Raw genomic sequence first — 69,382 nt, 5'->3', positions numbered from 1 at the left:
TGGTTGAGAGTCTGCCTGCCAATGCAGGGGACACGGGTTCGAGCCCTGGTCCAGGAAGATCCCACATGCCGCGGAGCAACTAGGCCCGTGAGCCACAACTACTGAGCCTGCGCGTCTGGAGCCTGTGCTCCGCAACAAGAGAGGCCGCGATAGTGAGAAGCCCGCGCACCGCGATGAAGAGTGGCCCCCGCTTGCCACAACTAGAGAAAGCCCTCGCACAGAAACGAAGACCCAACACAGCCATAAATAAATAAATAAATAAATAAAAAACAAAAAACATTAATTAAAAAAAAAATAAATGAAAAATAAAGTCTATTTTATCTGATATGAGTATAGCTACTCCAACTTTCTTTCTTTTTTTTTTTATAAATTTATTTTATTTATTTATTTATTTTTGGCTGTGTTGGGTCTTCGTTTCTGTGCGAGGGCTTTCTCTAGTTGCGGCAAGCGGGGGCCACTCTTCATCGCGGTGTGTGGGCCTCTCACTGTCGCGGCCTCTCTTGTTGCAGAGCACAGGCTCCAGACGCGCAGGCTCAGTAGTTGTGGCTCACGGGCCCAGTTGCTCTGCGGCATGTGGAATCTTCCCAGACCAGGGCTCGAACCCATGTCCCCTGCATTGGCAGGCAGATTCTCAACCACTGTGCCACCAGGGAAGCCCCCAGCTTTCTTTTGATTTCCATTTGCATGGAATATCTTTCTCCATCCCCTCACTTTCAGTCTGTATGTGTCCCTAGGTCTGAAGTGGGTCTCTTGTAGACAGCATAAATATGGGTCTTGTTTTTGTATCCATTCAGCGAGCCTGTGTCTTTTGGTTGGAGCATTTAATCCATTCATGTTTAAGGTAATTATCGATATGTATATTCCTATGACCATTTTCTTAATTGTTTGGGGTTTGTTTTTGTAGGTCCTTTTCTTCTCTTGTGTTTCCCACTTAGAGAAGTTCCTTTAGCATTTGTTGTAGAGCTGGTTTGGTGGTGCTGAATTCTCTTAGCTTTTGCTTGTCTGTAACGCTTTTGATTTCTCCATCGAATCTGAATGAGATCCTTGCTGGGTAGAGTAATCTTGGTTGTAGGTTCTTCCTTTTCAGCAGTTTAAGTATATCATGCCACTCCCTTCTGGCTTGTAGAGTTTCTGCTGAGAAATCAGCTGTTAACCTTATGGGCGTTCCCTTGTAATTTATTGTTTTTCCCTTGCTGCTTTCAATAATTTTTCTTTGTCTTTAATCTTTGCCAATTTGATTACTATGTGTCTCAGTGTGTTTCTCCTTGGGTTTATCCTATATGGGACTCGCTGCACTTCCTGGACTTGGGTGGCTATTTCCTTTCCCATGTTAGGGAAGTTTTCGACTATAATCTCTTCAAATATTTTCTCTAGTCCTCTCTCTCTCTTCTCCTTCTGGGACCCCTATAATGCAAATGTTGTTGTGTTTAATGTCCCAGAGGTCTCTTAGGCTGTCTTCATTTCTTTTCATTCTTTTTTCTTTATTCTGTTCCTCAGCAGTGAATTCCACCATTCTGTCTTCCAGGTCACTTGTCCGTTCTTCTGCCTCAGTTATTCTGCTATTGATTCCTTCTAGTGTAGTTTTCATTTCAGTTATTGTATTGTTCATCTCTGTTTGTTCTTTAATTCTTCTAGGTCTTTGTTAAACATTTCTTGTGTCTTCTCAATCTTTGCCTCCATTCTTATTCCGAGGTCCTGGATCATCTTCACTATCATTATTCTGAATTCTTTTTCTAGAAGGTTGCCTATCTCCACTTCATTTAGTTGTTTTTCTTGGGTTTTATCTTGTTCCTTCATCTGGTACATAGCCTTTTCATCTTGTCTATCTTTCTGTGAATGTGGTTTTTGTTCCACAGACTGCAGGATTGTAGTTCTTCTTGCTTCTGCTGTCTGCCCTCTGGTGGATGAGGCTATCTAAGAGGCTTGTGCAAGTTTCCTGATGGGAGTGACTGGTGGTGGGTAGAGCTGACTGTTGCTCTGGTGGGCAGAGCTCAGTAAAACTTTAATCCGCTTGACTGCTGATGGGTGGGGCTGGGTTCCCTCCCTGTTGATTGTTTGGTCTGAGGCAACCCAACACTGGAGCCTACCTGGACTCTTTGGTGGGGCTAATGACAGACTCTGGGAGGGCTCACGCCAAGGAGTACTTCCCAGAACTTCTGCTGCCAGTGTCCTTGTCCCCACGGTGAGCAACAGCCACCCCCCACCTCTGCAGGAGGCCCTCCAACACTAGCAGGTAGGTCTGGTTCAGTCTCCCCTGGGGTCACTGCTCCTTCCCCTGGGTCCCGATGCACACACTACTTTGTGTGTGCCCTCCAAGAGTGGAGTCTCTGTTTCCCCCAGTCCTTTCAAAGTCCTGTAATCAAATCCCACTAACCTTCAAAGTCTGATTCTCTAGGAATTCCTCCTCCTGTTGCCGGACCCCCAGGTTGGGAAGCCTGACGTGGGGCTCAGTACGTTCACCCCAGTGGGAGGACTTCTGTGGTATCAGTGTTCTCCAGTCTGTGAGTCACCCACCCAGCAGTTATGGGATTTGATTTCACTGTGATTGTGCCCCTCCTACCATCTCATTGTGGCTTCTCCTTTGTCTTTGGATGTGGGGGTATCTTTTTTGGTGAGTTCCAGTGTCTTCCTGTCGATGATTGTCCAGCAGCTAGTTGTGATTCTGGTGTTCTCACAAGAGGGAGTGACAGCACGTCCTTCTACTCCGCCGTCTTGGTTCAGGGCCAGGGAAATGGAGAAACCAGTTCTTCTCCCTGCTTTCCAGCCATTTTCACTCACTGCATGTGTAGAAAATGAAATTGTTTTCAGCACCCTGGGGTTAATGGGTGAGGATGCTTGCTACTGAAGACCAGTGGCCCAGGGGTTCTGGCTGCCTCAGGCTCGACTTGGCCATGGGTGAGAGCTAAGGAGATCAGGATCTCAGCAGTCCATAAGCCCTTGTGGCTGACTGCTGGGGAAACTCAATGTGAGGAAACTTTTAAGGAAAGAAAATGCAAATGAGATAAGAGCTTTGGTTGAACTTTTTAGGAATAATTATGTTTTAGGAATGCCCAACTAAAAATAATCTCTCCAGGGACTTCCCTGGTGGTCCAGTGGTTAAGACTCCACACTTCCACCGCAGTGGTCACAGGCTCGATCCCTAGTCTGGGAACTAAGATCCCACGTGCCGCGTGGGGTTGCAGCCAAAAAAAAAAAAACCTCTCCAAATATTCGACAACATGAAAATTTAGAGTTGTGCTAAATTAAGTTAAATGATGGAAGTTTATTGAATAACTAGGTCATTTCCAAATAAAATAAGATACTGAAACATTAATTACTGAACATTGGTTTCCTTTTACAGAGAAACAAAAGGTTTAGAACTATTAATAAATGTTTGGTGGGCTTCCCTGGTGGCCCAGTGATTAAGAATCTGCCTGCCAATGAAGGGGATATGGGTTCGAGCCCTGGTCCGGGAAGATCCCACATGCCGTAGAGCAACTAAGCCTGTGTGCCACAACTACTGAGCACGCGCGCCTAGAGCCCACGCTCCGCAACAAGAGAAGCCACCGCAATGAGAAGCCCGTGCATTGCAATGAAGAGTAGCCCCCACTCGTCGCAACTAGAAAAAGCCCATGCACAGCAACAAAGACCCAACGCAGCCAAAAATAAATAAATAAATTTATTTTTAAAAAAACTCTCAGCAAACTAGGAATAGAGAGGAACTTTCTCAACTTGATAAAGACGATCTACAAAAAACCTACAGCTAACATCATACCTAGTGGTGAGAAACTCGAAGATTTCCTGCTAAGATCAGAAATGAGGCAAGGATGTCCCCTCTCACTGCTGTTTTTCAACATCATACTGAAAACCTAGCTAATATGATAAGACAAGAAAAGGAAATAAAAATATACAGATTGAGAAGGAAGAAATAAAACTTTCTGTGATCAAACAATTTTTTGTTTTTTTAGAACAATAAACACCTTTATTACATGAGCTAAGATAGGAGGGAAGAGGATTTATTTGCCTTTCTGGGCCTTGATTTTCCTCAGATAGAACTCCAGCTCCTTTCCCTCTAGCACATAACCATCTGGTCTGCCACACTGGCCTGGTCTTGAAGCAATGCATGCAAGAAACTTGCCCTGCTGGAACTGCTCCTCTAGAAGACTGCTGATTTTGGCATTCTTTTTCCTTTCATCATATTTCTTCTGAATTTTTATTCTGATCATTTTTTGTTTATAATCTAGTCCTCCTCAGGAGTCAGCCTGGCCCCCTTCTTGCGGCCCAGGGGCAGTGTATAGTGAGACTCGTACCACTGTTGGTACATGTGCTGTCAATGAGCACAATGCAGTTCTTCACCAGGGTCTTAGTATGGACCAGTTCGTTGTTGGATGCATCATAGACAACATCAGTGATCCTTGTCTTGCGTGCACAACACTCTGAGCCCCAGGAGAAGCTCCCCACGTCCAGCCTCAGGGCCCAGTACTTCTTGTCGCCTCCTCACACCCAGACTGTGTGTATGCGGCGGGGGCCACTCTTGGTGTTGGCAGCGGGGTACCCCAGCTCATACTTCCACTTCTGTGGTAGGGCTTTCTCTTGCCCCCAGTCTTGCAGCCCTTGTGCCAGTTGTCCTGAGAAATGCCTCCGTGTGGAAGTGGGGTCAGGAGCCTGACCCAGGGAGCCTGGGGCCAGCCCACCAGCCCAGCACCCCACCTCATGCTCAGCTCTCCAAGGTTGGCTACCCATGATCAAACAAACTTTGATCATCTATGTAGAAAATCTGAAAGAATCAACATTAAAAAAAAAAAAAAAACCTCCTGGAACTAATAAGTGATCCTGGTTGCAGGATACAAGGTTGCAGGATACAAGATGGATATTCGAAAGTCAATTGTTTTCTTACAATGAAAAAGTGGAATTTGAAATTAAAAATACAGTATCATTGTGGAATCTAAAATATGGCACAAATGAACTTATCTATGAAACAGAAACAGATTCACAGACATAGAGAACACACTTGTGGCTGCCAAGGGGGGAGGGGTGTGGGGGAGGGATGGAGTGGGAGTTCCGGGTTAGCAGCTGCAAACTAGTATTTATAGAATGGATAAACAACAAAGTCTTACTTTATAGCACAGGGCACTATATTCAACATCCTGTGATAAACCATAATGAAAAAGAATATAAAAAAGAATGTATGTATATGTATAACTGAATCACTTTGCCATACAGCAGAAATTAACACAACATTGTAAATCAACTATAGTTCAATAAAAAGAAAAGAAAAAATCTAGTATCATTTACATTAGCACCCCCAAAAATGAAATAGGTATGAATCTAACAAAATATGTACGAGACTTATATGAGAAAAATCTACAAAACTCTGATGAAAGAAATCAAAGAAGAACTAAATAAATGGAAAGATACTCCATATTCATGGATAGGAAGATACAATACTGTAACAATGTCAGTTCTTCCAAACTTGATTGTGATTCAACACAATCCCAATAAAAATCCCAACAAATTAATTTATGGACTTTAATAAACTGATTCTAAAGTTTCTATGGAAGGGTAAAAGACCCTGCTTGCACCTTGATTTGTCTGCTGAAAATGTGAACTAGTAAAAATGAAGTAACTGGGAAAAAAATAGCCAACACAATATTGAAGGAAGAGAACAACTACCCAACTTCAAGATTTACTATAAAGCTACAGTCATCAAGACAGTGTGGTATTGGTGGAAGAATAGACAAATAGAGTAACAGAACAGAGTAGAAAGCCCAGAAATAGACCCACATAAATGTAGTCAACTGATCTTTGACAAAGGAGTAAAGACAATACAATGGAGAAAAGAGAGTCTTTTCAACAAATGGTGCTGGAACAGCTGGACATCACAAGCAAAATAAATGAATCTAGGGACTTCCTTCGTGGCGCAGTGGTTAAGAATCCACCTGCCAATGCAGGGGACACAGGTTCAATCCCTGGTCCAGGAAGATCCCACATGCTGCGGAGCAACTAAGCCCGTGCGCCACAACTACTGAGTCTGTGCTCTAGAGCCCGCGAGCCACAACTACTGAGCCCACGCACCACAACAACTGAAGCCCACGCACCTAGAGCCCATGCTCCACAACAAGAGAAGCCACCACAATGAGAAGCCCGCGCACTGCAACGAAGAGTAGCCCCCGCTCGCTGCAACTAGAGAAAGCCTGCACACAGCAACGAAGACCCAACGCAGCCAAAAATAAAATTAAATTTAAAAAAAATATTTAAAAAAATGAATCTAGACACAGACTTTACACCCTCCACAAAAATTTACTCAAAATGGATCGCAGACCTAAATGTAAAACAACAAAGCTATAAAACTCCTAGAGGATAACACAGGAGACAAACTAGATGACCTTGGATATGGCAATGACTTATAAGAGACAACACTAAAGTTATGATCCATGAAATAAATAATGGATAATAATTTCATTTTAATTAATATTAAAAACCTCTGCTCTGCAAAAGACACTGTCAGAATGGGAAGACAGGCCACAGACAGGGAGAGAATATTTGCAAAAGACATATTGATAAAGGATTGTTATCCAAAATATACAAAGAATTCTTAAAAGTCAACAATAGAAAACTAACAACAATCCAACTTAAAAATGGGCCAAAGACCTGAATAGACAATTTGCCAAAGAAGATATACAGATGGTAAACATGCATATGAAAAGATGTTCCACATCATGTCATAGGGAAATGCAAATTAAAGCAACAATGAGATACCACTACACACCTATTAGATTGGTCAAAATCCAGAACACTGACAACACCAAATGCTGGTGAGGATGTAGAGCAACAGGAGTTCTCATTCATTGGTGGTGAAAATGCAAAATGATGCAGTCACTTTGGAAGACTGGCAGCTTCTTACAAAACTAAACATACTCTTAGCATATAATTCAGCTATATTTAGTATTTAGTATTTAGTATTTACACAAATGAGTTGAAAACTTATGTCCACACGAAAACATGCACATGAATGTTTATAGCAGACTTATTCATAATTACCAAAACTTGGAAGCAATCAAGATGTCCTTCAGTAGGTGAATGAATAAAAAAAACTGTGGTATATCCAAACTATGGAATATTATTCAGCACTAAAAAAAAAGAACTATCAAGCCGTGAAAAGACATGGAGGATCCTTAAAAGTATATTACTAAGAGACTTCCCTGGTGGTCCAATGGGTAAGACTCTGCGCTCCCAAAGCAGAGGGCCTGGGTTCGATCCCTGGTTGGGGAACTAGATCCCACATGCATGCCGCAACGAAGATCCCGCATGCCGCAACTAAGACCCAGAGCAACCAAAATAAATAAATAATTTTTTTTTTCTAAAAGTATATTACTAAGTGAAAGAAGCCAATCTTAAAAGGCTGCATACTGTATTATTCTGTAGGGGAGGAAAACTTTTCCTTTCTTCCCTTCTAGGTTTCGTGGCTGGTTTAATTATTAGACATAAGACAGATTAACAGGAGAAAAATTTAATTTGTACATATGAGTGCTTGAAGAAATGTGAGACTCAAAGAAGTGACCAAAGCAGGCTGCTTCTTAACCTTTTAGACAAAGAAACAATTACTTGTGAAGATTTGACAAAACAAGGGGGTTTGGACTTGGGGTAGCAAATTAATGAAAAGTAACAAAATTTGTTTATAGAGCCTTCTCAGCCTTGAATTCCCTATCTCTGACAATAAGGATGATTTCTTGGGGTGGCCTATTCTGCTCTCCAATTCCAACTATATGACATTCTAAAAAAGGCAAAACTATGGAAACAGTAAAAAGATTAGTGGTTACAGGGGTTAGGAGGGGAGGGTAGGAGGGATGAATAGGCTGAGCATAGAGGATATTCAGGGCAGTGAAATTATTCTGTATGATAATATAATGATGGATACATGTCATTCTACATTTATCAAAACCCATACAATGTACAACACCAAGAATGAACACTAATGAAACTATGGACTTTGGGTGATAATGATGTAAGATTCATCGATTGTCACAAATGTACCACTTTGGTGCAGAATGTTGAAAGTGGATGAGGCTGTCCTGTGTGGGGACAGAGGGTTTACAGGAACTCGGTGCATTTTCTGCTCGATTTTGGTGTGAACCTAAAACTCCTCTAGAAAATAAAGCCTGTTTAAAAGGAAAAAAACCCACAATGAGATATCATCTCACACCCTTTGGAATGGCTACTATCAAAACAAAACAAAACAGAAAACAAGTGTTGACAAGGATGTGGAGAAATTAGAACTCTTGTGCATTGTTGGTGGGAAAGTAAAACAGCACAACACTATGGAAAATGGTATGGCAGTTCCTCAAAAACTAAAAATAGAATTACCATATTGATTTGGCAATCCTACTGCTGTATATCAAAAATAATTGAAAGCAGAATCTCAAAGAGATATTTGCATACCCATGTTCAAAATAGCAGCATTATTCACTATAGCCAAGGGGTGGAAGAAACCCAAGTGTTCATTGAATGGATGGATAAATAAAATACGATGTATACATACCATGGAATATTATTCAGCCTTAAAAAAGGAAGGAAATCATATCACATGCTACAACATGGGTGAAGCTTAAAGGCATTGTGCTAAGTGAAATAAGCCAGTCACAAAAAGACAAATACTGTGTGATGCCTCTCACTTGTGTGAGATATCTAGAGTAGTCAAATTCATAGGCACAGAAAGTAGAATGGTAGTTGCCAGGGGCTGGGGGGGAGGAGAAAATGGGGAGTTATTGTTTAATGGTATAGTGCTTCAGTTTTGCAAGATGAAAAATTCTAGAGATCAGTTGCACAACAATGTGAATATACTGTACTTCACACTACTAAACAGTACACTTAAAAATCATCAAGAGGGACTTCCCTGGTGGTCCAGTGGTAAAGAATCTGCCTTACAATGCAGGGGACGTAGCTTCGATCCCTGGTCAGGGAACTAAGATCCCACATGCCGCTGGGCAGCTAAGCCCGCGTGCCACGACTACTGAGCTTGCGCGCCTCAACTAGAAAGCCTGCGGGCCGCAAACCACAGAGCCCACACGCCCTGGAGGCTGCGTGCCACAGCTAGGGAAGAGAAAACCCACACGCCACAACTAAAGAGAAGCCCGCGCACCAAAACGAAGTGCCCATGTGTCGCAACTAAGTCCTGATGCGGCCAAAAATAATAAATTAAATAAATAAATAAATCTTAAAAAAAAAAAATCATTAAGATGGGGAATTCCCTGGCAGTCCCATGGTTAGGACTCCACACTTTCACTGCCGAGGGCATGGGTTCAATTCCTGGTGGGGGAACTAAGATCCCACAGCTGCACGGCATGGCCAAAAAAAATAAAAAATAAAAAAATATGATACATTAAGATGGTAAATTTTATGTTTTTTTTACCATGACTAAAAACTAAATAAAGTAAAATTTTAATAACGTAAATTAAAGAAGCTAATTATTTTTTAGTGGATCAAAGACCTAAATATAAGAGCTAAAACCATAAAACTCTTAGAACAAAACATTGGGGAAAAGCTTCACAACTTTGGATTTGGCAATGATTTCTTGGATGTGACACCAAAAGCCCAGTCAGCTAAGGAAAAACTATATAAATAGAACTACTTGAAAATTTAAAAATTTTTTTCATCAATAGACAAAATCAACAGAGTAAAGAGGCAAATCATGGAATGGGAGAAAATATTTTAAAATTATATATATCTGATAATGGATTAACATCCAGAATATATAAGGAACTCCTACAAATCAATGACAAAAAAACAAACAACCTGATTTTTAAATAGACAAAGAACTTGAATATACATTTCTCCAAAGAAGATATACAAATGGCCAATAAGCAGAGAAATTGGAACTATTGTGCTCTGCTGGTGGGAATGTATGCAACTGCTGTGGAAAATGGTATGGCAGTTCTTCAAAAAATTAAATGTAGAATTACCGTTATGACCCAACAATTCTACTTCTGGGTATATACACAAAAGAAATGAAAGCAGGGACTTGAGCAGATATTTGTACACCAATGTTCATAGCAGCATTACTCACAATAGCCAAAAGGTGTAAAAAACCCAAATGTCCATCAGGTTTGAATGAATATGCAAACTGTAGCATATACATACAATGGAATATTATTCAGCCTCAAAAACAAGAAAATTCTGACATTCACTGCAACATGGATGAACCTTGAGGACATTATGCTCAGTGAAATAAGCCAGACACAAAAGGACAAATATTGTATAATTCCACTTACATGAGGTACCTAGAATAGCCAAATTCATAGATACAGAAGGTAGGACAATGATTCCCAGGGGCTGGGGGAAGGGGAGAATGATGAGTTAGTGTTTAATGGGTACAGAGTTTCAGTTTGGGATGAAGAAAAGTTCTGGAGATGGATGGTGGAGACGATTGCATAAGAATGTGAATGTACTTAGTACCACAAAACTGTACACTTAAAAATGGTTACAGTGGTAAAATTTTATGTTATCTATATTTTACCACAATAAAAAAAGACATCCAACATTATAATTTCATTTAGTGAAATAAAACTATATACATATCTTTCATTTTAAACAGGTTATGGAAACAGTGGTAACTTACCTAACTCATAAAATGAATCAGGAAATTTAGAAAGTTTAAATCATGAGAAATTTAACCCTGGTCATGTACAAACCAGAATATTGTGTTTACATTATTTTTATATGGTAAACTACTTTTCCAAGACTCTCAATCATGCCCAAAGCTCTTTTATCTTGGAATTAAAGCTTCTTCTTATCTTTTAACAAAGGCTACTATGCACATAGACTTTCGAGTGTCTACACACATAAAAAACACAGTTGAATAACTTTGTTTTAGACAACTTTTACTATTTATTTGGACTAGATAGTTCTAGAGTGTGCACATAACAACCGAATGTCTTGTTTTGTTTTGTATTTTGTTTTAATGGTATTCTTTAAGTTTACTGAGAGAATAAGAGAGAGGAACAGAAAAAGTGAGAAGCAGCTGGCTTTAGACCAATCTGAAATTGTTATTTTAAAAGACTACTTATGTTTCCTCTGCAAGGGAAGGGAAGAACTTTAGAAACAGAAAAACAGAAGAAACCACATTACAGCTGGTTTAGAGAGTAACTTGGGCCTTTGACAAATTTCTCAAGTCTTACAATTAGAAAGCCCACATTTACTAATCCCTGAGGTATGGAAATGGAGGCATGGAGTTCATCCTACATTAAATAACATGATCTCTCTTTTCAACAAACAAGACAATCTCTTCATGAGAGTTTGTTTTTTGCTCGAAGGTGTCTCTTAAATGAACAATCTTTTCAATGTCAAAAGCCCCCCAAAGTGGCCACTGCAATTCCAAATTGTCACTGGTGAAATTGTAGCAGTCAGAAAGCTAAGTACAAGTTGGTGGTGGTGTGGTGAGAAAGCATGCAGCAGGTTAAGTGTTTGACCAGGAAGAAGCCCTTTTTTAAAAGAGCCCATGGAACCGAATGGTCCATAAGGATGGTTCATGTGTAACTTTATTTCTCTGAAGCTTGGCCAAAGGCCAATCAACCAGCACCCATCAGAGCCAGATACAACCTCTTAACTCTAGGCAAACTAAGCTAAACAAAATAGTTCTCAGGGATACAAGGACAAGATCAAGGAAGAAATCTTTACAAGGTTTTGAAATGATGACCCAAGACAAAGAATGCCCAACTAGAGAATGAACTTATCAGGGTTATGCCCATCTCTCCCATAGAATTTTCATTCTCAAGAAGTAGCAAATGCTGGAGAGGATGTGGAGAAAAGGAAACCCTTGTGCATTGTTGGTGGGAATGTAAGTTGGTGCACCCACTACAGAAAACATCATGGAGGTTCCTCAGAAAATTAAAAATAGAACTACCATATGATCCAGCAATCCCACTTCTAGGTGTTCATCCGAAGCAAACAAGATCACTATCTTAAAAAGATATCTGCACCCCCATGTTTATTGCAGCATTATTTACAGTAAATCCAGGACATGGTAACAAACTATGTGTCCCATCAACAGATGAATGGATAAAGAAAATGTGATATACACACACACCTTATAATTTCTGGAATGCCATTTTGGAATGGGAAATTAATAAAACCCTGGGTTACAACATTATAATACTTACTAGAAAAGTCACTCTAAGGTGGCAGGGGGCCCAAGGGGACAAAACTGGAGTCAGAGTGCCCTGTGATGGAGCTAATATTGGCCAATGAGCAGTGATGATCTCATTGTTATGATGCCCTCATAGTTATTATCATGATAAATCATTATATTAGCTGAATTCTGACAGCGTGGGCTCCATTAGATATCAGAGTGATCTGAGATGCTCTGGCCTTTAACCGTCTCTTGGCCAGGGCCTTGTTTGGGAGCTCTTGTTTATGAACACCCTACTGTATGTGCCAGGCACTGTGCTGAAAGGTGGCAGAATATGCCATCCCAAATATGCCACTTTGGCATAAGAATTATTGAGCTAAAGGCTCTTGAAGAAATAGCAGGTACGTGAAGGGTACTCTGACCTCCACTTTTCTTCCTGAAAACAGGAGACAAAATTTGTGAAAGATGCTCTCTCTGTACCAGGAGGAAAGATTCTTATCACCAGAGATGGGAAGTCGAGACCAAGAGAAATCTGCACAAACAGACCTTATTAAAATAACTCACCTTTAGTCTCCCCATTTTTTCTTTTTTGGCTGTGCCACATGGCATGCAGGATCTTAGTTTCCCAACCAGGGATCAAACCCTTGCCCCCTGCAGTGGAAGTGTGGAGTCTTAACCACTGGACCACCAGGGAAGTCCCTCCCCATGTATTTTAGTTACTTTTCCACAATTGTCTCTCTTTGTCCAGCCTACTATATAAACACTTAGGCCTGGCCACTTCTCTGGATCTTTGTTTTTCCTGTGGGGACTCCCAGGTAAAGATCTATATGCTTTTCTTCTATTAATCTGTCCTAGGTCAATTTAATTCTTGGAACCAGCCAGAGATTCTAAGAGGACAGAGGTAAAGTTTTGCCTCCCTACTGTGCCAAGGTCTCCATTTATGTCTCACAGTCCCATGAGATACTGCTTTCATCCCCATTCTCTAGATGGTGAGACTGAGACCAAAAGCAATCGAGGACATTCCTAAGGTCACATAGCCAGTAAGTGGTAGAGCTTAGATGGACACCTGAGTCTATCTGAATCCCCAGCTTTTCTACCACAATGTACGGAGGAATGAGTCACAGATGGCTTCCAAGAAGAAGAGACACTGGCCTGGCCCGGCCCTTGAATAATCAGAACAAGTTTATCAAACCCTGTAGGGGTAAGGGAGAGAATGCAGTGTTGAGCACATCAAGATTGTATGATAGGGTTGAAACCCAGGGTTCAAGGGAGAGAGTGGTGGGGAACGAGGCTGCTGCACGCAAAGGCCAGCTCTTAAAGGGCCCTAAGTACCAGGCCTTAACCTGGAACTTATCCTGTGGGGGGGGACTCCTGGTTGTCCTAAATGGGGGGTGACATGGTCAGACTTGGTGTTTGAAGACTATCTGGGGACAGCATGGAGGCTAGATTGGGACAGCAGTTCTCAACATCAGTGCGCACCAGAATCATTCTGGGCTCCCTGTAAAAAACACCCGGAACCACACTCAAAAGTCTGATTCAGGGACTTCCCTCGTGGCACAGTGGTTGAGAATCTGCCTGCCAATGCAGGGGACACGGGTTCAATCCCTGCTCCGGGAAGATGCCACATGCCGTGGAGCAACTAAGCCCGTGCACCACAACTACTGAGCCTGTGCTCTAGAGCCCGCGAGCCACAACTACTGAGCCCGCGTGACACAACTACTGAAGCCCACCCGCCTAGAGCCCGTGCTCTGCAACAAGAGAAGCCACCGCAATGAGAAGCCGGCGCACCACAAGGAAGAGTAGCCCCCGCTCGCTGCAACTAGAGAAAGCCTGTGCGCAGCAATGAAGATCCAACACAGCCAAAAATAAATAAATTAAATTAATTTTTTTAAAAAATCTGATTCAGCAGGGCTGGAGAGGGGCCCAGGATCTGCATTTTAACAAGTTTTCCGAGGGATTCTGATGCAGGTGGTCACATGAAGAAACACTAGTAATCCAGAGGGAGAAAAGCAAGGAAACTAAGAACAAGGTTGTTGCCAGAGACAAATGATAAGTCCTTGAACCTCAACTGTGGCAAGGAAAATGGAAACAGCCTAACTACTATGGCAGGAGAGTGTCTTTATAATGTTACCACTTTTTTTCCCCTAGTAATTCACTCCGACCCCGTTTCAAATAGCTAGTCCATTCTGTGCTCATTGCTCCTCAGGGGTGGAATGTGACAGGGCAGAAAATAAAATAAGAGTCTTTTCGGTGTGATACATTGGACTTGTTTCAAATAACACAGGAGCTGGGGTGGGGGGGAGAAGGTAAAATTTATAGATAAATCAAGATTGGCCATGAGTTGATTATTGTGGAAGCTGGGTGATGACTGCAAGGGGACTCATTATAGAATTCTGTCTACATTTGTCTATTTTTTAAATTTTTATTTTAAAAAGATTTTTTTTAAGTATTTCTGGATTTGGTTTCAACAAGGACTCAGGGCAAAGGAGAGAAGTGTCAGCCACAGCTGAAAAGGTTTTTTTTTTAATTAATTAATTTATATTTGACTGCATTGGGTCTTCGTTTCTGTGCGCAGGCTTTTCTCTAGTTGCGGTGAGCGGGAGATACTCCTTGTTGTGGTGCGTGGGCTTCTCATGGCGGTGGCTTCTCTTGTTACGGAGCATGGGCTCTAGGCACACGGGCTTCTGTAGTTGTGGCACACGGGCTCAGTAGTTGTGGCTCGCGGGCTCTAGAGTGCAGGCTCAGTATTTGTGGCTCGCGGGCTTAGTTGCTCTGCAGCATGTGGAATCTTCCTGGACCAGGGATCAAACCTGTGTCCCCTGCATTGGCAGGCGGATTCTTAACCACTGCACCACCAGGGAAGTCCCTGAAAAGTTTTAAGAAACTTCAAGAGAAAGAGGAGAGGAGAGGAGAGGAGAGGAAGAATTGGTCCAGGGTGAAGAGTTTCCACTGACAGGAAACTTCTGCTTCTGGGAGAGAGAACTCATCTGATTAGTGTACTTGGGAAGAACATGGTACATGCTCTGCTCAGCTCTGCCCTTCTTCCTCTTAGGATCTGCCACATCCACCACCCCTCCAGGGGCTCTGGAAGGGAGGTCCACTCATTCTAGCACTGCCATAACTGGGGGCTGGGGGTTCAGTTGCCCACATTGAGCAAATGCTCTTCCCTGGTCTTTGTCAGTAATAAGGTAATATTCAGCCTCCACCTGCCTCTCCTTTGTTTCATTTTCCAGTATGTAGAGAACTCTAGTCAAGAAGACAGTGCCATTGGGACTTCCCTGGTGGTGCAGTGGTTAAGACTCCACACTCCCAATGCAGAGGGCCCAGGTTCGATCCCTGGTCAGGGGACTAGATCCCACATGTATGCCACAACTAAGGAGCCTGCCTGCTGCAATTAAGGAGCCTGCAAGCCTCAACTAAGGAGCCAGTAGCTGCAACTAAGGAGCCCGCCTGCCACAACTAAGAGCGGGTGCAACAAAATAAATAAATAAATAAATATTAAAAAAAAAGAAGACAGTGCTATCTACTGGGGCTTCCTCCAGATACCCCAAAAGGAGGACTTCAGTGGTCTGGAGAAATGGAAGTGTTACTGAGTCCAAGCTCACTCTGCTCGCCGCACGACAGACGACAGGCCAATAAATCGGGAGACAAGGTGTTGAGGCAAGGAGTACGACTTTATTCGGAAAGCCGGCAGACTGAGAAGATGGCCAACTAAATTCTCCAAAAAACTATCTTATCGGGGTTTGGATGCCTGTTTCTTTTACAGAACGGGGCAGGGGTGCGGGGGGTGGGGCGGGGGGAGGAGATGAGGAAGTAAAGTAAAAAGGCCATACGTTTTGTAAATATCCCCTGGAATGGCCAGCCTCGGGGAGGGGATGTGTTAATTTCTTCTTACTTGCAGCCATCCACAGGTGGACAGGGTGAGGATGCTTCCCTGAACAAAGGCACTTTAGTTTAACATTCAGGCAGAGGGGCAGGGTTCCCCGAGGCATTATTAGGCCATTATGTATAGACAGTATCCTTTTAGTGAACAAAAGCAGCGGAAAGCAAAGGTTAATGTAAAAGAAACAGATCCAACATGTAGTCAGATTTGGCTCTCCCCTGTCACAGAAGTAAAGAAGAGGAGGATGGAGGGAAGCGATGAGAGCACAGAGAGAGGCCGGAGGAAGGAGCAAAGAATCCAAAACAGAGGGGAAGGCTGCCCTGGGAAACAGCAAAACCGGGCATGAAGATGGCTCTGGGGCACATATAGGCAAAAAGAACCTTAGGTAACCTCACCAAGATTCTCACGAGGCAGGAAGAGAGCTGGGGTCTCTAGTAGACATGTGAGTGAGAACAGCCAGTTCTCAGCAGCAGCCACTGGGGACAAATGACATCTCCATGAACGCCTGTGTGGATGGATGACCTTGAGAACTAGATACACCTGTACACACACACACTCACTCTCACTCTCTCTCTCTCTCTCACATACACATACACACTCACTCACAGCTGAGTACTAGATAAGACTCCAGGGCCTTAAACACAACCCCAGGGAAAGGGTAAAACCCTCAATTAGCTGTGTGAGGCCTATGGTGCCCAACCTCACCCGTGCAGATGGGACACTATGCTGATCTGGTAATCTGGTTTGCATCACCCTTATAGTTTCCCCTTCCCTCCTCACCACTCAAGCAGTTAGTTCTGTAACTGTTGCCTTGCAGTAGGAGTAAAGTAGATCACAGAGTGGAAGGTAGGAGAACTTGCAAACTATCCTGGATGCTGTGTTTCAAAAGCCCAAGCTCTTACAGACTTGACAGTCGAGGCCAGTGGCCTTCAAACTTTTGCTTCATGCCCCCGAAAAAACAGTTTTAAAAACTACACACTCTCTCATTCAGGACCAGCTACATAAACTGGAGTGCCTGGTACAAAATGAGAATGTGAGCCCGTTGCTCAAACATTATTAAGAATTTCAAAGGACTTCCCTGGCGGTCCAGTGGTTAAGGCTCCGTGCTTCCACTGCAGGGGGCGCAGGGTCGATCCTCCATGCTGCACAGCACGGCCAAAAAAAAAAAAAAGAGAGAGAGAGAGAATTTCAAGAAGGTGATGGCAGAAAGTTAAGCCAAGCTCAGAGCCCTTCCGAATAAGGGACCCTGAGTGGGTGTGCAGGTTGTACATCCATGAAGCTGGGCTTGCTCTCACACATTTTAAGGCTAGCATGTTAAAAAAATATATAAATGTAAGCAGTTGCAAAAGATGTGATTTTAGTACCTTGCATACATGCTTTAAAAATATTTTCTTACAGTTCTCAGAGCAGCATAATAAGTTAATTAAATGTATGAGAAAGGTCTGTCATGACTATTCATCAATATTGAATGGATAAACAAACTGTGGTACTTCCATACAATGGAATACCACTCGGTATTAAGGAGGAATGAGCTATGGATACACACTACAAAATGGATAAATTGCAAAATAATTATGCTGAGGGAAAGAAGTCAGGCAAAACAGAGCGCATACTGTATGAAAATGTAGAACATTCATAGAGACAGAAAGCAGATCAGTGGTTGCCTGGGGAGAGGGGAAGGAGTGGGAAGGAAAGATTACAGTCAGGTGGAGCCATGTGGCTGAAATCTCCCCAACAGAACGTGAGTGAAAGTGATGTATAGTCATTACTAGGTATTGCTCATAAAAACAGCCCAGGCAACCCTCGCTCTATCTTCTTTACCATCCTCTCATTGAATGGAGAGAACCTGGATGAGGGCGGAGCCACAAGACAGAGAGGGAGTGGACCCCTGAATGACTGCATGAAGCAAAGTCCCCTTCATCCAGCATTGATTTGTGACATGATCAAGAACTAAACTATTATGGTATTAACCCCCTGACATGTTGGGGTCAGTTGTTACAGCAGTTAGTCAACCCTGACTAATACAGAGTCCAATGTAATCTCCCTGCCACGAGATAGCTGGCTGGTTCCCTCAAAGTAAGGCTCCACCTGGGGGCTCAGGCTGGTTCCCTGAGGCTTGCAAATTGGGTTCAGCACAAAGAGTAGGCCAGCTGTGGGAGGGAGCAGTCCGTAATACTGGGCCAGTTTTCTCATAAACCCATAGAACAAGTCCTAAGATGGCTAGGCAAGGAGACTGCCTGATAGCCACAGAAGGAGCCAAACTGCCCACCAGGCTCTTAAGAAGTTCTTCTGTAGTGAGACCCTTTGGTGAATGTTCATCTGGTACACTAATAACCCTATGCTCTGAAGCCATTCTGGGCAGTCTATCCACATTTATCTTCCTCAAAACTTCTTGTCACTAAGCCTTCAGTCTGGTTCCTTCCAAGTCCCTGACCAACAGACTAAACCATTATCCAACGGCTAGGAATCAGTGCATCTTTACTTTGGGGCCTTTGGGCACACTTCCCTTTTCCAGGTCCCTCAGGCCTTCTCGGAGGAAGACTGGAAGACCCCAACAATCCATTTCCGGCCGGAGCCAACATAATGTGCAAAGCCGTTTATAAACAGGGCTTTAGATTATTCTTACTTAGTCAACCCATCACAAACAACTCTCCAGGAGACCATGAACATCAGTAGAAGGAGAGGAATGTAAACAACTTGCTCAGGCAACCTACTTGTGCCTTTAGGGCCTGCTGGACCCAGGCCATATATGTCGCTTCTTCTTCATGATGGAGTACTGCTAGCCACCCCTAATTCTATGACTAGGTAGATCAGATAACATGGTAGCTCAGGTCACGTGGTCACCTGCTATGCCATGGTCAGGCATCCAATTTCCACACACCCCGGAAGCAAGCCAGGAGATGTTTCTCAGAAGGAAAACAACTGTTGAACGAGGTCATAACTTTGCTCCAAAAGCCAATGCCTGAATATAAGGGCCAAAGGCAGAACTACCTACTTTGCAGCCTGATCCAGTAAGAAAACCTTCTCTTCTTGTATGGTCCCCCTTAAAGTTGATAGCTTTCAAGTGACCCAGTAATAGGTAAAAATAATATACCTAAATATGGTATATTTTATACCCAAGTAAAGAAGCCCACCAAGTACAGTACTGCTTTCTTAGTGGTCAGGAGTGTGATGTTCAGCAGCTTGTCCTTTATTTGGTGCAGAATATCAAAACACACCCCAGAACTCTAGATAGTTCACTGAGTAGATAGGCCCCTATATATTCGTGGGATTTATTATCTGCCCTCTGGCACACACATCATGCTTACCAAATCATCTAGGGTATCTGCTACTTCCTGTTCTCAAGGTCCTTCAGGATATTGTCATCAGCATCACAGTAGATTAGCCTGATATCCACTGAAATGGTGATTTGGTCAAAAATTCCTGTAAACTGAGTGTGTCCAGAGAGTGACATACCCCTGAAGCAAGACAGTAAAGGTCTACTGCTGCCCCTGCCAGAGGAACACAAACTTTTCCTGAGGTTTGGTATAGAATAAATAGCATTGACTAGGGTCTTCCCTGGTGGTCCAGTGGTTAAGACTCCGTGCTCCCAATGCAGGGTGCCCAGGTTCAATCCCTGGTCAGGGAACTAGATCCCACATGCTGCAACAAAGATCCCACATGTAGCAACGAAGATCCCACGTGCCGCAGCTAAGACCTGGCACAGCCATATAAACAAGTAAATATCTTTTTTAAAAAAGCATTGATCAGACCTATAATTGTGGGCCAACAATTGCACTGGTCTCCTCCAAGAATGACCACTCTGAAAAAGTCCCTCAGTTGGGTTCCCTACCAGAATGAGTTTATCATAATGCTCGGTCATGATTTAAGACCATCTATCTTCTCTGGCTTTGTGTTTTGTTTTTTTTTACTATTGCTTTTATAAATTTATTTATTTTATTTATTTATTTTTGGCTGCATTGGGTCTTCGTTGCAGCACGCGGGCTTTCTCTAGTTGCGGCGAGCGGGGGCTACTCTTTGTTGTGGTGCACAGGCTTCTCATTGAAGTGTCTTCTCTTGTTGCGGAGCACGGGCTCTAGGCGCAAGGGCTTCAGTAGTTGTAGCACGCGGGCACAGTAGTTGTGGCTTGTGGGCTCTAGAGCACAGGCTCAGTAGTTGTGGTGCATGGGCTTAGTTGCTCCACAGCATGTGGGATCTTCCCGGACCAGGGCTCGAACCCGTGTCCCCTGCATTGGCAGGCGGATTCTTAACCACTGTGCCACCGGGGAAGCCATATCTTCTCTGTTGATGTATGAATGGATAAAGAAAATGTGATATGGATAGATAGATAGATAGATCTTCTCTGTTGATGTATAAATGGATAAAGAAAATGTGATATAGATGGATAGATATCTGTATATATGTATATGTATATAAAGGAATATATAAATATCTACAATATATATAGGAATATATATGAGGAATATACAAAAAGTATATATATATAAAATATAAATATAAAGGAATATTATTCAGCCTTAAAAAAGAAGGAAATCTTGCCATTTGCAACAACACGGATGAAACTAGAGGACATTTTAAGTGAAACAAGCCAGTCGCAAAAAGATAAATATCGCATGATCTCACTTATATGTGGAATATTAAAAAAAAAAAAAAAAGGTAAACTCATAATAACAGAGAGTAGAATAGTGGCTACCAGAGGCTGGGGTGTAGGGAAAAGGGGAAGGTTTTTTTTAAGTAGAATGGTGGTTGCAAAGGGCTGAAGGGACAGGAGAATGGGGAGTTATTATTTAATGAGTACAGAGTTTCAGTTTTACAAGAAGAAAAGTGTGCTGGAGATAGACGGTGGTGATGGTTGCACAACAATATGAATGTACTTAATACCAATGAACTGTACACTTAGAAATGGTTAAGACAGTAAGTTTTATGTTACACAAATTTTACCACAATGAAAATAAATGAATGGGAAAAAATACCATCTATCCTCTGTTCTGGCCAAACTGAAGAGGTAATGTTGATATAGTGGGAATCACCCTGAATCTTTCAAATCTTTGATGGTGGCGCTAATCCCTGTAATGAGATGAAGTATTATTTTTTCATTTGGCAGTTAGGGAGAGCTCCAGGGCCTTCCATTTAGCCCTTCCTCTCAAAATAGTCCTTGCTCCCTTGGGTTGGGCCAATGTCAGAAATCTGCCCTTGTTGATGGATCAACAGCAACTCTACATATAACCACCATATGGTTTCAGGACACCACTGGCCCTGGCATGAGACAAGTTGCACTCAAAACTATTTTAAAAAATTTGTACTATACGCATGTCATATATTCAAAAAAGAAAGGGAGGGAAAATATCCCAATTTTAACAATTAAATACATAATCATTACATTTTTTTAATGTTCCTTTGCGTACCACTCAAAATCCTCTCGCGCACATACCACTTTTTTGGAAACACTGACCTAGTACATGCCCCAGTCATCTCATCTTTATCACACTTGTAATTGTGTATTTAAGTGTCCACTCTCCCCAACAGACTGAGAAGGTGTGTCTCGCTGTCCCAAGCACCAAACGCTGGACTCCCCGTGGACCATACACTGAAAATACGATTCTAGACAATCCCTTTGTCCCTTTCAGCTCAGGCTGTCCACGAGCCCATGAGTTCTGGCTGGCTGATGTTGAGCAACCATTTCGCCTTTTGCAGCCTCGGTTTTCTCCGCTGCAAAATGGGAACTACTGTACCTGCCACTCAGTGTAGGTCCGAGGACTCAGGTCATGGCTGTGAAAGTAGCGTAGCACTATAGAAATTACAAATTCACTCATCCATTTAACAGTTATTAAGCGCCCAGGGCCGTGCAGCACGATTACTACAGCGCACACCCTCCCCTCGCGCAGGTCTCATCCCTTGGATCCTGGGATGGGGAGGGCGTTTCCTCACCAGGTTCACTCTTCCGCGGAACTCCGGGTGGTGACCTTACTCAAAATGGCGCAGGCAGCCTCGGGGGCTAGTGCGGCGGCGCGGACTCCGCGTGCCCTCTGACCTGCTGGCAGCGGCGGAGGGGGAGTCGGGCGCCGCCATATTGGCTGTTGTCCTGCAAGGGGAGCGGCGGCGGCGGCGGCGGCGGAGGCGGAGGCAGAGGCGGAGGCGGTGGCGCGAGTGAAGCGAGGGAGCGGCGCGAGCAGCAGCATGACTCGGAGGCGGAGCAGGCCGAGTGGTGGCGCGGGCCGGCGCGAGCGGGCGCGGGCCGCGGGGCCGCAGAAGCCCCAGGCGCCGGAGCCCCCGCCGCCGCCGAGCCTGGAAGCAGGAGCGGGTGCAGGGCCCCCGGAGGCGCCGGCGGAGCCCTACCGCGACGGCCCCAGGGAGGAGGACGACCCCAATCTGGCTCCCGGTCCCCAGGTAGGAGCGAGCGAGGCGAGTCTGGCTGCTCGGGCTCTTTCACCTCCCCGGAGCGGGGCCGGGACGGGTTTGGGGATGGACCGTCCTCCCCCGGCTGGGGCCAGAGCCTTACCCCCTGGGCCAGGGCTGAGGCTTTCTCCCCCAAGGCGGGAGTGGAGTCTGGATCCTTTGGTCCAAAGCCGAGGCACGGCACGTCCTGTTCTCCTGAGACCAGGCTTCCTGCCCTCTCCGGCCGCCTCCGGGAAACGTTCTGGTCGCCCACCCACACTGGGACCGCGCACCAATCTTGAGGCCACAGCTTAGCTCTGTGCCCTTTACCTCCCCTGGGCCCACCTGCTTCCCCACCCACCCACAGGCCACCTCGGGGCGCTGGGGCCTGGAAGGCTGCAGCCTCTTCCCTCTGCCCCCGGGAGCGGCTCCACCCCTTCCCCTCGCTGCCCCCTCAGCAGCTGTGCCCCCAGCATATGTCTCCCGGGGCCTCCCTCCTCTCCTTGCCCAGCAGAGCAGTTGCAGCAGACAGTCAGGCTGCCCAGAAGACTATTTGGTGGGGCTCCTGCACCGAGGTGGAAACCCAGCAAAACCTGCTCTTTCTCCCCTGTATACCCCCGACCTACAAGGCGGCCCACCCAGACCCTCAGATCCCTGGGTTTGGCGAATCCTGCTGAGAGTGAGCAGTAGGAGGACTCTCCAAAGCTTCCAGTTTGCCACCTGGGAGAAGGTCACTTTGATTTGAGCAAAGGAGATAATAGGAGGTACCCTGCCGGTGTTCACTGCGAAGCTGGGGTGGCATGAGCCACAGTTGCTCTGGGAGGGTTATGGCATCTGGGGCTGGGTGGCTCGCCCTAAGCTTGCTCTGACAAAAGAGTTTTGAGTTGGTTTTTTGGATGAGCCTGCCAAGGAAGGCAGGCTCCTGCAGGAGTCTTGGAGGGTCGGATGCAGCGCCGGATGAGGATGAGGCGTGGCAGAAGATGCGTTTGGCTCTGCAGACACTGCATCGGGCAGCAGGGGACTCTGGGAGGCTGGTGCAGCCAGAAGGCATGGCTCTTGACAGCTTTCTAGTAGAATCTCTGGAATTGTGCATGTGAGTGGGGATGCTGTTTGGGGTACCATTCCCAGAAAGCCTTCCCTGACCTCCCCAGTTGCGTGAGGTGCCCCCTATGTCCCACAGCCCCGTGTGCTCCCTTCCGGTAGCACTCCCCATTCTACAATGAGATAGTGGTAGCACTCCCCATTCTACAATGAGATAGTCTGTTGATGTGTCTGTGCCCCGCCCCCCCTCCCTGAACTTTGAACTCCCCTGGGGCACAGATCATGCCATCTATCCCTGATCCTCCACACCTAGCCCTGGGCCTTGCTGACACAGAGTAGGAATAATTAGGTGAATGAGAGAGAATGAATCCGTTGAGAACGTGTACTTATTGTAACCCAGTTTTGATACTGGTCTCCTTTTTGTGTCTCAGATTACAATCAGATTTTTAATTAATGAAGATGTCACCACTTATTGAGTGTCAGAAGCCCCACCTTCATCCCCACCCCTACCCTGGGCTGAGACTGGTTCCAAAGGATTTGACTCCTCAGGTTGGACCCCACCCTTGCCTGGTCTGAGGTCCCACCCTGAAGCTGCTTTCCCCTCTAGCCTTCTCTTTCCCTTCTCTGGGCCCCCTGGGAGTGCTGTTCTCCAGAAGGGGATAGTGGGGGAGGAGAGAGCCAGGGAGTTGTCTTCTCTCTTTCCCATTCAGGGTCTCCTGCCACTTAACCAGCCTATAGTATTCATGGCCAGAAAGTTTGGTTGATGGCTTAACCATTTAGTTTTTATATAGGACACAACTTTAACATGTAGGTTCCTACCTACTCCACTGCTTGACCTGCCAATTCATTCATTTATTCATGCTAGGCACTTTACATACCTTCCCACTACCCCTGTGTTCTCCTCAGCATTTAGCACAAAGTGATGAGTTAGCTATTGGTGTAATTATTGGTCTGCTTTTGCTGTGTAAACTCTGAGAGTGCAGGAACCAAGTCAGTCACCATTGTACCCCTATGCCTGGCGGTTAACAAATTTTAATGAATGAACTGAAGGATATAAATACTATTAACCCCATTTTTCAGATGAAGAAACAGAAACTCAGAGAAGCTAAACATTTGCCCAAATAACTCCTACTATAGGTGCCCCCACTACCACCAAAAACAGGACACTCTGTGTACTGTGGGGTATTTAACAGGGCATTTTTTTACTCTAGCCACAATAGGTGAAACAAACTGACAAACTCTCCTCTGATTGTGCCCCATTTTTGTTGGGGAAGGGGGTTCTGGGTGCCAGAAGCAGGCCTTTGTGCCTTGGTGAAAAGCACCTGCTGAAAGAATTGGGATCAGTCATTGCTCTACCCACAGGCATACCTTTGGTGAGGATCTCTGGCTCCCACCACCACTTAGAACCCTATCTTAAAAACTTAGAGTGGGTAAGTAAGGTGAAATTCAGTGTCATATGCCAAACCGAAGCCAAAGATGGCAAATGAGATCACTTTCAGTCCACATACAGGTTTAAATGCCTCAAGTCACATGTAGTTTTGTTTCTGTTTTTGTTTTGATTTGAGCCAGTATTTTTAAAAATCAAAGGTTTCCCGCAAAACTGGATTTGTGCCATCTCTTAAAACAAAATCTGGTGCTCCTGGGCCCACATTTCCAGGAGGCAGTAATCTGCAGTCTCTGAGAAGTGTCTGCCCTCTTTATCATATGAAGGACACCTGATCTGTGCCAGGCCTTGGGCCAGCTGGAAATGCAGAAGTGAATCAGCCGTGGTCCCTCCTCACAAGGGGCTCATTTGGTCTAGAGAACAAGTATATAGTAGTTTGTGGTGAGGCTAGAAGATCATTACTTCCTCTGAGTTAAGGCTCATAGGCCACTCTGGTTGCATCCAGTTTCCTTTGCTCATTTTCATAACCTGTACACATTTAAATGCAGGACTTTGAGCTTAATTGGAATCCCAAAAGTCCTTACTTCTAATTGATTAGACCACTAAACTACATTGATACATTCACTAAAAACCCAAATCCTCATTTATTTCACAAGAAGACTAAAACAGTTACAGCCTTCTTAGCAAAGAAAAAAAAACAAACCCAACTTACAAAGCAGTTGGAGGAGGCAGTGAGACGTAGTATTTAATGTTACAGACTTGGGGTGAGCTTCCTGCTCAGTCTCCTAGCTTTGTTGCTGTGGGCATGTTTCTTCCCTTCTTTAAGCCTCTTCCACAGCTTCACCAGAGAATGTGGAGCAACCCACATAGCACCTAGTGCTCCTCACGCCAGAGCTAGAATTGGATGTGGCGTGTGGCAGGGAGCCATTTGGCCATCCAAAGCCTGAGTGTTCTCACCTGCCAGCTCTGCTGGCTGTCTCTAGTTCTCTTGGACCACTCAGCTTGTAGTCCAGGTGCACACTCAGTAAACCCCCGGGAGACTTGCTAGACTGTAAACTGGCATTTACTTGGTGGGGGTTGAGCTCATCCTGCCCTTCCCATTTCTCATCTCTACAGCATCACCTGGGACTTTGCCCAGCCTAGTTTAAAGGAACTGTAGAGACCTGGCTCCCCCACTGCTCAGAGTTAAACCTGCTCCCTCATGGGACTGGAGCAGATGATCAGCCAGTATCTTTATTAAAATCATCTCATTATGTTTAATCCACTCAGCAAGTATTAACGACCTCTGTGCCAAGGCCTTTATTTGGGGCACACAGATGAATGAGATAATCCCTATACCCTGAGACTTCCCCCTTAAAATCACTGCCCACCCAGCCATTTTCATTGCAGTTAGGAAGAAATGGTACTGAGGAGAGATCCTTGTCACCTCTGGTTCTTTGTAAGCCAGTAGAGATTCACTATGTAGAAATGCCAAAAGTCTTTTTAAGATGAAGACTTACCTACTAAGATTTTAAAATTTTAAGTTTCCGGACTTCCCTGGTGGTCCAGTGGTTAAGATTCGAGCTTCCAATGCAGGGGGCATGGGTTCATTCCTGGTCAGGGAACTAAGATCCCACATACCATGTGGTACAGCGCAAAAAAAAAAAAAAAAAAAGTAATTAAAATTTTAAATTTCCTTAAAATGTCCCAGAGCTATAAGCTAAATAAATGATATCAGATGTACTATTAAGATCCTAACACCTTTACTTACTAAACCTAGAATTTTTGAGAGCATGGGCTATGTTTTAATTTATTTTTGGTGTATTTATTACGCATGGTCCTATGTGTTTAATGAATGGCTGTTAAACTAAAGTATAATAAAAGAGATGTTAGGTTTCTAGCACTTTGTTCTTATCTGCCCGCACTGCTAGGCCAGGCTGGCAGTCACTCATTCATTCAGGCACATTGCACACACACCATGCCCAGCCTTCCTCTCACCTGACCTGGCGTTCATTTATTCTACCAACACTAATGGACACCTGATCTGTGCCAGGCCCTGGGCTAGCTGGGAATGCAGAAGTGAATCAGACATGGTCCCTGCCCACAGGGGCTCATGGTCTAAAGAACATGCATATAATAATTGCAGTTAGGCTAGAAGAGCATCACTTCCTCTGAGTTGAGTCAAATCCTAGATCCTAGTACACGCCTTTAGAAGTATTTCAGCCTTTTGGTTTTTTTTTTATGTGTAAAATGACAGTGATGCTGGGCTCACACTAGGGTTCAGCAAGTACTGCATGTCAAGCACTGAGCACAAGTGGTAGCTGTGATTATTATAGATGCTTTGTTCTGAGGATGCACAGACGTGATAGCCTAGACAAAGCTTCTCAGAGCTGAGGCTTCAAGGTCAAGTAGAAGGTCCTCCAGAGAAGGTGAGAGAAAGTGTCTAACCAAAGCAAACAGCATAGACAAAGACCCAGAGGCCAGAACTGCCCAGGTCATGGAGAGTGGTGAGAGGTCTGGCTGGAGAGTTTAGCAGGTTCTTGAAAACCAAGAGGTTTGGGCTTTATCCTGTAGGCAATGAGGAATCAATGAAAGGTTTTAAGTAGGAAAGTGTGATGTGCTTCATTAAATTCTCTCTGATAGCATGGAAGTAATTCTCAGTGGGAGAAGCAGCTGTGATTGCTTGATTCTACCTCTCCCTCACCCCAGCCTAACTAATAATCAGATCCTTTGTGCTTTGCTGGACCCTATCCCAGACCTAGAGTCTTTAGGTCTGGAGCCCAGGATCTATTGTTATTAAACTGCCCCAGGTGATTCTGATGTGTGGCTGGGTCTGGGAATTGCTGAACTGAGGGTGCCATGGGGATCTTTGCGGAGGCCTAGGCTATTCTTTAAAGAATGGGGCTTCCTGGGGGAGGAGAGAGCTTTTCCATAAGCAGGAGAAGAAACAGCCTTAGTTTTTTAAAAAACAAACTTTTCCCAGTTCTCCAGTTGTTGCCCATATTCTCCAACTGCTAATCTTTCTTCGTGTATTGAAACACATGCTGCCACCTCTACTAAATGATTGGGATGCAGTGATTCATGAGACACAGGCCCTGCCCTTGAAAAGCTGTCTTCTGTGGAGAAGACAGATTTTAATAATCAGGATACACGTGATAAGCTCTCTACAAGAGACATGTAAAAAAATGTTAGGGCATCCCAGAGCAAAGCACAGTTTATTTTGCCTGTGGACTTAGGAGAATGTAACACCCAAATTGAGCCTAAAAAGGAAGAGGCAGAGGGAACAGTATGAGTGAAGATGTGAGTGCTTATGTATTGGAGAAAGGGAATGGATATTGTGGAAAGGAGTGGTTAATGGTTCTTCGTGGCAGAATATGCAGAGCAGAGAAGGACTGAGGAGAGGCATGCTTGTGTCCCGGGAAAGGCCCAGTGTTTGCACCCTTCAGTTCTGTGCCCATGTTCCCACCCTCATCCTTCAGACTCTAGGTGGATGAACATGGTGCAGTCCTATAGGCCACCTGTCCTTTATTTCCTACCCAAGGCTCTTAGCTATCCAGATCCCTTTGTGGTTTCCCCCTCCATTCTGAAGTGAATAGATATAGGGAAACTAAGGCAGAAAGAAGGGCCCGGAAATATTGAAGGTTCTTATTAGGAAGTTGCAGCAAGAGAATGTGGGCTGAGGGGTGGGGGGGCGGGGGTCAAAGAGACCTTGAAGGTCACCTGTCTAGTCTTCTGTCCTGTGCTTCAAGTAATAACTTTGGATTGGGCAAGTCTCACTTAGTAAGTTTCCCTGTCATTTCTTCCAGGACAGAAGAGGAAAGAAACTAACGGGTATTGAGCACCTACTGTGTGCCAGGCCCAGGCCAGGTACTTTATATAATTTATTTCCTTCTGTCCTCACAACTCTGTGAAGTATGGTTTTATTCTCATTTCATAAATGAGGAAATTGAGGCTCAAAGAAATTCAGTAATAATCCAAGATCATACTGAAAATGGCAGAACTGGGATTTGAACTCACAACAGTCTGTCTCCAAAGTTCATACTCTTCCACCCATGAGAACTCTGTGTTGCCATTACAGAGTAGTCGGTAATAAGGTTTGCCCAAGGTTCCAGGTAAATAAGAAGCAGCTTAGGCCTTCCTGTTGCTGATTGCACCCAGGAGGCAGGTTTGACAGATGAACTAGCCTTGGTGGGTAGAGGGCCCCTGGGGTCAGAAAGACTCACTGCCCTATCCTTGACTCAGCTTGTACAACTGAAGAGAGTTCTCCACAAAGTGGCTTTATGTTGTGAAACTACTGTCTTACCTCCTGGAAGGACCTGAGCCAACAGCCTGAGTGGGAGTTTGGGTGAAAGCTCCAGGGCACTGAGGTTGTATCAGCTCCCTAAGAATTAACTACACCTCTGATGGCCAGCAGTAGAATGGTCTGAGATTCTTAGCACTGATGCCCTCCCATTAGTGGCCTGGAGTGACGCAGCCATGCCTTTTCAACATGGTATGTCGGGAAAGGGGCTGTTTGGCTGTGTTTTAGTTTCTATCCTTTGTGTAGAGCAGCTGAGACATGAGCCAGATGGGCTTTAAGGATTCGTTCATTTATTCAATGAATACCTACTATGTGCCGGGCCCAAGCCAAGCCTAGTTCCTGGACACACTTAAATGGCCGCAGTCTACTCCCTGCCCCCAAAGAGCTCCCATTCTACCAGGATTTGGAGTAAGCAAAGGATATGTCTATGGCACAATGTGATAGGTGCTATACTGAAATAATTCTACTCAGCCTGGTCCAGCAAAAGCTTCAGCGACCTTTGACCAAGATTTTAGGGGATAAGTAGGAATTTCGTGAGGAGTAAAGCTGAGGTGCTGGGGTTTGAAGGGGCAAGGTGTATCTGAGGAACAGTATGAGTAGAACCTATGGCTCTCAGGTGTTAAGCGTGGAAATGGAGTATGGAGAGGTCAGCTGGGGCCGAGTTATAAATGCCAGGGGCCAAAGGGTGCCATGGTAGCGAGCTCCACCAGAAAGGAGCCTAGAGATCAAAGAGAGACCAAGGTAGGAAAGAGGAGGTAAAGGAAAGAGATCCTCAAACTGGATAGGTATGTGAGAAGGCACATAATAAGCTTATATTAAGTAGAGAAGCCCAGTGTCCTAATCAGTTTTTAATTTATGTATTATTTTGTTTATTAATTATAATTGTATGTTATTTTAATATGCGTTCCTGCCTGATTCTCCAAAATGAATATGAGGCATCCTGGGAGTTTGGGAGCATTGACAACCCCGTGCATGAACCTGCCTGGTTTACGCATGTGTTCTTAAGGCAGGAACTCTATGGTTCCCAGCACCTAGCACAATGGTTGGCACCAGGTAGGGGCCCTGAGAATGTTTGTTGAATGAGGGAGTGAATGGGTGAATGGAAGAGTGAGTGGTAATGACTGAGCTGATAAGTTTTTCTAGGCTGGGGATTAATCATTTTCTCTGCTTTTGGAAGGGAATTTTAACTGTTGTCCTCTGCCTGCCTCAGTGACAAGGAGGCTTTTGGAGTTGGGTGACTTGAGAGTAGAGTGCTCTACTGGGCCACTTCAGAATAGAATTTGGAAACTGTTGCAGGGCTGCTGGTTAGATACAGCATGTGTCTTGGGGGAATCCTCTCAAACATACACAAACTCTTGGGAGTAAAAAGAATCCATGAAAGGAATGAGAGCAGGTTTGGTTCTGGAAATTAGATCCAGCTTCAAGAGCAGTCCTTGACAGCCATCTGGCCTAGTGACACATAATTCCCAAGTTGTGGCCAGAAAGTCTGAAGTGCAAAATTTACTCATGCCCCCAAAAAGCTATCCAGATATGCCATGAACTGCTATATGGTTGTTAATAATCACTATTGCTTATAGTGCACCCACTGGGTGACAGGCACTGTTAGATGCTTTACATCAGCAGTTCTCAAAGTGTTTGGTCTTGGGACCCTTTTACATTCCTAAAAAACTTTGAGGACCCGAAAGAGCTTTTGTTGGTTAAACTATTGATATTTACCAAATTAAGTATTAAAGCTGAGAAAGTTCAAAAATATTTAGTTACTAATTCATTGCAGAATAACAATATTAAACCTATCACATTAACATAAATAACTTTAAATTAAAAATAACAATTTTCCAAAAAAATTAGTGAGAAAAATGGTCTTGTTTTCACTTTTGCAAATTTATGTCTGCCTTAATAGAAAGAAGTTAGATTCTCATATATGCTTCTGTATTCAATCTGTTGCAATACATTATTTTGATTGAAGTATGTTTTAAAAAAAATCCAACCTGACACAGATACGTAGTTGGAAAGAGAAAAGTATTTTGATAGCCTTTCCAGATGATTGTTTGTATTCTTCTTTGCAATGTGGAATCTGAGACCATAGCAGTAAAGTCTTTATACTCATTTACATTAAAATCTGTTGGTTCACCTAACACTTTGAGCGGACTTTACACCAGTGCATGATTCTGTAACATTATGCTTTGATCATTTGGAAAGTAGGTTCACTGAGTTATGTATATCTTCCAAATGTTTTCCTGTTTCATTTTATAATATCGGAAGATAACATTTGTTAATATCACCATCAATTTCATCATAAAGTCTTTAAGTATTGGGAAGCTGTCAAGCTCATTGTTGTAGATACAACTTTTCCAAAATTCTAATTTTCTCCTAAAGCTTGAATTTTATCATTGACCATAAATACAGAGTTGTTTTCCTTGAAGTGACAGTCTCGTTTTGGTCATTTTTTGAGAAAATGTCTGCCAATAACCCAAGTTTGAATAACCGTAGTTTGTCAGTCAGTCATTCTTTGAAGTAAAAATGGTGTTCCATGAAAAAATTGGCTTCCCCTTTCTTTGATTTTATCTCTTTTTTCACAGGAAAAACTAGAATGTCTTAGCATAATGCTTCTCAGACAAAGACAGAAAAGTCTTGGGCCTGGTCAGGTGAGGGAGCAGGTACTGGTTTTAATGGCTGCACATGCCAGCCTCCTGGGCTGGGAGTGGCCACAGTCTAGGGTTCCCCTGGCTCATTGACTGCTCTGGGGATGTGCGTGCTACAACACCGATCCCCTGTGTGAGTAACCCCACACTGTCCAGAGATTTGGGGTTTGCTCAGAGAATGAAGCAGAATTATCTTGGAGCTTTTTTGAGCAGATCCCAAATCTAGAGAACCACTAGAACCTTTCCTTTCTCTCCTCCATGTTTTACCTAAGGCTAGACCGGAATCTGGAGAGGCTCTGAATTTAAACTGAGGTAAGAAGGAATAAGTAGCTGTTGCCCAGGGTTGCTGGATTTAAGAATCAGTTCCATCAGCCTTTGTGATGAAGAAACATGGTTGGAATTTTCATTCATTCGATAAACATTTATTGATTATGTTATTCATGTGGGAATCCTGTGCCAGGTGCTAAAAAGTACAGCTTGAGAACAGCTAGTTGAAAGCCTGAATTGACTACAGGGGATAAGAAGTCATGATTGCCAGGAATTTGGAAAATGGCAGGAGATTGCAGTCAAAGGGAACTGTGAACCAAGAGCTTTTCTCTGCCAAAGCAAAAATTTGAAAAATCTGGTAGTATTAACTGTATATAATATCTCCAGGGATTGGAATTCCCACAACCCTCTGGCAATTAAAGTAGAGATGAAAATGTCAGAGGGAAAAGTCCCCAGGCTCCACTGGGAGTTTTACCCAGGGGTAGGCACCAAAGATTAGAGTTAAGACAGCTTTGAGGGTGGCCCCCAGAACTACCTGGGCCTAGAAAGAAAGAATCTAGTATACCAAACTCAAGACAGTGGATAAGCTAGTTTCCAGTGTAGACTTATTAAGAACAGACCAGCCAAGGGGCCTAGATAATAGATTGAATACCTCCTGTATGGATCCCTTGAGCTAAGTGCTTTGCATCTCTAATGTCACTTAATCCTCTGGGCAACCTTATGCAATGTAGGTGGTATATCCCTGCTTCAGATTGTACTTAATTAGCTTTCCAGGCCCTGTGTTTCTTCCTTTAACTAGAAAGACAGCCTGCCCTGTAAATTCACTTCCATTGATGGCTATTCTTATTTATCATGTGTACCATTTTGGCTCTAGGGAAAGTCATGTTATTTCCATGAATGTGGAAACTCATTGTAATCCCCAAGGAATGCAATCTTCCACTCTTCCACACTTGAGATTGGAACCATTTGGGTGGAGGTCCAGGGTGGGGAGATGGCCTTTTTCTGTGGGAAACAGTAATTTCAAGCAATGTCTCACCAAACTGCCTGCCAGCTGTATTGCCATGGGGACACTTAACAAATCTGATTTAGCCACTATGTGCCCAGCTGAGCCTGTGCCCTGTGCTGTACTGTGAGGGATCCAGACAAGAATCAGATCTGGTACTTGCCTTCTAAGAGCACATCTAGTAGAAGGGACAGATAAATAAGTTAAGTGGAAGGCACAGATGTTGTAGCAAAGGCACAATGTGCTGTGGGGATATAGGAAGGAGAGGTGAATTATAAGAGGGAATCTCTAGGAAAGCTTGGGTGAGATTGGACCTAAGCTGGGCCTTATTTAAGCCTTGCCCTTCTACTTATTGGTAAATGTGGGGAGGAAGGGGGTTTTAGGCAGAGGATCCCCTTTAGCAAAGGCATGACATAGGAGAGTACAGAAAGTATTTGGGGGACTTAAGGAATGACTTCATGGAGTGAGGACAGATTAAGATGCCTAAAAATCACCTTCAGTTCATTGCATGTGAGAGACTCTTGCATTCTCTTAAAATACAGTGATTGTATATTCTATATTTTCAATCATAATCCTGATTTTAAATACTATTTCCCATTGCCCCCATCATGTTCATAATTAGTGCCATATGTTGAGCAACATATATGCCTGGCACTAGGTGCTTTATCACAATGCTCACAGCCAACTCTGCAAGTCAGGACTTAATCCCATTTTATAGTTGGAGAGACGTAGAATAAGTAGAACTTGCCCAGCATTATACAGCTGGTAAGTGATGGAGGCCCAGGATTAATGCCAAAGCGAGTGTTATTTCTACTACACCCCAGCACCTCCCACAAGTACTCTGGCACTAAGTACAGTCACATTGATTACACATTTAACTTATAAGAATTCTGTTTTCACTTTTAAAAGAAAACAGAAAAAATCACTTATTACACATTGTCATTTACATTATACATTTGAATTCTTGGTTGTACCTACAAAACCATATATACTGTACTTTACAGGCTATATAAAAAATTTCGAGAATAATTTTACTCATACAAGATTTTCATCTTATGTAATAACTATAGAACCTAACACTGAAATGAAATGAAACTCCATTGTAGTAAAATTACACGTCCTGGTGTTTGCCTTAAAAATATGGTCACTTTTCTATTTCTCACAGGGAAAGGGACTTGGGCATTGACTTCACCTCCTCCTTCTGGAGTTACTGTGGCATTTTGTAGCTATGGAAAGTTTCCTGGGTACACATCTCAGAAAGGCTTCCCTTGCCGTAACTTATCTGAACACCATCCTTCTCCATCAGCCTTCCACCCTTTCCATGAGATACTCATCACCAATGGGTTCTAGAAACCTATATTCTTTTGCAGCTGCCATTAAGCAGCTGACTTGCTCACTGAAATGTCCCCTTGGCACAGACTGTTTAGGCAGCATCTCACATGAGTTCCATATGTAAGATTCCTTTCTTTCTCTCTCTGGTATTCTTTTCCAAGGTCCTTGTACTTCCGTAAATGTTTCAGTATGCTCCTGGTACTGCTGTTTGATTCCTTTCTTTTTCTAGAAACCAGGGACCCAGGTCAGTGTAATTGTAACATTACAGATTTAAGGATACCCTGATGCCAACTTATTGTGAGAAGGTGATTTTATTCGAAAAAGATGATGCCATTTATTTTATTAGTAGGATGAAAATGATACCCTTATTAATGCCTTTGCTTAGGCTTCTGCAAATACCTGTTACCTAGTGGTGGGTAAGTTTGGAAGGTATATCAGTTAACTACTGCGTGTAACAAACCACCCCAAAACTTAGTGGCTTAAAACAATACTATTTATTATTTGTCATGAGTCTCTGGGTTGACTGGGTGTTTCTGCTGATCGGGGCCTACTTGGCTGATCTCAGCTGTGCTCACTCGTGTATCTGATCTGCTGGCCAATCAGCTGGGAAGACTCAGTTTTCCCCACATGTCTCTCACATCCCTTCAGCAGCTAGCCTGGTCATGCTTACATGGCATGGCAGGGGTGCGAGAGCGAGCAAGACCAGCCATGCAAGGAGGCAAGTAGAAATGCATACACACTTTTCAAGCTTATGCTGGCAGCATGTTTGCTAACATCCCGTTGGCTGAAGAAAGTGACATGACTGTCAGAGTGAGAAGGGACTATAGTACAAAGCTGCAGGATATAGGAAAGCCATTAATTGGGGTCATTAGACACAATCAGTCTCCCAGTCAGTACCCCTCAATGTGATAGAAAACCTATAGACTTATATTTCTAGGTGAAGTTTGTCCTAGAAGGGAAAAAAAAATCCAAATAATAATTACTGTGTACTGGGACCATGCTATCGGCACGCACAGGGCTAGGCACTTTCCCTATCTAGGCACCAACCCTCACAACAACTCTGCAAGGTAGGTAGGAAATCAGAGCTCAGGAAGTTCAATAACTTGCTCAAGGTCACCCAGCTAATTTGTGGTCAGGGAAGGATTAGAATGCGTGTCAGTCTGACCCCCAAAGCCCAGGGTTTTTTCACCATACCTCACTGCCTCTCAGAAGCACCAGGGTTTGCCTTACCCTCCAACTCAGTTTTCAGCTGAGTTGATACTCTTTGACTGGCTCCTCCAAAATGCTGCTGTGATCCTAATGGAAGTGTGCAGCTCTTCAGGAAACCTACATGTTCCCCCAAACTGCGTTAACAAACATTTTTTCTTTCAGGTGGGGATTGGTCTATAGACTTCACAGACACCCAAGGATTGTGGCGTCTTCCAGACATGCCAGAGAAGGAAGGGCCATCTTCTCATTAACCTTCAAGATTTGGGGACATTGGGGCATTAGGGCATTTGAGCATGAGCTTTGGAGTCACCCTCACTAGGGTTCAAATCCTAGTTCACTCACTAACTCTATAACCTTGGGCAACTTATTTAACTTCTTGAAATCTGTTTCTTCTTTTAAAAAAAAGAGAAGAATGATAATACCTAGCTTGCAGAGCTGTTACAAGGACTAAAATTAGGTAAATAAAGTGCCTAACCCAGTGCCTGGCACGTAATAAGTGACGTCATTAGTATTGTTAATATTATTTCTAAGCAGAGCCCTTCCCCTTCTGGGAAACCCTGTTTCTGTCTGTTGGACAGGTTCCCCCCACCTCCAGCCAGTCTGTGCAGACTTGCTGCCTGCTGTGTCACCGGGAACGCAAAGGCTGGGAAGAAGGCCCTTCCCAAAATGGACTGGTGTTGCAGGGTGAGAAGCTGCCCCCTGACTTCATGCCAAAGCTCGTCAAGAATCTCCTAGGCGAGATGCCTCTATGGGTCTGCCAGAGTTGCCGAAAGAGCATGGAGGAAGATGAAAGGCAGACAGGTCGAGAACATGCAGTGGCGGTAGGTAACCGCTGAGAAGGGGTCCCTGAATGCAGGAGCGCTGCCTGCCCAAAGAAGTCAGGCTGCTGAGCTGTTGCTGCCTTGTCCTCTCAGGTGGCTCTCCTTAGGCAGCACCTACGCCCAGGTGCCAAGAGGCTGCTGGGCTGCATCCACACAGCATTAGCAGCTTGGGTTCACATTTGGGGGAAGAAAAGAGAGGTTTCAGGCAGCCCACCAGCACCTGAGGACAGTTCACAGTGTGAGGGCCGGCTCAGATGTACTGGTAGATTGAGATCCTGACCCTTCCCTGTGACTGTGCTGCCTTCAGCTCTCTGGCAGCTCAAAAGCCAACCAATATGATATGGAGGGCAAAGGTCAGTTTGAGGGTCTGCAATGTGCCTCCATTAGAAGGCTTCCAAGATGCCTAGGAGCTGTCTAAGTGCCATCTCCTGAATCACAGAGGTCGGACTTCTCGTTTCTTATTCCCCCCAGCCCCTCTCTTTTACCCAGAATCAGTTCAGCTTCGGGACTCCTAATTTAAAGACTGTTCCTCTCCTTGCCAGCTCTCAGGACTCCCCAAAGGCCCACAGTTGACAGGCAGTCTCTGCCATTACCAGAATCTCTCTCATCATATCCACATACTTCACTGGGAGCACCACAGCCCCTCTTGGCAAAGGCCTGGCCCGCATTTGCCCTTGCACCTTTAGTTGTGGGAACTGTGCTTTGGCCATGGCATAGGGGCCTGGAGGAGGAGGTGTCCCTGGGGAAACTGAGGCAGCAGAGGGTTAGCTCTGATGTTTCCTCTTTTACCATGAGCCTTTTTCTTCCCCCTTCCCCAGATCTCCTTGTCACACACATCCTGCAAATCGCAGTCTTGTGGGGGTGACTCTCATTCCTCTTCGTCCTCCTCTTCATCGTCCTCATCCTCGTCCTCCTCCTGCCATGGGAACTCAGGGGACTGGGATCCCAGCTCGTTCCTGTCAGCACATAAGCTCTCGGGCCTCTGGAACTCCCCGCACTCCAGTGGGGCCGTGCCAGGCAGCTCGCTCGGGAGTCCTCCTTCCATCCCTGGTGAGTCTCCAAGCTCGGAAGACAGCCAGGCCCCATAAGTGGAGAGAGCTCTGTTTTCCTAACCGCTTTGTTCAAACAAATCAGAAGATTGGTTATTAAAATATTGAGCTGGCAGAAGAGTTCGTTTAGGTTTTTCCATAACATCTTGTGGAAAAACCTAAACAAACTCTTTTGGCCAACCCAATAAGTAAAAGTGGAGCTGTCCTGGTGGAAGCCAAGCAGGGAATCTAGCCCTTGACTGTCTTGGTGGGAATCCTTTCCCCAGGACTGGCTCTGATAGCTGTTCCCATTGGATCCAAGAGGGGACCTGGTAAGCACTGGCTGAACAGAAAGTGAAGTCTGGAAGGGCCTTTAGGGAATTAGGAATCAGATCACCTGACTCCTGCAGCAGCACAGAGGGCCTGGGTGCCTCCTTTTCTCCATCTAGAGGATGGGTGCTTTTATAAAAGCACTGCACTTCCATCCACAAGAGATTGGCAGTGTGAGCTGCCTTGATTATTAGCCAGTTTTGCAGCTGTGTAAGCCTTTTTTAGACCCTGAGATAACGCTTAGTGACCCAAAGAAAAAATCTCGGGTTTTTGATGTACTGTGTAAATATGAATTACTGTCTGCTTCTAAATGGAGGACCTGAATTCTTCAAAGGGGTGCTGCCCCCAGAATTGTGAGTTGAGTAATGCATAATTCCAGTTATTTTGGTGCATAAGCCAGAGAGAGTCATCAAAGCCTTTTCCCACTTGTCCTCTGAAATCTGGGGCCACCCGGGAGTCTGGCATACCCTGGCTGCCTCAGTCCACGTGGCCCAGAGGCAGAGCCTCAACTTGCTGCTCCACTGGCTTCTGTAGATCCTGCCCTGGGCCTGAGGAATGCCTGTTGACAGGCAGGTCCTAAAGAGGCACTGAGACACAGAACATGTATCCCCTGTTTATGCCAGCAGAGGTGTTGTGGCCTTGCATGGGGCTGGCATTCCTGGTGCCTTCTGTCTCAGGCCTGGGCTTCAGCCTGTCCAGCTGCTGCCTGAAGAGAAATCTCTCCAGCCCAAGGTACTGCTGGGCTTTTCCGAAAGCTCACAAGTCCACCATGCTGAAAGGCTGTGCCCAGGCATGTTCCCTCTGGTCGCAGTAAGCAGGATGCTGCAGCAATGAGCCGTTGGGCTTCCTTCCCAAGATCTGGGCTCCCACTGACACCTCTCTCCCCCATCCGCCCACAGGTGAGGTTTTCCCCATCTCGGAGCACCACCGGCACTCAGACCTCACTGCTCCACCTAACAGCCCCACCGGCCACCACCCCCAGCCAGCGCTGCTGATCCCATCTCACCCCGGATCCTTTGGCTCACCACCCCACCCGCACCTGCTGCCCACCACCCCGGCAGCACCTTTCCCTGCCCAGGTTTCAGAATGCCCTATTGCCGTGGCTGCTGCCCCCCACACCCCAGGGCCATGTCAGAGCCCCCACCTTCCCTCCACTAGCATGCCGCTCCTGAAGATGCCTCCACCATTCTCGGGTTGCAGCCACCCCTGTAGTGGGCATTGCAGCGGGCACTGCAGCGGGCCCCTCCTCCCACCACCCAGCTCTCAGCAGCTCACTAGCACTCACAGGTAAGTGAGTGGCGCAAAGAGCAAACTCCCTGACAGCTTGAACTTAAAAGAGTTTTGGGAAACTTTGCAAAGGGTACCTTTGGGATAGAAATTAAAGGGTAGACTGTGTTTATGTTTTTTCCATAGTTTGTTCAATTATAAAAGAAATATGTGTTTATTATTTAAAAACTTGGAAAAATTTAGAAATGTATAAAAATTTAAAATATATAAAAGAAGAAAATAATTCCTGGCAACCTAAACTTTAACACTGCAGTACATTTTCTTCTTGATGTTCTTTTTTTTTTTTTTTTTTTTTTTTAAATATTTATTTATTTATTTATTTGGCTTCGCTGGGTCTTAATTGCAGCATGCGAGATCTTTAGCTGCAGCATGCAGGGTCTTTAGTTGCGGCATGCGAACTCTTAGTTGTGGCATGTGGGATCTAGTTCCCTGACCAGGGATCGAACCCAGGCCCCCTGCGTTGGGAGTGCGGAGTCTTAGCTACTGGACCACTAGGGAAGTCCTGTGATGTTTCTATATATAAATAATATATATAAATAACAAAACGAGGTCCACATTCTATATATTTTTGTGTGGTTATTTTTTAACATTATACCATGATCATTTCCCCAGTTAAAATTCTTCAGAAAACTTTTCAGTGGCCACATAATGTCTTATTGTACAGCTCTAGCATAGTTTATCATTCCCCTATTCCTGGATATTTAGGCATTTCTAGTTTTTAATTGTTATAGACTAGGCTGTAATAAGCATCCTTGCACACAAATCTGTTTGAGTCAGGAGTTCTGTCCTTAAGATAGATTCCTAGAAGTAACTCTAAGTACTGAGAAAGTTTATATTAATATAATGAAAGATACAATTTTTTGGAGAAGATAGATTTATCTTTTTATATTGTAAATCACATGTGTGTGATTTTTGGCCACTCCTGGCGGCATGCGGGATCTTAGTTCCCTGACCAGGGATTGAACCCGTGCCGCCTGTAGTGGAAGCTCCGGGTCTTCAGCACAGGATCTTAAGCGCAGGACTGCCAGGGAAGTCCTCTAAGCACCTTGATAATGATTCCTTCCCCATGGAACCTCCCTCACCTTCTCCCATCTCAGAAGGTAAGAAAGGCGCCAGGGTATGGGGGTTGTCAGTTTTTATAGGGGTGGGTAATTTCATAGGCTAATGAGTGGGAGGAGTGTTCCAGCTCTTTTGGGAAGGGGCGGGGATTTCCAGGAATTGGGCCACAGCCCACTTTTTGATCCTTTTGGTCCATCTTGGAACTGTTATGGTGCCTGTTGGTGTGTCATTTAGCTTGCTGATGTGTTACAGTAAGCATATACAGAGGCTCAAGGTCTAGTGGAAGTTGACTTGTGTGCCATCTTGGACCCATTTGATTCTGATCAGTTTATGTCATGTCCTTGGGCTATGTCATTCTTTCAAAGGCTGCGCCCTGCCCCCTTCCCTCCTGTTTCATTCCCCTGCTCAGAGATTTTACTCCCATATTCTTATGGGAAGCAGAAGGGCGGTGGTCTGTCTTCTGTAACTGCTTCAAGGCTGAGTAGGAGTGTTGACCCACCCCTGCTCCTTGCCCCACCCTTCCTCCTGCCTCCCTTGGCCCTAGCCCTGGGGCACTCCTACTGCTGATAGCCAACCCAGGGCTCTGACTCTTCTGGCTCCAATTCTGGGACCTTGCAGGCCTGTCTCTTCCTTACCCTGGGAAAACAGTCTATATTACAGGATGCTTCCGGAAATCCAGAGGCAGAGCAGTGCAGTGAGAGAGCGTGAGCTGTGTACACAGACTGAGTCCTAGCTGATCCTTGGGCAAAGCAGTGAAGCACTCTGAGCCTTGGCCTCCTCCACTGCAATGTGGGGATGGCAGCACCTATTTTGCAGGATTTGGGGGATTGTTAGAAGTAATATGCTGTATACAGTATCTGGCGCAAGTAGTAGCTCTTAGAGTCTGTGGTCCACAAGGCACATTTGCTTTCTTAACTTCAAGGCCCCATGGCTAAGGCAGCTCTGTCCAGTGATTCAGACTCAATCATAAGGACCTTAGAGGGAATTCCCTGGTGGTCCAGTGGTTAGGACTCGGCACTTCCACTGCCAGGGTCCCAGGTTCAGTCCCTGGTCAGGGAACTAAGATCCCACAAGCTGCGTGGCATGGCCAAAAACAAACAAAATAGGGAAAAAAGGACCTTAGTAAAAGGACATTGACCTCCTTTGGATGTTCCAGGGAGCCATCAGTCCACTAATCTGTTCAGACACGTACTTACTGAGCACCTACTGTGTACAAGGTGGTTATGCTGCACACTGGGACCCAAAAATAGAAGTGGCATAGTCCCTATTCTTGAGGAATACACACTCTGGTCTGAAAGACAGATGGGTAAACAGACCATCGCTATAAAGCGTGATAGTAGGATAGAGGTATACCTGGCGTCCTCAGAGTCCAGGAGGCTCACATGGTAGGCGTGGGCAGGGGAGGCACAGGGAACCTTTCCAGAATAACGCCATTGAGCTGGGCCCTGAGGGACAGTGAGAGTGTTTGCCCTGTTCTTGTGAGGCTCTGATTTAGTCTGACTGCCTTGGCCTTTGTGGGATGAGGCAGATGAAGGTGATGGTGGGGATGCTTCCTGGGCTCCTCGTGGCCTGCTCCTGCCCTGCCCTTCCTCACCTTTGGGCCTGTCTTTCTCCCCCATCAGCAGGGACCCTGGGTGCAAGGGGCACAAGTTTACCCATAGTGGCCTGACCTGCCAGCTGCCCCAGCCCTGCGAGGCAGACGAGGGGCTGGGCGAGGAAGAGGACAGCAGCTCAGAGCGTAGCTCCTGCACCTCATCCTCCACCCACCAGAGAGATGGGAAGTTCTGTGACTGCTGCTACTGTGAGTTCTTCGGCCACAATGCGGTGAGTGAGCCCTGCCCAGGCCAGAGCGGGCTTGTGGCCAGCCAAGGGGAGCCAGAGGAGCACCCTGCTCTCCCCGAGGCCCCCTTGCTCATGGGGCTAATAATTGCGCTTGGACCCTGTGAGTCCTCACACCAGCGTCCACTCGCTTGATCCTCACAGCACATTGGTGAGGTAGAGATTTCTCAACATTTTGCTGCCTTTGCTCTTCTCATGGTTTCTCTTAAGATTCACTTTTTTTCCTTAGGCAAAAAGAAAGGAGGTGGCAGAGGAAAGCTATGATTCTGATGAGTATGTATACGTGTGTAATCACAGAGAAGTGAAGGCTCGTGCATGATGAAGGCAGAGTGGAAGCAAAGGCTCTCAGTCCCCAGTGTGAGAGCCAGCCGAGGGACAGGTAGTGAACACAGGTGGTGCCAGGGAGGAGGCTCAGAGCAGAGTACATGCTGTCTCTGGACAGGGAGAAAGCAGTTCAGAAGTCTCATAAGGTGAAGAGGAAAGGGCTGCTGGCTAAGGGAGAGCAGTTGAGGACAGAAGAAATGAAAGTAATTACATTGCTGGTCACCTTTGAGCTAGCGGTTGTTATCCTCATTTTAGAGATGACAAAATTGAGGCTCACAAAGACTCAGTGAACCTGCCCAAGGTCATACAGCTTCTGAGTGACAAAGCCTGGGCTCAAACCTGCTTTCCTGGCTCCCAAGTCAGTGTGCTCCCAACACTGCTGCGTACCTCTCACTCCCTCCACCCACCACTGCCTTGGCTCCGGGCCTGGCTGAGGGTGAAGCCATTTGGTCTTAGTGGCTGTGGTAGAAAGAACAGTTGTCTCGCTTCTCACCACATGTTTGGTGCCAGCGGGTGGGAGTGCTACGGGCTTCCCAGGCCAGGGTGTAACGTCAGCACCTCCCCCTCCCCCAGCCACCCGCTGCCCCGACGAGTCGGAATTATACCGAGATCCGAGAGAAGCTCCGCTCAAGGCTGACCAGGCGGAAAGAGGAGCTGCCCATGAAGGGGGGCGCCCTGGGCGGGATCCCTGGGGAGCCCGCCGTGGACCACCGAGATGTGGATGAGCTGCTGGAATTCATCAACAGCACGGAGCCCAAAGTCCCCAACAGCGCCAGGGCCGCCAAGCGGGCCCGGCACAAACTGAAAAAGAAGGTGGGTGTGGCGGGAGCCCAGCTCTACCACCTCTTCTCCCCGAGGAATCCCTCGCCCCAACCCCCAGGACTTTTGGGGCATGAATGGTGCTGGCGGCTCTCTGCTCTGGGAAGGTCTGAATAAGTTTGGGAGGCATCAGGGTGAGGGAGCCTGGGGGCCAGTGATTGGAGGAAAAACAAGTCATAGCGTCAGAAGCCGCTTGCTGGATTCCTCAAAGCCCAGGACTTGCCTAAGTCAGGTATTCATTCAGCAAACACTTCTGCAAATACTGGGAGCTAAAATACGATGCAGTTAAGTTCTCACCCTGGAGAAGCTCAGTCCAGTGGAGAGACTGACACAAAACTGGACAAGCACGTTAGTGTGTGACAAGTGCTGGGATGAGGGAAGCCCCCCGTCCTGCCTGGGCATGCTGGAAATGGCTGTACCACGAGGCTGCCTTGGGAGCTGAGTCGTAGGGAGTGAGTACAGATTCATCAGGAGGGCCCTCCTGGCAGCGGGAATAGCACATCCACAGCACCTTTGTGAAGCCAGAGCTCAAACCCAAGAGAGGCAGGAGAGAGAGTGGAGGTGAGGGAAGGGCCTCTTGGGCCCTGCTTAAGGGCTTTGACTTGATCCTACAGCTGCGGGGGGCGGGGGGGTGGTTGCTGGAGGGCTTTAATCACAGAATGCACTTGCCAGATCTGCATCCCAAGATGACTGTGTGGCAGTATGGAAGGTAGCCTGGAGGGGTGATACTCCAGGCTCGAGAACCAAGAACCAGGGGAGAGATGATTGATAGTGGGCCTGGAGCAAGAGAGATGGGTTTTTCAGAGGAGGCAGGTGATCTGATTGCAGGACAAGGAGATGACGGAGTCAGGGATTATCTCCCAGGTGTTTGCTAGGGTGACTGTCAGGGTGGCGTACCTTTAACGAGCAAGGGTGGAATTGGCAGAAGACTGGAAATTCAGTTGGGACACGGTGACTCGGAGATTCTCATGAGACGTCCAAGTGGAGGTGGAGGTGTGGGGCTGGGAGTTGCTGGCATGGGGATGTAATTGAAGCCATGGGAATGACCCAGCCTGAGGGCTGAGTGAGCTCCTCCCAGAAGGCTGAGGATAGAACTGGGGGAGCTATTCCTGGGCAGCCCTGCTGCCAGGCAAGCACCAGAGTTTGATGGCTCATCCCCTGCCACCTCATTACCTCTTGGCCTGCCTGCCCTCAGCTTTGTCTGCACAGTGCCACACTCAGGAGCTCAGCCGAAGAGAATGGGTTTGACAACTAGCTAGCTCCAGGTCCTCGGTGGTCAAACAGCCCTGGTGCTCTGGAAAGCAGCAGTGATTCTCCATCTTTTTCCAAACCAAAGGACAAACCAGGACCCCTTCCCTGCAGCCTGAAGTAGTAAACCAAAGGGTCCCACCACTGCCTTCAGAAAATGGTCAGCATTTTCTGTCTCCTAGCCAGCGTTGCCTAGCCAGAAGTGTGCAGTGGGCAGCAGTGGTCTCTTTGGCCTTTCCTGGCCTCCCAAGGCAGTGGTTCCCAGTTAGGTCCCAGCAAGCACACTTCACATTTCCCAGGCCTGGTGTGCTTTTCATAAATCGCTATGCCTGGATATCCTTTCTCCTTCATGTCTGCCCCCTCCTTTTCCTTCTGAAAACCTCCTCCCAAGCCCAATTCATATGTTTCCTTCTTTGCAGTCTTCCTCAGGTAACATCTTCCGCTGTGCTACGGCCGCACCTCGCACATCTCTCTAGTCTGCCTTTTATCATTCTCTACTCACTCGTTTAGAAACTTCCTGCACAGCTACTGTCTGCCCTACCCAGTCTAGAGGCCAAGATACAACGCAGAAGCGGGTAGTTCTGATGTCCTGTAACTAGCGATCATGGTCATTATCTGTTTATACATCAGCCTCCTCCCCGGTACCCCTCCTCCACCTCCCAAACTTAACTACAGTCCACCAAAAACACAGCTTCCACAAGAACCATCCACCCACTACCCACCTGGGGAGACAGGTAAAGCTGGGTATTTTTCTGCTCCCTCATACGATTTCCGGACCATGACTCTCTCTCTCTCATGTCCTAACCCTTGCTCCTTTGAAACCAACCCCTGGCTGTGTCATCTACAACCTCCCACCACCACTCTTCATCCACTGAAGACTGTCACCTGTCCTTCTCTTACCTTGACCATCATTCATTCACTCTCCTACCAGTCCTTAGTTCCTTGCCCCGTTGCCCTTCCTTTACACCCACTCAGAAAAACCACAGTCCTGGGTTCGACCCAAGCCTGCCTCTCCCCTTCTACACCTTGAGGAAGGCACTGGATCGAATCTATCTGTGGCACCCAGGCCGAGTGGTCTCCCGCGTGCCTGAGCCCCCACTTTGCTGCTCTCTAGTCTTCTGGCTCCTCGTCACTTCCATTCTCCCCAGTCCCTTTGTCAGACCTCCATTCTGCTCCAACTGCCAGGCTCTCCCCACCCCCACCTTATTTTTTGGCAGGATAACCTTACTGTTTCAACAAGGATTAAAAGCCAAGTGGACAGGCACTCTTTCAGTGTCTTACCACCCCACCTGCAGACTTCCTTCTTGTCATGAGGGAAGAGTTAGCCCTTTTCCTACCTAAGGCCTGTGCAGTCCTTCCTGCCTCCTCAGTCTAACACCAGCTTCCTGCTGTGTGGCTCCAGCCTCTCTGGGCTGTTTCCCATCAGCAGTTCACTGTGCCCAGTACTCTCTTTTTTTGAAAGCAGACTGTCCTTTGAGCATACAACCTCACACCACCCCAGTCTCTTTCCTCATCACAGAAAGACGTCATCTGCATTTACTCTGCAATTGTCAGCTCACTGCAAATTGTCTTCCACCTCCACCGCTCCACAGAGCCACCAATGAGTTCTTTGTTGCCATATCATTCTCTCCTGTTCCATCTTCTTTTGCACTAGGCAACATCTCACACTTTGTTTGTTCTCCTTTTCAAACACTGTTTTCTTTGGCTCCTCCAACTTCAGCCAAGTGGGGGTGGGGAAAGGGCAACGGGGAGGCCACATTCTCCACATTTCTCACTTTTTCTCTGCCCTCTGTCCTGTCTCCTTTGTGAGTGCCTCTTCCTCTGCCTGGCCCTCCCCCTTGAGGACAGGTCCCTGGGAAACAGCCATCTAGATAGTGTTGCCTCCCAGGTCATTATGTCCACCTATTTCCTCCCTGTGCTTCATGGTGACATCTACTGCTGCTGGGCACCTCCTCACAGATGTCCCGCAGGTACCCAAACTCAGCATATCCCAAACTGAGCTTGTCATCTTTGTCCAAAGAGCCCGCTCTTCCTTCTCCGTTGTCTGTCTAGTTAACGGCACTACCATCCACCCAGTTGCCTGAACCAGAACCCCAGGTGCCATCCTGGGAGGACTACATCATGGTGATGGAGAGCAGCGGGCCTTGGATTGGACCCCAGTTTGAAACCTGGCTCTGCCATACTTGCTGTATGACCTTGGGCAAATCACTTAACTTCTAAGCCTCAGTTTCTTCCTCCATAAAATGAGAATAACCGTAGAACCTAATTCAAGGCTTTTGCGAGAATAAAATGGAGTGATGCACAGAAAGGTTGGGCAGAGTGAACGCTTGGTCAGTGTAGCTGCTGCAGCAGCAGTAGTGGTTGTCGATGTTGATTTCATGACTCATCTCATTCTCTCTCCCCACCCGTAACCAAAAGTCCTGGCTGTGCTACCTCGCAAGGAGCTCACACCCTATTGCCACTGCTTAAAAAGCCTTCAGTGGCTGAACATTGCCCTTAGGGCCAAATCCAGGCTCAAGCATGTCCTGCAGGGCTCTTGAGGATCCAGCCCCTGCTTAGCTTTCCAGCTTCATCTCTCAGTCTGCCCCTGTGGCCTTCCTGCCCACTCCCCCCCACCAGAAGAAATCTGTGCTCCAGCTGTCCCTCTGAATGTTTGCATTCCCTAAATATTTCGCCTGTTCCCATTTCCCAGCCTTTCTATTTCCTTTTGTCTGGAAAGTGCTTGTCTCACACTTCCCAGGATAATCCTGTTCACCCTTCAGTGCTCAGGAGATACTACCTTCTCTGGCAACCACCTCCTGATGGCCCAGTCTGGGTTCCCAGAGCACTCTGTGCTTTTTTCCCTGTACCTCTTGTCACTGGCACTCAGAATTAAACAGCCTGTTTGCATGTCCGTCTCCCCTGGCAGATTCAAGTCAGTGAGCAGAGACTGTCTCATGCATGGCTGAATTCCCAGTGCCTCACAGAGTCACAAGTCAAAAAATGAATGTCGAAGGATATTGAAAAACACAACTTCTGAAGATCACCCCTGGGTGTGCTTTCCTGACTCTGCCTCTTAATTAGCATGTAATCTTGGGCCAGTTCCTTATTCTTTCCAAAGTCGAGTTTCCTCATCTGTAAATTGAGGATAACGACACAGCAAGGGCAGTTGTGAGGATTAAGTGAGACAACATGGGGAAGTACCAGGCTCATGGTACATAGCAGAAAATGCGTGGATCTGTGCTTTCTCCTTCTCTCACTACCAAATTATACATGATTCCACATCACTCCCTCTACACCAGTAGTTTTCAGTCTTTTGTAGAGAGCAAAACTCTTTTCTGCAATTGAAATCTTCCATGGAACCTCAATTCCTAACAAATAAAAGCAAAGCTGTTCTGGTGCAGAGGAGGAGCAGAGTGAAGGGCCTTCCAGTTCTTTGTCCATCCCCATGGCCTCAGAGCTCTGTAGCATTGAACTCCACGGCACACAGCTGCTCTAGACTGTTTCTCTTCCTCACCTGAGTACCACATTGCCAAGGCAAAGCCTTATTAGTGCCCAGGGAAAGGGGCACACACCCACTCAGGTGTCCTCATAGTGACCCTCTGACGTATATAGGTTGGCAGTTTTTCTCCCAAATTTACAAATGGAGATTTTAAGCTTCAGGGAGAGTAAGTGATTTGTCCAAGGTCCCACAGTTGTGGTCCTAGTCAGCTGTGGAGCTAGTATTTTAAAAAGATGAGAGAATAAATAAATGCCCACTGGGGCACAGGGTCACCCTCTTTAAGTTGACATTGAGGTGGTCGCAAGACCTCTTTTCTCGCTTTACTCATCCTGTTTCTCCCTCTCCATTCCCAAATCAGCTGGAAATAGGTGAAATGGTGAAATCATCTGGCCCCCTAGCACACCACTACCACCTCGTTCCCGTTGGCTTTTGACAATTGTCTCCCATCTCCCTCTAAAGGCCTCCTTAACCTGCTGGTGCCTTGAGGTTAGGCAGAGGGGTGGGCTGACTCAGAGCCCACAGACTTGTTTTCGCTCTCCAGATCTGACTCTGTCAATGCTGAGTGGCAGGGTCCAGCCTTCCTCAGCCTCCTGGTCCTCACCTGGGCAAAGGGGCTGCTTTTACATCTTGCTGTGGGGGCCCCATGTGGCTGTCTCTTGTATGCCACTGGGCATGCTTTAGGCATGGCCTTGATTGCCTGAGGCCAACTAAGCACCGAGTGGCCTTCCTATGGGAACTTGGCCCTCTCCAATAGCCTCCCTTATGGGGCATCAGGAGGGCACACACATTCCCAGCCACCCAGAGCAGTCTGATCTACCATGGCAGTCTCACAGCCCCACATCTTCCTTCTTGAAAGACCTACCTGATGTCATGGCCTTTTTTCCCCTACCATCTGCAGAATTGGAGAGAATGCCTCTGTAGCAGCCATCTTCCTTAATGCACCCCCACGTTGGTCTTCACTCCAGAATTATTGTCCCCATTTTGCAGATGAGTCCACTGAGACTCAGCAAGTGAATGAATTGCTTAAGCCTATGCCTGGGAGGCAGATCCTATCCCTTTTGAGTCCTAGCCGCCTTAGCCTTTTTAGGCCCTAGAACTGATACTGGGGCCCTGGATGAACAAGATGTAAAAACCCTACCCTCTGTGGGTATAACTGCCTCCATCCCCAGGACATGTACCTATCTGATTGCATTTCATCCTCATTACTGCAGGGTGAGCAGGCCAGGATTGCCAGGCCCTGCCTCTAGCCAGTTAGTGGCAAAGCTGGGCCAGAGGCAGATGTGTCAGGTGTCGCATTGTGCCTGGCAGCTGCCAAGGCCCTGCGGAAACTGCCTCTTGTATTGGCAGGAAAAGGAGAAGGCCCAGTTGGCAGCAGAAGCTCTAAAGCAGGCAAATCGTAGTGTTTCTGGAAGCCGGGAGCTGAGGCCTGCCAGGGAGAGGCTCTTGGAGTGGCCCGATCGGGAGCTGGATCGGGTCAACAGCTTTCTGAGCAGCCGTCTACAGGAGATCAAGAACACTGTCAAGGACTCCATCCGCGCCAGCTTCAGTGTGTGTGAGCTCAGCATGAACAGCAATGGCTTCACTAAAGAGGGGGCTGCTGAGCCAGAGCCTCAGAGTCTAGCCCCCTCAAACCTCAATGGCTCCTCAGAGCAACGGCCTGACATTAACCTTGACCTGTCCCCTTTGACTTTGGGCTCCCCTCAGAACCATATGTTACACGCTCCAGGCGAGCCAGCCCCACCATGGGCAGAAATGAGAAGTCTCCACCCACCATGGACAGAGGTGAGGGGCCCCCCTCCTGGTATCATCCCTGAGAACGGGCTGGTGAGGAGACTCAACACCGTGCCCAACCTGTCCCGGGTGATCTGGGTCAAGACACCCAAGCCAGGTAACCCTATCTCTGAGGAGCTAAGTGTAAAGGAGGTCCCTGGTTGCAAGCAGGAGCTGCCTGAGCCTGTGGCCTCAGGTGGCAAGCCACGGAAGGGCAAGAGACAGGGTAGTCAGGCCAAGAAGAGCAAGGTGAGCCCAGCTCCCCAGTCCCCAGCCTGCCTTGAGACTCCCAGTGCCAAGGGCCAGACCCCCAGCCCCAAGCAGCCAAGCAAGGCCCCAGAGCCTCCCAGAGTGGACAGCTGTGCCGAGGCTGGAGAAGGGAGCCAGGGGACCCAACCAGGACCAGGCTGGGCTAGCAGCCCCAAAGCTGACAAGGAGAAGGGCAGCTCCTGGCAAAAGTGGCCAGGTGAAGCCAAGGCACGGCCTCTGGAGCAGGAGTCTGTGCAGCCCCCAGGCCCAGCAAGGCCACAGAGCTTGCCACAGGGCAAGGCCCGCAGCCGCCGGAGCCGCAACAAGCAGGAGAAGTCAGCCTCCTCCTTGGGTGAGTGCACCAGGAACTGAGTGGCTGACCCCCCACCCAGCCAGGCCATGGGGTGGAGGGCAGTCCTCACATGTGAGCAGCATTGCCCCAAAAGCATGACCCAGACGCCTGGCTGTGAGCACTGAGCCCTCCTGGCTGTGTCTTCCTAGACGATGTGTTCCTGCCCAAGGACATGGATGGGGTGGAGATGGATGAGACTGACCGGGAGGTGGAGTATTTCAAGAGGTAGGTGTGAGGCTGCCTGCTCTCCCGCTCACGGTGGACTCCAGGCCCCCCCCCCCCCGCCACACACACACTCAAGCCTCTCAGAAAGGCCTCACGCTTAGCCATGTGCCCTTGGAGGGAGAGCTTGTCCAGCCCCTCCAGGCCCTCTCCCACCTATCTGCTGGGACACAGGTAGCCAGGATGATTTGGCAGGACAGGTCATCTGGGAAGGTGCAAGGGACAGGGAGCAGGAGGCATGTCAGGCCCCAAGAACAAGGGCTTTCTCCAGTTTTATTCACCTGCACTTCCTCTGCTCTGCCTGGGATGAGTTTTGGGGGCAAAGGCAAATCAAACACAGTCCATCTAGGTGGGGAGAGAGAGCCATTAACATACAATCCAGTGATAAGTGCTGTCCGAGGAGTAAGGGCATGGGGCTAGGGCCTAGGAATGGCCAAGCTGAAGGGTGGGGTGGCCAGGGCAGCCCTCCCAAAAAAGGCAGTAACCAGGCTGAAACCTGAGGAATAGGAATGAGTGGGCCAAGTAAAACGAAAAGAGTTTGAGGGCAGAAGAAACACATCATCCTTGAAGGAACAGAAGGCATCTCAGTATAGCTAGAGTAAAATACAGGGTGAGGAGGGAGGCTGTATCCTAAGGCAGTGTCACTCTCTTTACACATTGTCCCCTGGGCCTGTGGGCATCTCATCCAGGAAGCCCCATACTGCTAGACCCCAACACCTGGGAGCCAGAGGGGTTGTGCAGAGCTGACCTGGTTTCTTTAGTGACCACGATACACAGGTCTAGAAGAGGGTCCAGTGGGGAGAGGAGGAAACCTCTGATTGTGCTTCTCTGGCATCTCCCGAACCTAACAGGTTCTGTTTGGATTCTGCAAAGCAAACGCGTCAGAAAGTTGCCGTGAACTGGACCAACTTCAGCCTCAAGAAAACCACTCCCAGCACAGCTCAGTGAGGTATAGAGACCCCCCTCAAGTGTTGCATGCACCCCCTCATCCCATGCTGTGCCACCTTTTGTGCCCCTGCTAGGCCATTTCATGCTCTGGGGCACAGAGAGTTGGACTAGGTGCTCGGCCGGCCACATCTCTTCTCCTGAGAGCCCTCCTGCTTGTGTTCCTGAAGGGCCCTTCCAGCCCTGCCATCTCCTGGGGTGTCACTGCCAGGCCTCTACTTCCCTCACCAGCTGCCTCCCAAAGTGTCCAGGAGGCCATGGGCCTCAGAGAGCTGCTCCCACGCCTGACATTATCAGCCTGAGGGTTGAATCTCATTTGCCTGGCCTGGCTTCTCCATGCAGGCCACCAAGGTGCTTCGCAGTTGAAGCCATGCGAAAAGGACCCAGCCCCAAGGGAACAGGGACAGGGCAGCCACGCTAGACCAAGGCCTTGGAGGTCATTTAGGCATAGAGGAATAGGTGGGCCCTCTTCCCCAAACAGGACAGATTCCATGAGGAAATTGGTAGTGAAACTGCCTCCTGGAAGAAGAGCCTGCCCCACAGCTGGGCTCTGACCTCCTGTCCCAGTCACCTGCAAGGGTCCTTTTGTCTGAAATATTGACATATCAGATGATGTTCCAGGCTGAAAACTGAGAAGGCAGTGGTGGGCTGGGAACCAAGGGCAAAAGAGATGGCTGGCTGGCAGGCCTTGGTCCTGGACTTGGGGCTTAATGGCTGTGCAGTGCCATAGTTCACCCTAAGATGCATCCCTGGGGTCAGGCCTTTTCTGGCTGGCAACCACACAGCTGCCTTCAAGGCAACAGGAAGCTGGGGCAAGTGGGCCGAGCTCAGGGACCCCCCAGGAGGATGTCCTCACCTGTCCTCTTCCTTCTCTTTCCAGTGCCAGGGAAACAGACTTCCTGGACCCTGGGCTGAGTCCCCGAGTCCCCTTTTGGGTCAGGATCCCCCCACCCTTGACACTGACCTCAGCTTCCCAGGGGCAGCCTTCAGGGCTGGGCTCCCTATGGCACCTTTGTACTACCCCAGAGTCAGGACTGTCCTCAGACTCACCTCATCCCCTCTGCTCTGTGGGCCTGGGCATCCTGATCCTTTGCCAGATTGATACATCCATGCCCCCAGGAGCTTCTGCTAGGGCTGGGTTGCCCTCCTGCCTTTCTTCACCACCTCCACAAGAACCAGGAGCTACAAGGACTCCAGGCACCTTCATCTGTTGCCCTTCATGAGAGAAAACGGGTCACACCTCCTCCCACAGCCCAATGCCCCTGTCATCTAGGAAACCTCATCCAGCCATAATCTTCTCCCACTCCCTCTTCGCTGATCTCTTTCTCAAGACAGGGGATGCTCCCCTCCAGTGAATGCTCTCCTCTGACCTTCTCCACCCTCCTCATAGTGTGATTGTGAGCCCCAGGTGCGTAAGAAAGCAGTGCTGGCACAGACTCGGGACCCAGCCCAGGCCATGTACCTGGAGCCTGAGGCAGGAGTTTGAGTGCATAGGTGGCCTCTTCACTGTCAACAGGAGCGCAATGCTAGAGGCTGGGCTCTTATTCCACTCTAGCCTACAGCAGAGCGTTGTGGGCTCCTCGAGTGTTGTCCACATTCCTTGAGATTTAGGATGATGTTCACTGGGGCCGGGGCTCTGTCCCCCAAATTGTGACTTAACCTTCATCCCCTGCTGGAGGTGATCGAGAAAGTCTGTTCAACGTTTTCAGCCCAGGGGACAAAAATAGTAGGCAGCTGTTCCTGCCTCCATGGGCACCTGTGGAGACTCAGGGCCAGCATGGGGAGGCTAGGGTGGGGGCCATTGCTCACCATGTGGCCACGCTCTTCTGTTTTCTCAGCCCCTGCCAGATCAAGCTTCTTCAGGGTGTCCTGAGACCCTGACTGCCAGCTGAAGGTCTACACCTTTTTCCTTCACATCGCCACCCACCTGCCCAAGACCCTCCCTGCCATCCCGGACCAACCAAAAGCTGAATAGATGCCGTGTGTGCTGGGGCCCCTCAGGACCTCCGCAGAACCGCTTCCTGGTGCTACGCAGCCTCCACACTCAGAGCCCGGGGGCTGGGCTGGCCTTTGGGCTTGGGGGCTGATGGTACTGCTGGCCCAACACTGCTTTCTTTGTGTTTGGTTTTTTGTTTTTGTTTTACTTGTTTTTTCAATTCTTTTTGATACTGTGAAGATCTTTCCTGCCGAAAGATAAAGCAACATTTGGACACAGAGTTGGTATGTTGGTGGTTCCCTTGTCTGGGTGGGGAGTGAGGGTGAAGGATGTACTCAGAAGCATTGGAGTCCTTCTTAGTCATTAACCTTCTTGAGCATGTGCTACCTGTCAACAGGTTAGCATCGTTTCTGCTTAATTCTCGAAGCAATGCTAAGTGGGACTGTTATTCCATTTTACAGATGCGGAAATTAAAGCTCAGACAAGAAGGTGACTCTACTGAGTTCAGTTTGGCCAACTAGGATTAGAGCATAGGCCTGTATGCCAGCAGCATCTGTGCCATTTCCTCCCGTTGGGAGGACTCTGGTATGGAAACCCTGAGCAACCCCTTCCCCACACTGTCTCTGTTTCCCTCCCTCCAAGATGGGTGAGTTGGAGGGGTGCGACTTGATCTCTGTGCAGCTGATGTGAGAAGGTATCAGGGGAAGGCTTGAGGCCTTTGTGAACTGTGCATCTATAGCCTGGACGATTGGAGTTGTCAGGGGAAGTTGGTGGTAAATGGAGTTTGTATAAATTGGACTTGACTTTACAATGGGAATGGACGTGTAGCCTAAGTACTTGAGAGTTAGGAGAGTAATGAACTATCTCATCCCCCCCTCCCCACCGTGGATCTGGTTTGTGAATTCAGATTTTAATATAATAGTTTGCTAGAAATGCCTCACACACACTTTTGTCCCGAATCCTCACCTCCAATGTCATTTTCCTACTATAACCAGCTCTTAGCTTGAGCTCAATGTGCGGAGCAACAGCGGTAGTGGCCACACAGTCACTAAGAGCCCTTTGTGGAGTGTTGGGAGCAGGATCGGAAACCACTCCCTCCTTCCTCCCAGGTTGAACATCCCCCCCACACACACACTGGGTTGGCAGTACAAGCTTCCTCTTCCAAAGAGGTGAAACAGCATTGACCATAGGCTCACAATTCCTGGTCCCTTGGCCAATCCCCAAGGAAGTGTGGACACTTCTGTGAAACTTTTCTCTGTATATTTATTACCTGTGCTCCTCTCTCCCTTCAGCTCTTACACTAGGCTCCTGCCCTGCAATTGAATTGTCACAACTATCTAAAATTCTGCTTCATCATTTCAAAGTTGCAGGTCTGATCAAGCAGCCGCTTTACCTACAGAGAAAGACTTTTGAGAATGGCATTGAGGGTCCTCTAAGCCCGGCCCCTGCCTCTGGTACACTCTCTCCACACCTGATGACCTCAGTCTCCAGCTAGGCCTGGCACCCTCGAGGCTTCTGACTTTTGCTCACTTGTTTCCCTCTTCCCAGTTAACACTTTGTTCATGAATTCCACCTTAACTTTCACATCCCTTTCTTTCAACTGAGAAGCCACTTTTACTGTGAGAATCAAGTTTGCCCTGCGTTTATGCTAATTCCAAAAGTGGTATCTTTTGTGTCTTAGAGGAGATTTCTTAATCTCAAGACCAGTTATCTATGTTTGTCTCCTCACCTAATCTGTAAGGTCCTCACAAGCCAGGTTTGTGTCATGTTCATCTTTTACCTGCTTCGACACTACGCACAATGCCCAGCACATACTCATATTTAATATATGAAGGAAGAAAACAGCACTGACCCATCACTCCTCTTTAAAAGTTCCCAGTGAAGTTGAAATCACCCTGACAGTCTCGGCCCTGCATGCTCTGGGTCTACCTTAAAGCCTTAGCTCTGACTACCCAACCCCACATGGGCCACGTGATCACTTTGTTCCCTGGGAACTTGCACATGGCCAGAACTTCACTCCTGCTAGACCCTCTATCAGGAAGCCTCTCCCTTTCTTGCACTCCCAGCTCTGAGATTCCACACTTCCCTGTAACTTCAGATCCAGGTCTCCTCGAAGCCTTCTCTGGTTCCCCAGTCACTCTCTGAGCTCTATTACAGCATTTACATTAATAATCGTTTACACACATATACAGGCCCTCAGTTAAAACCCACCGTCATCATTATTTTGTTTATCCCTCACCACTCTGAACACAGGTGTCTCACACAGATGAGAACACCGGTCAGCGGCAGCGTGTGTTGAGTCACTTTTTCTGCAAGCCCCGCCCTGCCCTCCTTGGCCCGCGCCGGTTAATGGGGGCGGGATAGAGAGCGGGGCGGGATCCCAGCTGGCTGGGTCCCACAGCTCCCCGGCCACGAGAGGGCGCAGTGTCCGCCGGCGGGGGCGTGCCGGGTGACGTCACGCCCTGGGCGAGGCTGGGGACCCAGCACACCGACGTCTTCGGGATCAGCGGTCCCCACGACTCAACCCGACTCGGTTTGCGCCTTCAGCGCGTGCTCCAAATCCTCCAGCGTCCCACAATGCCTTGCCTGACGCTTTCGCCCTCAGCTCTGGCAACAGCTGTGTAGCCGCCCACAGGGGGGCGGAGACGCCACGCCGCAAGACAGGGGCACAGGAGAAAGTTTGTCCCTCTGCGCGATCCGGCACTTAGAGGTCGTTGCTAGGCGCCGACGTCCGCTCCTTCACATCTGATTGGATCTCATCATAGGTGAGGCGGGGTTTTACCGTGGTGCGCATGCTTGCAGCAAAGGATGGAGGAATCGGAACCCGAGCGGAAGGTGGGAGCCCGGCGGGGGTCCGCGCGGGTGGCGAGAGATCGTGAAGTAGGGGGCGGGGGTCCGGGTCTGACTCGTGTGTATATGCAGCGGGCTCGCACCGACGAGGCGACTGCCACAGGAAGCCGCTCCGAGGCAGAGGATGAGGACGACGAGGACTACGTGCCGTACGTGCCGTTGCGACAGCGCCGGCAACTGCTGGTGAGGGCCCCGGGTCGAGGGAGGAATGAGGGCAGGGGATGGGGGTTTGGCGGTGGGATGGGGGGTGGCCCCCGGTCTAAGGAGTGAGGTGTCAGTACACGAGAGCGTGGTCCCCAGGCAAACGAGGAACTGGCGACCTGATCTGAGGGGTGGGGCAGCTGTGCGCCTCGGGGCACAAGGACCCTCTCCCCAAAGCCAGGATCCTGACGCAGGTCCCTGGGCCCGATGCCCCACTGTGCGTTGGGCTCGGCTCTGAGGGGCGCTGGTGGAACCTCAGCTCCAGAAGCTGCTGCAGCGAAGGCGCAAGGGAGCTGCGGAAGAGGAGCAGCAGGACAGCGGCAGTGAGCCCCGGGGAGATGAGGACGACATCCCGTTGGGCCCTCAGTCCAACGTCAGCCTCTTGGATCAGCACCAGCACCTCAAAGAGAAGGCTGAAGGTGGGCTGGGCAGCAGGCGGGAGGCTCAGCTTGGTGCACTGCTTCGGTGTCTCTCTGACACCTTCTGCTTGTTTGGTCAGCCCGCAAGGAGTCTGCCAAAGAGAAGCAGCTGAAGGAAGAGGAGAAGATCCTGGAGAGTGTGGCTGAGGGTCGAGGTATGGCTGTAGCTAGGGCAGAGAGGAGGTGGACTGAGCCTCCTCCCCCAGTCCTAGGCATGTTATATTTCAAAGGGCCTGGCCTCTGGGAAGCAGGAGCCAGCCCTGAGCCACATCTGTTTCCTCAGCCTTGATGTCAGTGAAGGAGATGGCTAAGGGAATCACGTATGACGATCCAATCAAAACTAGGTATGTCTTTCCGGTCTGGAAAGTCAGTCACTCTTACTTCAGACGGTATGTGGTGGAGACTGGCGGGAACACCCCAAAGCCAGCTGTGCCCAGGGGCTCTCTTGACTCTTGCCACCCACCCACAGTTGGACACCACCCCGTTACGTCCTGAGCATGTCTGAAGAGCGGCATGAGCGTGTACGGAAGAAGTACCACATCTTGGTGGAAGGAGATGGTATCCCGCCACCCATCAAGAGCTTCAAGGAAATGAAATTTCCTGCAGGTGCCTGGGAGCTGGGAGCAACACCACATTTTGATAGGGAAACATCTGTGAGGTTGCAGCCTAGCCCCCACCAATCCCAGCAGCTGCAGCATTGGGTCTAGTCAGTGGGGATGAGGGATTTGAGAAGGAGGGATTTGTCTTTGTGCTCCTTTTTCAGTTGTTGCAACTGTTCATATTTACCAACTTCTGTCATTAGGGAGCTTTGGTGGGCAAGTGATGATGGCCTTAAACAGACCTGGGTGTGAATCCTGCCTCTGCTTAACCTAGAGGCCTTGGACAAGTCTGTGTGTTTGTTTTTCTTTCTTTTTTTTACTGGGTTTTAGTTTCATCATTTGTAACCTGAAGGACATAGTGCCAATTTTATAGGCTTTGGGGGCCTGTTGAAGTACCTATGAGACACAAGGATGATGCCAGTGTTGTTTTCTGTAGCCATCCTGAGAGGCCTGAAGAAGAAGGGCATCCACCACCCAACACCCATTCAGATCCAGGGAATTCCCACCATGTGAGTGTGAACCTGGCAGCCCTGGGGAGGAGTGGTTGCTAGATGAGAAGCAGTCCCTGTATTCCGCTGAACCTGACCCTCAGGCCTCTCTTCTCTCACTAGCCTATCTGGCCGTGACATGATAGGCATAGCCTTCACGGGTTCAGGCAAGACACTGGTGTTCACTTTGCCTGTCATCATGTTCTGCCTGGAGCAAGAGAAGAGGTTACCTTTCTCTAAGCGTGAAGGGCCCTATGGACTCATTATCTGCCCCTCGGTAAGATAGCTTGGCCTGGAGGGCAGGGCGCAGATGGGGCCACCTTCTGGTGCCAGCCACTGCCCCTGTACCTGCAGCGGGAGCTGGCCCGGCAGACCCACGGCATCCTGGAGTATTACTGCCGCCTGCTGCAGGAGGACAGCTCTCCACTCCTGCGCTGTGCTCTCTGCATCGGGGGCATGTCCGTCAAAGAGCAGATGGAGACCATCCGACAGTGAGTATAGGCACCCCCGCCCAAACTTCCCCAAAGCCCTTAGACAAGCTAAAGGACGCTTTACTTTAGCCACTCAACAGATCCTTGTGGAGGCCTCCCGTGGGCCCAGCCCTCAGTGAGCCCCCAGTCTAATGGGGAGGTTGGTTGGGGTGGGACAGAGGGATGTGGTGAGGTACTTTGGGAACACAGCAGATGGAATGGGGGCATCTGGGAGGTCAAGGAATCGGGGCATTCCAGGCATGAAGGCACAGAGGTGGGGGCCCCGGGGTGTCCAGGATGGTCAGGGTTGTTCAGTGTGACCCATCGAGGAGGCTGAGGCTCTGGGGCATGGCTGGCCCTGTGCCCTTTCCACACAGTGCAGTTCCCAACAGACTTCACTAGATGTCCAGTGTTACAGACAGGCCAAACCCAGTTCCTGTTTCATAGGCATTGCTAGTCAGGGAGGATGCAGACATGGAAAAGATGAGTTCATTGTACCACGAAAGTGAGCCTTTGAGGCCTACAAAGGGAGCTGTGGGAGCACAGGCTGAGGCCTATCTGAAGATTCAGGACCGTCCTCCTGGGGGCAAGAGGAGTGACCTGGGGGAAGGGTGTGTGGGGCCGAGGTGACCACATGGCTGGGGTAGAGCAGTGGAACAGAGTCGTGGTTGAGAAGGTTGCAGCACTCTCCAGGAGAGTCTTGTGCTGTCCATAGAGCAAGGTGGTGGCAGTGACAAGGAGGGTCAGGTGAGGAGAAATAGGAAAGAGGCCGGAGGGCAGAACAAGGTGGAGTGCCGGCCTCTAGGTAGGGCTTAGCAGGTGGCCCTGCCGTCAGTGTCCCTCCTTGGTCCCCAGTGGTGTGCACATGATGGTGGCCACCCCTGGGCGCCTCATGGATCTGCTGCAGAAGAAGATGGTCAGCCTGGATATCTGTCGTTACCTGGCCCTTGACGAGGCTGACCGCATGATCGACATGGGTTTCGAGGGTGACATCCGTACCATCTTCTCCTACTTCAAGGTGCCCTTCCCCACCTGGCCGGGACACTCCTGCCACTTTCCCCCTACACACCACATTCAACTCTGGAGGGCCCTAAGGCCCTGTGCTGCCCACCCCCTGTCCCAGCCCCTCAGGCTCCCCAGCTCCCACGTGCCCTCAGCCCCAGCCCTCTTCTTCCTCAGGGCCAGCGACAGACCCTACTCTTTAGTGCCACCATGCCTAAGAAGATTCAGAACTTTGCCAAGAGTGCTCTGGTAAAGCCTGTCACGATCAATGTGGGGCGTGCCGGGGCTGCCAGCCTGGATGTCATCCAGGTGGGCAAGCACTCCTGATGGGCAGTCTCACCTGTGAGGGCTGGATCTGGCGAGGCTCCCTTAGCTGATCGGAGCCGGGTGGGGGGCCACCTTATGGGCACTAGGGGTTTCATTCACAGCCACGGCCCTTAGCAGGAAGCCTTCTCATGGTACCCAGCCCTTGGCAAGAGGCTCTCTGGTCACCTCCTAGCCGGGACTGGGGGCCCATCCTCTGTGGCAGGGCCATGGCTGGTGAGCCTGTTCTCAGGACCACCTAACCTGATCCTGTGGTGGCAGGAAGTGGAATATGTGAAGGAGGAAGCCAAGATGGTGTACCTGCTTGAGTGCCTGCAGAAGACACCACCGCCCGTGAGTGCTGCCCGCCAGGCTAGCCCAGGGGCAGCATGCTGGTGGAAGGTTGCGGGGGCGCCCAGGAGTCAGCCCCTGTGACTGGAGTTGGCTTTCCTGGACAGGTGCTCATCTTTGCAGAGAAGAAAGCAGATGTGGACGCCATCCATGAGTACCTGCTCCTCAAGGGGGTCGAGGCTGTGGCCATCCATGGGGGCAAAGGTTAGGGTGGCACGTGCATAGGCATGGACCCCGCTGCCATAGCAGCCCCTCATCTTATCCCTTCCCCTACCTGGCCGGCCTGCCACTACTCCCCAGACTCCTGCTGTCGCTCTAATAGCTCCTGCCTGACCCTTCCCAGACCAAGAGGAACGGACCAAGGCCATCGAGGCATTCCGGGAGGGCAAGAAGGATGTCCTAGTGGCCACAGACGTAGCCTCCAAGGGCTTGGACTTCCCTGCTATCCAGCACGTCATCAATTATGACATGCCTGAGGAGATCGAGAACTATGGTGGGCTGTTTAGGGGGCTGGGGTTGCGGCCTACGCCCCAGCCCCTGGGCAGTGGGCCAGATGCTCTGTTCCATCTCTCTGCAGTGCACCGTATCGGCCGCACTGGGCGCTCAGGAAACACAGGCATTGCCACCACCTTCATCAACAAGGCCTGTGGTGAGTCTGCCACCAGGGCCACCTTTGGCTGTCCCCCCGGGTCCTCCACCTATGACCAGCCAGGTCCTGGCTACAGGGCCCAGGGCTGGACCTGATGGTTCACTGCTTCCCCCACAGACGAGTCAGTGCTGATGGATCTCAAAGCCCTGCTGCTGGAGGCCAAGCAGAAGGTTCCACCCGTGCTGCAAGTACTGCACTGTGGGGACGAGTCCATGCTGGACATTGGAGGTGACACGGGGTGGGAGACACTAGTCCAGTGGGGGTGTGACGGGAACACCACGGAACAAGTCCGTTCTGCCCCTCAGCGGTCTGGGGGTCTGATGGGGGCCCAGGGTCTGGGGCACAGAGCCTGGCCCCATCACCATGCTGACCCTCCTCCCCCACCCACCGCTACCCCATTCCCCCAGGAGAGCGTGGCTGTGCCTTCTGTGGGGGCCTGGGCCATCGGATCACCGACTGCCCCAAACTCGAGGCTATGCAGACGAAGCAGGTTAGCAACATCGGTCGCAAGGACTACCTGGCCCACAGCTCCATGGACTTCTGAACTGGCTGTCATCCCTCTTTCTCTCCAAGGGGCCTCCGTCCCTGGGGCTCCAGCCACCTCCCACACACCCCTGCCCCGTGGGCAAGAAGCCAGCATCCTCGGCCCAGCTGGCCTGGGTTGGGCCAGGCTGGACCTGGCTGCCTGCTCCCTGTGCCCCCCAGAATTACTATTTTTGCTCCTCTTTACCCCAGCTGCCATTAAAACACCAGCCTTTTTGGTCTCAGCTTCTGTGTTTTGCCTCGTCTGCCCCGTGCTTCCTGGGCAGGCCTCACCCTCTGACCTCCAGAGCCCCTCTCAGGTAGGGCCTTGGCATCTCCCACCACTACTGCCACACCCCTGCTGGTACTCAGTTGTGGAAGGAGCTGCCCACCCGGGTTCCCCTCTGGGGGCTTAGGGTATTTCCTCTAGTCTACCTGGATTTATGACTCAGAGAAGGACCACACTGATGGACCAAGGGGAAATGGTTGGTTGGGTCTGCTGGTCTTTCTGGTTGGCTGTTACAATCTCCAGCCCTGCCCCAACCTCCCTCTTCCTGTCACTGTGTAAAGGTCCTGGGGCTTCTTCTAAGGCCCTTTAGGAGGAGACTTCCTGCCTCAGGCCCCTTGCCCACACAGGCTCCCAGTAGGGAACCCTGTGCTCTGTTTGCCAAGGGGGCAGCAGATGCCACAGGACTGCCACTCACGCCACAAGCACCCACTGACCCAGCTCTGTACCCAGGTATCTGCTGGGCTCAGGACACAAATGAGCCAGGCAGATGCCCTCTGAGGAGTTCACAGGTGAGTGGGACAGACAGATCAGCCATAAATAAATGTGGGCGGCGGTCACGGGACTGCTGGCAAATGGGCCAGGATTTCAACATCTTGCAAGGGGTAGACAGAAAAAGCACTGGTGATAGTTCCTCTGTCCAGGCACTTCACGTGCAAGGCCACATGCTTATCCCAGCAGGACAGCAGTTGCTCAAGCCATGTTTGTCGCTTGGTGTGTGGCCTAGGGCAAGTTACTTAATGTTTCTGAGCCTTGATTTCCTCATCGCTGAAATGGCAATGAGAATGCAAAGGACATGGTGTCTGAGGCTGCCAGAGCTCAGGGCTGCTGGGGCCACAGTGGGCACAAAGCCAGGTGAATGAGGCCCTTGGAAAAGATTTCCTGCCCGAGAAGCTACACACCCCACATGTGACCCCCAAACAGTATTCAGCCTGTTTACACATTCCTTCCCAGAGGTGGCACTGAATAACTGAAATGAGGCTGTCCCCAGGATTCAGATTCATATGCAGAGCTCCCATACTGGCCTCCAGGAAGACAAGACCGAAACAGGACTCCAGCAAGAAGCAAAGCTTAAAAAGCCTGTGAGCTCTCCAGGGAACCCGCTGGGGGCGTGCCACCCACACTCACGTGGCTGGGGCCGTGCCATGAGGGCTGGGGCCTTTGTGCTCTCAGATAGTGTGGGGTGGTCTGGGGAGGCCTCCCAGAGGAAGAAGGCCCAGAGCCTTGAGCAGCACGGTGAGAGGTGCCCTGAAGGGGCCAGGCTGGGGGAGGTGGAGGCCAGAATACTCAGCACCTTGAATGCTGGGCCAAGGAGTCCAAGCTAGACCTCAGGGCACTGGGAGCCAGGAAGTGTTTAGGGAGGGGAGAGACAGGTTGGTTTGGGGTTAGCAGAGAGGGCCCGGTGGGCCCAGGTAGGGACGTGGTTCAAAGGGGAGATGCCAAAGCTGGCAATGGATAGGGGCTGTGAAGGTGGAGAGGAGCAAGTGAATATTAGAACTATTTCCAGAATAAAGACAAGCAGACCAACCAGGACTCCAAGCGGGAAAGCAAGGAATTTGCCAGTCTGGCTAGAGAAAGGTCCTGGGGCAGGGACCAGGCTGTGGGAATGTCAGGCCCCAGGGTACACAACTGCCCCAGGATGGGGGAGGGGTCGGAGCTCCTGATTCGGGAGCCAGCCTGTGGTCAGAGGCTCACACCCAGCTGACCCGGGCAGGCACGGGTCATCTGCCCTCAGGTGGTCCAAGGCTGCTGCCTGGCACTAGTGGGTACCTTGGGCCAGCTGGAACCCCAAGGAAGAAACATGTGATGCCCTTCACCCCCATCCTAGCTCCTTTTCCGAAGACAGGGCTCCCCTCCCCCAACCCTGCAGCTGCCTCTCTGGACAGAGGGAGGGGGAAGTGGCCAGAAGGGGAAGTGTGAGGAGTTCCCCTCTGGCCCGTCACCAGTCTCCTCAGGCCCTCGGAGCGGCGGCCATGGCCATGGAGCCTCTGGAGACACCCATCAAGGACGGCATCCTCTACCAGCAGCACATCAAGTTTGGCAAGGTGGGGACCCTGGCTGCCAGGCAGCTGCCTAGGACAGGTGGTGGGCCTCTGCCGCAGCCTTGGACAGCCCACGAGAACCTGGGAGAATGGGGGTAGGAATCCAGGTGGGGAATCCAACCCAGGTGTGGGGAGGTGGAACAGAGCCCCATTCTCAGCCTGAGCGGGTTGGGCTGAGTGGGCCTTTTCGAGACCCTGCCTCATTTACAGATGGGAAGCCAAGAGTGGGGAGCCAAGAATGGAACCCTTGGGGCAGGGCAGAGCTGAGAGGCTGGTTAATCCAACAGTTTTCCATCCCATCTACTAGTGGCACTGTGGCCCCTCGAGAGGGCTGGAGGCTGAGCTGGAGGAGCCCCCAGAAGTGGAGCTCCATCCTGCAGAAGAGGGCTCAGCTCCTCCCAGCCCTGTCCTGGGGTAGCAGGCCCTGCACACCCACAGCTCAGCTGCAGCTGCTGCCCAGGCAGATAAACCGTCTGTTTCCTTTGCTCGACGCTATTTGCATGTTTCCTTCCTTGCCATCATGAGACTGAGGCCTCCCTCCCGCCCCAGCCCTTGTCCCGTGGCCCAGTCGACCTTTTCTTTACAGGGGGTGGGTGCACCAACAAAGCAGTAGTGTCAGGTGATCTGCTCCGGCCACTAGATACTTTACAGACATTGCCCAGTAGAAGCCCCAACCCCGTGTTCTCATAACCTTTTGAGAGACGAGAATCCTAGTGCTTATGGGGGGGGGGGGTCACAGTTAGGAAAGCGTGGGGTGGATTTGAAGCTAGGGCTGACTGACTCCAAGCACAGACGCTTCCTGCTGCCGGGCTGGCTCTGGCAAGGCATCCTCTGTGGCCTGAAGAGCTGCGAGGCAGAGGCCAGCCTGGGTGGCCAGGAGTGTTTGCTAAGTGGCTTGTGCTAGGCTGAGCTGCAGGGAGAACTGCCACCCGAGGGTCATCTCCCCCATCTTCATCTCCTGCAGAAGTCCTGGCGGAAGGTATGGGGTCTACTGTATGCAGGAGGCCCATCAGGCGTGGCACGGCTAGAGAGCTGGGAGGTCCGGGATGGTGGCCTGGGACCAGCAGGTGACAGGTCTGTGGGGCCTGGCCGGCGAGGAGAGCGGCGGGTCATCCGCCTGGCTGACTGCGTGTCCGTGCTGCCGGCTGACGGCGAGAGCTGCCCGCGGGACACTGGTGCCTTCCTGCTCACCACCACGGAGCGAAGCCACCTGCTGGCTGCACAGCACCGCCAGTCTTGGATGGGCCCCATTTGCCAGCTGGCCTTCCCGGTGAGCACAGGGTGGGCGGGTAAGGCATCCAGGGGCCAGCCAGGGAGACCAGTTCACTCACACCTCGTTCATCTCCATGCTCATTCACATCTCATCACTCAGCAAGCACCTGCCAAGCACCTAGAAGCCTGGGAAACAGCCCAGAAGCCCACAGAACAAATCTCAGATGGCCATGCATGCTATGGAGAAAATGAGAGGCTGGGTGGGACCAGGAGTGAGTAGGGGGATGTTAGACAGGATGGTCCAGGAAGGCTTCTCAGGAGAGGAGAGTGCGCCTGAATCCTTGAGGACAAATAACCCACCAGGCAAAGATCTGAGGAAAGAGTGTCCTAAACACAGGTCCGAGGAGTCCCCTGAACTAATGGAACAGCATGGGCAAGGGCCCTGAGGCAGGGAAAAGCTTGATGTTCAAGCAGCAGAAAGGTCAGTGTGGCTGGAAGGTAAGGAGTGAGAGGGGGCCCAGGAGGAGGCAACAGTGGAGAGTTCGGTGGGAGCCAGCTGAAACTGCGTTGGGCCACATGTGGAGTCTGGGATTTTATTCTGAGTGGGAGGAGAAGCCTTTGGGGAGTTGGACACAGAAGCTGAGAGTTTTAAAGCTTTACAGGGTCCGTGATGGACCAAAAGGAAATGAGTGGCGGTTCCTCAAAAACTAAACATAGAGTTAACATATGACCCAGCAATTCTCCTCCTAGGCGTATACCCAAGAGAACTGAAACAGGTGTTAAAACAAAACTTGTACGAGAATCTTTAGAGCAGCATTGTTCACAACAGCCCAAAGATGCAAACAACGCAAATGTCCATCAACTGATGAATGGATAAACCAAATGCAGTCTATCCATACAACAGAACATTACTTGGCCATAAAAAGGAACGAAGCACTGATACATGCTACAACATGGATGGACCTTGAAAACATGCTAAGTCAGAGAAGCTAGACACTAAAGGCCACACGTTGTATGATTCCATTAATGTGAAATACAGAATAGACAAATCCATAGTGACAGAAAGCAGCTTAGGGGTTGCCAGGGAATGGGGAGAGGGGGGGAATGGGAAGTGACAGTTAATGGGTACGGGGCTTCCATTTGGAGTGATGAAAAAGTTCTGAATCATATACTTTAAAATGGTTAAAATGGTAAATTTTATGTTGTGTATTTTACCACAATTCTTATAATTAAAAAAAGGAAATAAACAGGAGCAAGGAGACCAGTGGAAAGCCATTGCATTTGACCCTGGCCATGGTATCATGGGCCAAGGTGGTCATGATGGAGATGCTCAGGGTCAGAGCCCAAAGGACATGGTGGGAGATGGGGAAAGAGGCCAGAGATGGGAGGAACAAGTGGCCATTCACTCATGGGTCCCACCCTTGAAGCTCCCACCCCTTTACTGCTCCAAGCTGTCAGGGACACACACAGGCCGGCCCAGTCGCTGGCCAACCTCAAGGGCAACGGAGGACAGCCTCGTTTGTGCCCTCTGCTTTACAGCACTCAGCACCCTCAAGGGGGAGCCGGTGGGGAAATAGGCTCAGAGGGGTGTCCAGGGTCTTGCAGTGTGTCAGGGGCAGAACTGGGACTGGCACTCAGGTCTCTGGGTGCCCTCGCTTGTCACGAACCCCAGAGAAAGGATGTGGGAAGAGGAGTGGATGGGACACTAACCTCTGACCTTGTCCCATTCCCCAGGGCACAGGGGAGAGCTCCCAAGGATCAGGGGAGGCAGAGGCTCCCAAGAGGGGCCTGGTCCAGATGGAGGAGAACTCCATCTACTCCTCCTGGCAGGAAGGTGAGTCGGGGAGGTACAGGGGCAGCCTCAGCCCTAGCACAAACAGGGCTGGGATCTTTCCGGGACCCCCGAGGGCTGTGCTTGTGGCCCTCACGGCGCCGTGCCTGCAGTGGGCGAGTTTCCAGTGATGGTACAGAGGACGGAGGCAGCCACCCGCTGCCAGCTGAAGGGGCCCTACCTCCTGCTGCTGGGCCAGGACTCCATCCTGCTGAACGAGCCCGCCAGCCCCCAGGCGCTCTACACCTGGCCCTACCGCTTCCTGCGTAAGTTCGGCTCCGACAAGGTGAGGTGCTGGGCGGCTGCCCCACTGGTCCCGCAGGGAAGGGTAGCGGTTGGCGGGCGGCCCCTCAGCCGCTGACTCCCCGTGCCGCCCGTGCCCAGGGCGTGTTCTCCTTTGAAGCTGGCCGCCGCTGTGACTCGGGCGAGGGCCTCTTCGCCTTCATCAGCCCCCGCTCCCGCGACCTATGCGGGGCCGTAGCCGCCGCCATCGCCCGCCAGCGGGAGCGGCTCCCGGAGCCGGCGGGGCCCCAGCCCTGCCCCCTGCCGCGGGCCACCTCCCTGCCCTCGCTGGAGCCTCCGGGGGAGCTGCGGGAGGTGCCCCCGGGGCCCGAGGCGCCCGGCTCCCGGAGGGCGCGCGCGGCCGAGCCCGGGCCCCAGAGCCTGCCCGCTCTGCTGGGCCCCGTAGCCCCGGACGAGCCGGCGCCCGCGCTCTACGCGTCGGTGTGCAAGCGGGCCAGCCGGCCTCCGGACGCCGCCGAGCACCTGTACGAGAACCTGTGCGTGCTGGACGCCGGCCCCGCGCCCGACGCCGGCTGTCCGGAGCAGGAGGGCCCGGGCGGCCGCAGCCCCCTGGCCAGCCCCATCTACCACAACAGCCAGGACCTGGGCTGGCCCGGCGCGGCCCACGACAGCAGCCTGGAGGCCCAGTACCGGCGGCTGCTGGAGCTGGAGCTGGCCGACAACGGCGACGAGGCCGGGGGCTCCGCCCGCGCCGGCGCCCACTTGGGCTTCAAGGCCAAGCTGGTGACGCTGCTGAGCCGCGAGCGCAGGAAGGGCCCGGCTCCCTGCGACAGGCCCTGACCGAGTATCGTGGTGGCCGGAGGAGAGGAAGGCGCTCTCCCTGGGACAAGAGGGCGGGGGAACAATGGACATCTGCAGACACACCCCCACACTCACTCTAGCCTGGAGGGACAAGGCAGACAGCCTGGGGTGCCCTGCCGGCCCCCAGTGTATAGTGTACAGATTTGCTGGTAATAAAGCCTTTTAGTTCTCCTCTCCATCCCACCTTGTGGCCCACAGTCCATACCTCCTCCCTACGGCTCCTTGCAGTGGCTTGCCCAGGTCCACACAGACCCTCAAACACAGGCATTGCAGCAAACACCAATGCCCTGTGCTGGGTTCCAGGGACACACGTGACCTGGACCTGACCTCTGCCACCAGTAGGCTCAAGTCTCCTGGAGCAGGAGGGTGAGATGCAGATAATTACGGCTCCACGTGGTCCTGTTCAGCAGAAATAACTCTGACAGTAGGGCAGAGGGAGAAATAAGGCTTGCTGATGGGAGAGGTGCCCCCTGAATTGAGTGTGAAGGGCAGGCAGGGCTTCACCAGGCTGGCAGTGAGCCCTGGAGCTTTCCAGGATGAAGGTGGGCATGGTGGGTGCAGAGAGCAAGGGAAGACCATGGACCTGGAGGGCTCCAAGGGGCTGAGGGAGAGTTGGCCACACATGAGAGGCCTCACCATCCTACAGTGAACTTGGTCTCATCCTCAGTAGAGGGACATAGTCAGCCAGGGAAGCAGTGTGGAGGCTGATTTTGAGGGACCAGAAAGCCTGGGCTGGGGAGGAGTGTGTGTGGGGGGGGAGACGGGAGGGTGGAAGGGAGTTCAAAGGTGCGCACACCCAAAACACTCCCCACTGAGACTCAAAAATGCGCAGACACTTCTGTGGAACCCCTGGCCTCAGTCTTCCTCAACTGTCAAGGATAAAGATCAAATTACATACCAAGCATACATTCATTCGAGTTTGATCAGGTGCCTACTCTGTGCCAGGCACTGAGGTCACAGCCATGTTCATTACAGCCACAGTCCTGTTCTCAAGGAGTCCTCATTCCAGAGGGAAATAAGGAGTCTCTTGAAGACTTTAGTGCCTGCCTTACTGTCCTCCCCTTATTGCTGTTCCTGTCACCAACGCTGGGCCACCATGCACACAAGGATCGTGTCCCCAAAGATCCGGCCTCCTGGCCCCTTGACCTCAACTCCACCTCAGCTGCTCACACCCTTGGTACATCCCATTTATGAGAGTGACACTCCACTGTCACTTCACAATGATGCAGTCTTTTTTTTCTTTTTAATAAATTTATTTATTTATTTTATTTTTGGCTGCGTTGGGTCTTCGTTGCTGCACACGCAGGCTTTCTCTAGTTGCAGCGAGCAGGGGCTACTCTTCGTTGCGGTGCGCGGGCTTCTCATTGCGGTGACTTCTCTTGTAGCGGAGCACGGGCTCTAGGCACGTAGGCTTCAGTAGTTGTGGCAAACGGCTCAGTAGTTGTGGCTCTAGGGCTCTAGAGTGCAGGCTCAGTAGTTGTGGTGCACGGACTTAGTTGCTCCGCGGCATGTGGGATCTTCGCGGACCAGGGCTCGAACCTGTGTCCCCTGCATTGGCAGGCGGATTCTTAACCACTGCGCCACCAGGGAAGCCCATTTATATTCATTTTTAAATTGAAGTATAGCTGATTTACAATGTTTCAGATGTACAGCAAAGTGATTCAGTTACATGTATACATTCTTTTTCAAATTATTTTCCATTATAGGTTATTACAAGATATTGAATGTAGTTTCCTGTTTTATACAGTAGATTCTTGTTGTTTTGGCATACTTTTTTTTATTACAAATCTAAACCTTTTTGTTTCATGGCTATTTTTGTGAAGTT

General features: G+C 49.2%; 3 protein-coding genes and 1 pseudogene across 19 annotated transcripts; 3 read left to right on the top strand and 1 right to left on the bottom strand.

Moving 5' to 3' along the window:
• Positions 1-3,974: 3,974 nt before the first annotated feature.
• LOC133090616 (small ribosomal subunit protein eS8-like) lies at positions 3,975-4,694 on the bottom strand (annotated as a pseudogene).
• Positions 4,695-22,074: 17,380 nt separating this feature from the next.
• Positions 22,075-53,508, top strand: FAM193B (family with sequence similarity 193 member B). 16 transcript variants are annotated; one of them, XM_061190011.1, is made up of 13 exons: positions 22,313-22,373; positions 22,876-23,125; positions 23,272-23,454; positions 28,572-28,632; positions 36,097-36,339; positions 37,158-37,389; positions 38,597-38,984; positions 41,666-41,867; positions 42,780-43,019; positions 49,102-50,125; positions 50,275-50,350; positions 51,199-51,296; positions 53,131-53,508. In XM_061190011.1, the coding sequence occupies exons 5-12, from the start codon at positions 36,226-36,228 to the stop codon at positions 51,293-51,295; spliced, it is 2,373 nt and encodes a 790-aa protein (XP_061045994.1). In that variant the 5' UTR covers positions 22,313-22,373; positions 22,876-23,125; positions 23,272-23,454; positions 28,572-28,632; positions 36,097-36,225; the 3' UTR covers position 51,296; positions 53,131-53,508. The 16 variants fall into 16 exon arrangements, with proteins under 16 accessions (XP_061045987.1, XP_061045986.1, XP_061045989.1 ...); XM_061190008.1 differs by having other exon boundaries at positions 23,263-23,454; XM_061190014.1 differs by adding an exon at positions 23,834-23,951 and having other exon boundaries at positions 22,876-23,454; positions 28,577-28,632.
• Positions 53,509-56,004: 2,496 nt separating this feature from the next.
• Positions 56,005-61,327, top strand: DDX41 (DEAD-box helicase 41). Of its 2 annotated transcripts, XM_061190001.1 has the most exons (17): positions 56,005-56,063; positions 56,151-56,261; positions 56,539-56,698; positions 56,779-56,853; positions 56,982-57,042; positions 57,168-57,304; positions 57,734-57,806; positions 57,909-58,062; positions 58,140-58,276; positions 59,111-59,273; positions 59,435-59,566; positions 59,843-59,914; positions 60,019-60,115; positions 60,255-60,404; positions 60,489-60,560; positions 60,678-60,788; positions 60,968-61,327. In XM_061190001.1, exons 1-17 carry the CDS (start codon positions 56,037-56,039, stop codon positions 61,102-61,104), a joined length of 1,869 nt encoding a protein of 622 aa, XP_061045984.1. In that variant the 5' UTR covers positions 56,005-56,036; the 3' UTR covers positions 61,105-61,327. The 2 variants fall into 2 exon arrangements, with proteins under 2 accessions (XP_061045984.1, XP_061045985.1); XM_061190002.1 differs by lacking the exon at positions 59,435-59,566.
• A 1,985-nt stretch (positions 61,328-63,312) lies between these two features.
• Positions 63,313-67,711, top strand: DOK3 (docking protein 3). The gene is made up of 5 exons (XM_061188519.1): positions 63,313-63,413; positions 64,375-64,680; positions 66,357-66,456; positions 66,567-66,739; positions 66,838-67,711. The coding sequence occupies exons 1-5, from the start codon at positions 63,342-63,344 to the stop codon at positions 67,534-67,536; spliced, it is 1,350 nt and encodes a 449-aa protein (XP_061044502.1). The 5' UTR covers positions 63,313-63,341; the 3' UTR covers positions 67,537-67,711.
• The last annotated feature ends 1,671 nt before the right edge of the window (positions 67,712-69,382 follow it).

Source organism: Eubalaena glacialis, chromosome 4, assembly GCF_028564815.1.
Source record: "Eubalaena glacialis isolate mEubGla1 chromosome 4, mEubGla1.1.hap2.+ XY, whole genome shotgun sequence".
Lineage (NCBI taxonomy): Eukaryota > Metazoa > Chordata > Mammalia > Artiodactyla > Balaenidae > Eubalaena > Eubalaena glacialis.
The sequence above is the reverse complement of the archived record's forward strand: the minus strand, read 5'-3'. Positions and strand labels throughout refer to the sequence as shown.

Excerpts from the sequence above, each read along its gene's own strand:
- FAM193B (XM_061190003.1), top strand. The coding sequence starts at position 22,164 with ATGACTCGGAGGCGGAGCAGGCCGAGTGGTGGCGCGGGCCGGCGCGAG. Across the intron at positions 36,340-37,157 it reads GTCGAGAACATGCAGTGGCG|ATCTCCTTGTCACACACATC; the intron begins GTAGGTAACCGC and ends CCCCTTCCCCAG. Across the intron at positions 41,868-42,779 it reads AGTTCTTCGGCCACAATGCG|CCACCCGCTGCCCCGACGAG; the intron begins GTGAGTGAGCCC and ends CCCCTCCCCCAG.
- DDX41 (XM_061190001.1), top strand. The coding sequence starts at position 56,037 with ATGGAGGAATCGGAACCCGAGCGGAAG. Across the intron at positions 57,043-57,167 it reads GACGATCCAATCAAAACTAG|TTGGACACCACCCCGTTACG; the intron begins GTATGTCTTTCC and ends ACCCACCCACAG. Across the intron at positions 60,405-60,488 it reads TGAGGAGATCGAGAACTATG|TGCACCGTATCGGCCGCACT; the intron begins GTGGGCTGTTTA and ends ATCTCTCTGCAG.
- DOK3 (XM_061188519.1), top strand. The coding sequence starts at position 63,342 with ATGGCCATGGAGCCTCTGGAGACACCCATCAAGGACGGCATCCTCTAC. Across the intron at positions 66,457-66,566 it reads CTACTCCTCCTGGCAGGAAG|TGGGCGAGTTTCCAGTGATG; the intron begins GTGAGTCGGGGA and ends CCGTGCCTGCAG. Across the intron at positions 66,740-66,837 it reads GTAAGTTCGGCTCCGACAAG|GGCGTGTTCTCCTTTGAAGC; the intron begins GTGAGGTGCTGG and ends GCCCGTGCCCAG.